The 68,358-nt window shown below is 28.7% G+C and overlaps 5 protein-coding genes across 7 annotated transcripts; 3 read left to right on the forward strand and 2 right to left on the reverse strand.

The window, feature by feature from the left end:
- Positions 1-19,276: 19,276 nt before the first annotated feature.
- Positions 19,277-26,387, forward strand: LOC111290611 (putative alpha,alpha-trehalose-phosphate synthase [UDP-forming] 9). Of its 2 annotated transcripts, XM_022881997.2 has the most exons (5): positions 19,277-19,626; positions 19,860-19,931; positions 22,893-24,988; positions 25,250-25,523; positions 25,618-26,387. In XM_022881997.2, the coding sequence occupies exons 3-5, from the start codon at positions 22,998-23,000 to the stop codon at positions 25,939-25,941; spliced, it is 2,589 nt and encodes an 862-aa protein (XP_022737732.2). In that variant the 5' UTR covers positions 19,277-19,626; positions 19,860-19,931; positions 22,893-22,997; the 3' UTR covers positions 25,942-26,387. The 2 variants fall into 2 exon arrangements, with proteins under 2 accessions (XP_022737732.2, XP_089624448.1); XM_089768322.1 differs by lacking the exons at positions 19,277-19,626; positions 19,860-19,931 and adding an exon at positions 21,121-21,283.
- A 351-nt stretch (positions 26,388-26,738) lies between these two features.
- Positions 26,739-28,157, forward strand: LOC111291036 (protein NUCLEAR FUSION DEFECTIVE 2-like). Its single transcript, XM_022882581.2, has 3 exons — positions 26,739-26,944; positions 27,076-27,164; positions 27,571-28,157. The coding sequence occupies exons 1-3, from the start codon at positions 26,870-26,872 to the stop codon at positions 27,974-27,976; spliced, it is 570 nt and encodes a 189-aa protein (XP_022738316.2). The 5' UTR covers positions 26,739-26,869; the 3' UTR covers positions 27,977-28,157.
- Positions 28,158-42,049: 13,892 nt separating this feature from the next.
- LOC111290363 (uncharacterized) lies at positions 42,050-43,253 on the forward strand. The gene is made up of 2 exons (XM_022881644.2): positions 42,050-42,976; positions 43,057-43,253. The coding sequence occupies exon 1, from the start codon at positions 42,294-42,296 to the stop codon at positions 42,939-42,941; it is 648 nt and encodes a 215-aa protein (XP_022737379.2). The 5' UTR covers positions 42,050-42,293; the 3' UTR covers positions 42,942-42,976; positions 43,057-43,253.
- A 1,016-nt stretch (positions 43,254-44,269) lies between these two features.
- RDR2 (RNA-dependent RNA polymerase 2) lies at positions 44,270-49,677 on the reverse strand. Its single transcript, XM_022882589.2, has 4 exons — positions 48,922-49,677; positions 45,875-47,778; positions 45,433-45,583; positions 44,270-45,331 (listed from the first exon to the last, which is right to left on the reverse strand). The coding sequence occupies exons 1-4, from the start codon at positions 49,459-49,461 to the stop codon at positions 44,474-44,476; spliced, it is 3,453 nt and encodes a 1,150-aa protein (XP_022738324.2). The 5' UTR covers positions 49,462-49,677; the 3' UTR covers positions 44,270-44,473.
- Positions 49,678-57,387: 7,710 nt separating this feature from the next.
- LOC111290747 (RING-H2 finger protein ATL46-like) lies at positions 57,388-59,277 on the reverse strand. 2 transcript variants are annotated; one of them, XM_022882199.2, is made up of 2 exons: positions 58,881-59,277; positions 57,388-58,743 (listed from the first exon to the last, which is right to left on the reverse strand). In XM_022882199.2, the coding sequence occupies exon 2, from the start codon at positions 58,586-58,588 to the stop codon at positions 57,497-57,499; it is 1,092 nt and encodes a 363-aa protein (XP_022737934.2). In that variant the 5' UTR covers positions 58,589-58,743; positions 58,881-59,277; the 3' UTR covers positions 57,388-57,496. The 2 variants fall into 2 exon arrangements, with proteins under 2 accessions (XP_022737934.2, XP_022737935.2); XM_022882200.2 differs by having other exon boundaries at positions 57,388-58,322; positions 58,881-59,276.
- Positions 59,278-68,358: the final 9,081 nt, after the last annotated feature.

Genomic DNA, 68,358 nt, shown 5'->3' on the forward strand with positions numbered 1-68,358 from the left:
TTATGCAAATTTATCTAGTTGGAGTACAAAAGATTGTTATGCTTGTCCATATTGTGTTGTACAAACATGTTCAAAGTGATTACCTAATGGTATGAAGTTTTGTTATATGGGACATCATTGATGGTTAGATGATAATCATTAATTTAGATTCTAAAAATATCTCTTTGATAGAACTGAAGAGTTACGGAGATCGTTTTTACCCATTAATGGGTCTAATATCTTGTCAAAGTTAAAATATATTAATTTCACTTATGAAAAAATGACTCCATCAAGAAAAATAGTAAGGGACATTTTTTAAGGTGTCTAGCTTCATATTACGCGAATTGGTGATACTGATACTGAAGTTGATGATTTTGATGTTCAAAGCATTGAAGAGGATAATAAAGAAGATGACCCCGATGAATCTGAGTTGTAAAAAAAAAGAAGCATCTTTTTTGACTTACCTTATTGGGAATATAATTTATTATGCCATAACCTTGATTTGATGCACATAGAGAAAAATGTTTGCAAAAAATTTTATCGAGACAATTTTTAATATGAATAGAAGATCAAAAGATGACTTAAAGAGTCAGCTTGACCTAGTTGATATGAGGATTTGCCGTGACCTCCGAAGTTGCTTCTTAATGGCAAATATCAATTGCCTGCTACTTATTTTGGGATTTTTAAAGCTAAAAAAGATATGTTTTGCAAGGTTTTGAAAAATGTCAAAGTTTTGAATGGCTATACATCAAATATATCGAGACATGTGAATCTAAAGGAGCAAATATTTTTTTCATTGAAGTCATATGATTATCACATTTTGATGCAAGATTTACTTCCAATTGCTTTATGTTCATTAATGCCAAAGTAAGTCATTTCTGTGGTAATTGAATTGAGTAACATATTTAAATCTTTATATGGGAAATGTATGAATAAAGAAGAGCTTGACAAATTTTAAGATCAAGTCGTAATTACTTTATGCCATTTAGAGAAAAATTTCCCTCCAAATTGATGCATTTGGTTATCCACATTTCATATGAAGCAATTATAGTTAAAAAGATATATGACTAATGTTTTATGCGATAGATTTTTGTAGAGGTTAAAGTCTTATTATCATAACAAACGCTATCCAAAAGGTTCTATTGCTGAAAGATATTTAACAGAAGAGTGTATAATATTTTATTCTCGTTATTTGGAAGATGTTGAAATGAGATTTAATAAATCATCAAGAAATATTGGTATACAGCATACTGACTCTACCTACAGTTATCTTTTTCAAAGTTTTGGACAACCAATAGGCAAAGCTGAAATGGCAGAGTTTGATGATAAATCTTGAGCACAAACGTATCGATATGTTCTTTTTCATCATGACTCTATTGAATGATTTCGCATGTAAGTTTTTTAACAAGAAAATTATTTATTACATTAAGCATAATTTATATGTTTTTTATTATTAATACTTTATCATGATACTTTGTAGTGAGTATAGAAATAATTTGAGAGCTCTTGCACATTATTGATGATGAAACCCTCAAGAGCTTGATAAGTTGTTTGTCGAAAACTTTCATGAATGGTTAGGAGTAACTGTAGGTAATGCCATACTTTCCATTATGAGAAATCTATATAGAACACTTACGGTATAACTAACATTATTGACATATATATTTATTCACTTTTATAGGTTTAGAGTGGAAGGCTTGTTAGTGAAAAGGTAAAGTGTCTTTCATAAAGTCTGAATAGGATTGTGAAATGATACAAAGGTTTCATCATCAATGGATTTAGATTTCACTTTAAATCCCTGAGAGATTTAAAAGTACATAAAATTCAGGAGTTGTTGTTACTTCATCAATTGCTAGCTATGCTAGTACTAGGGACACAAACCATTTAGAAGAAAATATTGACTATTATGGCATGATTAATGACATCATTAAGTTGGATTATTATGACAAGTGAAAAGTTATCTTATTTTGGTGTGATTGGACTATGTAAATAGTGTGAGAGGTATTAAGAAAGATCAGTATGAATTTACACTTGTGAATTTTTTTCGATTAATTTACGCTGGACAACAACTTATCGATGAACCTTATGTTTTTTCATCTTAAGTCAAACAAGTTTTTTATTCTGAAGATCCCAAAGAATTGGGTTGTTTTGTTGTTCTTTGAAACGCACCTAAAGACTTATTTGATATGGGGTTAGATATAATAGATGATATTGAACATGAAACTGAATGTTATCCTTTTGCTGAACAAAACTTGGATGAAAATATCTCCAATACCTACGCTCAATGGGTCCGAAAAAATGTTAATGAAGATATTTATGAACCATGATGGATCATCTATATTTTATAATTCGAGTGTTTAAGACAAAATGTAGTAAATGATTGTATGTAATTAATGTCACATTTGCTATTGTATATTTATTGTATTGTAAATCATACATTATCTTTTGATTTAATTAAATCGATATGTTTTTTATATATCGTAGGTTATGATTTCTTAACTTCTCATGTCTTTATATATGTTCTAAACTAATATCTTTTATATATTCGCTTTTATGATGCAGGTAAGCTATAATGTGAAAGAGTAGATTAAAAGGAATGCATATAAGATATATTAGTTCAGAATCATCTGCGGCACCTATTGATATTGGTTATGGACTAAATCTTTTGGAGGGGAATGAACGTACTATTAGACCTAACTCAGTCACTTCTAACCCTTTAACTGATATTGAATCTGGCAATACAGGAAATCCAAGTTTAGATAGTATCTCGTCAATTGATTATGTTTTAAATTTGAATGCATGTATCATATACCCTATATTTAGAATTCGATTATAATGATAAAAGTATTACCATTTTACAATTTATTTTTTATTTTTTACAGTGATAACAATGGTCAACGGAAGACCAGAGGTCAGACAAATTTGAAGAAATTATTTGCATTACCTTCGAAAAGAGTGTATTGTAGTGTCTACAAACTCTAATAGACAATTAATTGGTGAAGAGGCTTAACTATTGACTAGATTTCTAGGCATGCTTGCCCGTAATGGAATGAAATTACCTATTCATTATGAAACATGGCATAAAGTTCTAGCAAAAGTTAAGGCCGATGCGTTAAACTTTATTAAGGTATTAGTATAATTAATTACATATAAAAAATTAATTATGTTAAATTTGGTTTATTGATTAAAACTTTTCTTTTTGTATTATTACAGTCAAGATTTGTACTTAAAATACCAACTTCATTTGTGCTTAAGTCATTGGAAAAGAAATTGAAAGATTATAAGCATAATTTAAAGAATAAGTATTTCGATTGAAATATTAATTTAGAGGCGATGATGAAAAATCTACCTCGTAATGTGATTAGGTGGCAATATGAACAATTAGTTAGATTTTTGTTCTCAAGAAAATGAGAGGTACTAATTTATAACTTTGTATAGTAGAATGAAATAATGAAAGTGTTTTATGCTTTAGTTGGTAATATTTGTATTTCTACCATATACACAATTATTTTGTATGAGAGGAAAGAGAACATATTGGGATTGATAGCAGAAAATAATAGAAATATAGCTACACAAGTGGATCAAAAAGTTTTGTAAGAAAGCAAAAAGAAATAGTAAGTTTGTGATTTTAAACTTATTCCAATGAATGAACTTTTTGTGTCATTAAAAAGTAAATATGCAAATTAATAGTTATTGTTTTGTTTTAATAGTTTTGATAGTTTCAATACACGATATTAAACTTATCGAAAGTTTTGAACTTAGTTGACATGGATGATAGGTATGAAAAAGTTATCATTTACATCTATTTAGGTTAAAATAAAAATTTGTTGTTATTGTTCTATTTAAACAGTTTGGATAGCTTCAATACTTGATATTAAACTTGCCTGATTGATTGAACTTGGTTTTTACGATTGATATGGGTGAAAAAGTTATCGTTTATATCTATTTTAGACTATTTTTGCCTTTAAAAGGCAAAATTACAAATTAAAATTTTGGATGGCTTTCAACAGTTTGAATGGCTTCAATCCATGATATTAAACTTGTCTAAATAATTGAATTTGGTTGTCATGATCGATGTGTATAATGCCAAAATACTTTTATTGTTTGCGTCTGTTTAAGATTATTGTGTTGTGAAGAGGTCAAAATATAAATACGTGATATTAAAATTATTCAACATTTTTGAACTTGATTGATAGCATGTTATACATGAATAAGTTGCAGTTAATATGTATCCTATCAAATAACATATGTTTTTGTATAGGAGATTGAGATAGGTGGTAAAATTGGACATGTGAAACTTTTTCGCTTAACATACACAAAAAATGAATCTTACATTAATGTCAAAACACAAGAAATTATGGTAATTTGTAACATCTATTTTAACAGAAAGTAAATATTTACTATTTTTAACATATTATCAATTAATCATTAAACTTAATAGTTGTATATGACTAATTTACAAGAGAAAATGACTGGTGAGATTGAAGTAACATTTGATGGTTCTCTCAACATACAAGAATTGAAAATTTGAATATTCATAAAAGTTACTGGAAAAGAAAGGTATGAATGGGTCTGAGGCTTTGGATTGGGTCCAACACCATTTACCTACTATGAACGTAGCTTTCAGCAATTTACATTTTAACAAGTCAGTCTTCGCAAGATATTTTGATATTAAGAGAAGAGTTGTAAACTATGCAACAATATTTTCAGCAATTGAAAGCAAACTGGTCTGAGGCTTTAGATTAGGTCCAACACCATCTACCTACATGAACGTAACTCTCAGTAATTTACATTTTTAGTAAATCAGTCTTCGTGAGATATTTCGATATTGAAAGGGGAGTTGCAAACTATGCAACAACGTTTTCAGCAATTGAAAGCAAAAAAAAAAAAACAGAAGCATGCCAAAATTGAAGAAAAACATGCTAAATTATGATACAAATGCCATCAAAGTAATAATATTTTTTTGATAAAAACATCACTAAATTAACGACATCTCAAAGATAAAAACGTTGCTAAAATAGCGACGTTTTCTAGATACAGACACCATTAATAAAGCAACGTTTTCTAGATACAAACACCGTTATATTAACGGTGTTTTCTAGATTTAAATGTAGCTAATATAGCAACATTTTTCATATACAAATACTGCTAATATAACAGCGTTTTATAAAAAACTTTATTATTTTTCATGACACGTGTATAGTCGGCACTTTGATTAGCACTTTTCCCAAACGTAGTAAATCTTTTAGTAGCATTTATAAACGTCGCTAAATGTTAAAAAAAACACCACTAAAAACCTAAACCCCTGTAGTGTATATTACATAAAAATGAGATTTGGATCTATTTGATTGGTATTTTTATAGTTGGCTGTTGAATTGGGCACGACCCAATCTTTCTTGAAATCAATTATCCTAAAGTTGAGTTTTTTTTTTCTAATTACTTTTTTTTTGTTCAACTATTAATTACTATCTTGATTCTTGGAACTTAAAATATACTTAAGTGTAGAGATGGTAAAAGTTTCTATTCATGTCTAATATATTACTACAACTTTTTGGGTATAAGAAGCAAGCCTACATCTTTACTTTTATCAAAATTATATTAATTTTCTTTACATGAATAAACTATATATGTAATATATTATTTAAATATGATATGTTGATTGCTTTCACAATTATGCCAAGATTGTTATCATCTATAATGAACTTTATTTGAAAAGACTAATTGCTATTGATTAAACAATATTTGCAACTCATTAGTTTGGTTTTTTAGTGAAGTACTCTTCAAAAATACAACTAAATGGTCTTTGGTTAAGTTGTTAAGAAATATTTTATACAAATGAATAATATGGAATATAAGCTTTAGGAAATATGTGGTGTGGGTTAACAAATATTTTTTTCATATCTTGTTTGATGATTAATAATTCTAATTTAGTTGATAAGTCATAACCAGTTAATTCATGAACCAAATTAATAATCTTGATCTTATATCTTAATATTAATTTGTATATCATAAGCCTATATTTTTATTTCTATAAAAATTTATTATTTAAAAGGTGTTTGAAATCTTTTAAAAGATTTACAAAAAACTGAGTTTCTTATCTATACGTACATTTAAATCTATCCCTTCTTTTCGATTAAAATCAAATCAATTTTGAGATTAACAATAATTTGAAGCTTAATTTTGTATTTTACTATTGTATAAAAGCCATCCCTTTTTCCCTTATTCACTCTATCTTTCCTATGTTATCGCTATATACTCAAAAATGGTGAAAAAAAATTCATGAAAGTAACGATAGGTCACATTCGCAAAAAATGGTGTAATAGAAAATAATGGCCATGACAAAGCATTATTACTGCTACCACCATTTCTCCTTCAAAACACCACGTATCAGAAATTCAAAATTTATCATTTTTTTCATTAAAAAAAATCCAACAAATATATAATCACTAATCGATTAAAAAACAAACCTAAGATTTACATCAAACAACTCAGCCTAAATCAATCAAGAATTCATGATCAAAGAATAAATTTTAGAAGTTAAGTACAAGCAAAAACTTGTTAAAAAAAGAATTTTGCTTTAAACCCCTTATCTCCAAACATTCACCCATGGTCACTAAGCTTTTTTATCTTGAAAATTGAAAGAAAGAAAAATATTCTAAAGTCTAAGTTTCAAAAATGAAGAGTTGTTGTGAATCACGACTGTGAGCTTATGATTTGTAGGTTGATTTAGGAAAAAATAATGAAGGAATGGGTTAGAATGGTTTGACACTTGAAAGATGGGAGACTTGAGAGGATCATAAAAACTAGAGAGAAAAAAAAGGATAAGAGAATGGATAGTGAAACAAAGGAATTATTTTAGAGAGAAGTATAGGAGGCTAAGTGGATGGGTAGGTATTAAAGAATCTATACACTATATATAAAAAAAATCCTAAAGGATTTTAAAATCACCATATGTCCAGTATTTTGTTTAATTTTTTAGCAAAAAATTACTTGGGTTAGGGAGAGCAATAGTTAGACAAGCGGTGTTTTGCCAACTCTATTCTACATAGAGATATTTTTTCCCCTTTGCTTTCCTTTGAATCCTTTCTTTTTCCCTTCATCACTCCCAATGCCTTCCTTTTTCTCTTCTTTCTAACTCTTTTTAACACAATAGCACTACACCAAACAAATAAAATAAATCTATCAACAACTCTATACCTCTATAATTTATGACAATGGCTCACCAAAGTTTTGATCGCTTAACCTATGTTGGTACGTGCCATTGAATCAAAATCTTCATAAATAAAGAAAAAAACAATAAGCTTTCGTTTTAGCCTGTTCATTTTCATTGTGGCTTCTATTGATTTTATGGATTTAGTTCTAAAAAAGTTTTAGAGTAAACCATCAGCCAAAGGTAAAGAAGGAGCATGTGGGACCTGCATTCCAACTCAAACAACAACCAAAACAGGAATGATGTGATGGGCCGTGAAACCAAGAAGAAGAGGTCCTAGTGGACAGATTATGAGTCGAAGTTGGTAATTCACTCCCTAATTTCATGAAAGTATCTAATTTGACCCTGAAATTCAAACTTTATATAGTAAGTTGCCAGAGATTAGAAGGATGTTGCATTCTGGATTGCCTTTGGATGATAGACTTAAAGAAGGTAGGTCTCTTTCACCTGATCTTTCAAAGAATAGGGACTTGCATGTTTTAGTTGAAGCTGAAACACAAGAATCATTTGATGTTGTTGAAGCAATCATGGAAAAGCTTTTGTAGCCTGTTGATGATGTATTGAATGAGCATAAGAGGTTTGACTTTTGTTTTTCTTTTCTTTTTCTTTAAATATGCTTATACAATATATACAAAATTAAAAAAAAAAAACTCGGGCGGAGCTGGGGCCGCTCACTAGCAGAAATAAATTGAAAGTATTTTAAGTTTAGATTTTAGAGAAATTTATAGGTGTGGACAAGTTTAGTGAGATCAAATGTTATATTCAATTCAGTCTTTCAAAGTCAACTCTAAGTTAGATGAATTCAACTTTATGTGGATGGAAATCATTTAATCATGTTATTTAAATTAAGTTAGCATCTAATTGGCATATGTACAATATGATGAATCATCTTACTTAAGTTTAGTATATATGCCAATTGAATCATGGCATAGTGCCACCACTTGGATTAATATTAGCCCAATAATTAATAATTTGTTTTATAATTGATGATATATTCTAATGCTATACGTTATCAAAATATCATAAATGATGCGAAGTGATGGTTTTTTTTTTTTTACATATGACTTTTTTAATTGGTCAAAATTGTAAAAAGAAAATTAAAAAAATTATTAATGATTTTTTTTACTTGTATGTCATAAAAATGTATATTTAATTTTCAAGATTTTTATATTTTTAATTTATACACTATATATAAAAAGAATCTCAAAAGATTCTAAAACCACCATGTATCTAATTTTTTGTTTAATTTTTTAGCAAAAAATTGCTTGGGTTAGGGGGAACAACAGTTTGACAAGTGGTGTTTTGCTAACTTTACGCTACACACAGATATTCTTTCCCCTTTGCTTTCCTTTGAATCTTTCTTTTTTCCCTTTAATCACTTTCAGTGCCTCCCCTTCTCTTTCTTTCTAACTCTTTTTAACACAACAACACTACAACAAGCAAACAAAATAAATCTATTAACAACTCTATACCACTATAATTTATGGCAATGGCTCACCAAAGTTCTAATCGCTTAACCTCTACTGGTACGCACCATTGAATCAAAATCTTCGTAAATGAAAAAAGAAAAAAAAAGCTTTTTTTTTTAACCTGTTCATTTTCAATGTTGCTTCTATCAATTTTGTGAATTTAGTTCTAAAAAAGTTTTAGAAGAAATGTTTAACCAAAGGTAAATGAGGAATAGGTAGGACCTATCTTCTGACTCAAACAACAACCAAAGTGAGAATGATGAGATGGGCAATAGAACCAATAAAAGAAAGTCTCGATGGGCAGATGATAAGCCGAAGCCAGTAATTCAGCTCTTTGATTTCATGAAAGATTTTACTAGAGGTATCTAATTTGACCTTGAAATTCAAACTTTGAATAGTAGGTTGCTAGAGATTAGAAGGATGTTGCAATTTGGATTGCCTTTAGATGATAGACTTGAAGGAGCTAGGTCTCCTTCACCTGAACCTTGAAAGAATAGGGACTTACATGTTTTAGTTAAGGCTAAAACACAAAAATCACTTGATGTTATTGCAGCAACGTGGAAAAGCTCTTGTAGCCTATTGATGAAGTATTGAATGAACATAAGAGGTTTAACTTTTATTTTCCTTTCATTTTCTTTAAACATGCTTATACAATATTTACAAAATTAAAAAAGAAAAATAGGGGAAGCCGGGGCTACTCATTAGTAGAAATAAATTAAAGGTATTTAAGTTTAGATTTTAAAAAAAATTGTAAGTGTGGATAGGTTTAGTGAGATCGAATGTTATGTTCAATTCATTCTTTCAAAGTTAACTCTAAGTTAGATGAATTCAACTTTATATGGATGGAAATCGTTTAATCAAGTTATTTAAACTGAGTTAGCATTTAATTGGCATATGTACAATATGATGAATCATTTTACTTAAGTTTAGTGTATATCCCAATTGAATCATGGCATAGTGCCACCACTTGGATTAATATTAGCCCAATAATTAATAACTTGTTTTAGGGTAAATTACATATATATATATATAATGTGGTTAAATACGATTTGAGTTTGTCCCCTAAGATTTAAAATGTGACACTTGACTACTTTATGATTTATTTTATTGTATTTTTACCCAAAATCATTACTTTTTTCCTTTTTTTAATTTTTTTTCATCTTCTTTATTTTTAGTTCATCTTCTCTCTCTACAATTCATATTTTTTCTCTAAAATTAGATGAATTTTCTCTCTAAACAATTAAACCCAAAACCATCAAAAAACACTTCTTCACAAACCAGAAAAGCAATCTCAAACCAAGACTCAAAATTTTGAGTTTGCTATTGGATATTCTTGTTAATGGTATTCTTTGGCTATGTTGATTATTCATGGTTGAGACTTTCAATTTTTTTACTTCTTTGTTTGTATGCAAATTTTAGGTTTTATGTCTCTTTGGGAATGCAATTTTTGCTATTAGAAATTGTATCAAGCATCAAACAAACAATCAATTTATATTCGACAGCCACACCAATTTTCAGGGACAACCATCAACAAACCCAGAAACCCAAAAACCTATAAACAAATCTAGCACCCACTATAAAAACTCACAGAACTTGAATCCACCTTGAATTACTCACACACAGTAAACCCATAAAACAACCACAAATCCACATAATAGCCACAATAGCTCATCAACAATAAGGTTTTTTTTTTTTGTGAGTTTTGGTTTGAATTTTTTGAAAATTTCTAGGTTTTTAAAACAAAGACGAAAAAAAGAAAAAAGAGAAGATCAATTGACCTCACACACCATAATAGTATACTTTTCTAATATTTGATCCCCTATTTGCTGAACATTGTGAAGAATTCATGCTTCTAGCCCAATTTTTCTTTGAAAAGTTTGAATTTGAGAAAAAGCAAAATATATGTATATAGGGAAAGAACTAGAGTTTATTAATTAGGCGCTAATGGCATTAATGAAAACTAACAGAATGTCACTGATACACAGTTCAATATGGTTAAGTGTCACTTTTTAAATCTCAGGGGACAAACTCAAATCATGTTAAACCTCATGGTATATTTATGTAATTTACTTTTTGTTTTATAATTGATGATATATTCTAATGTTATACATTATCAAAGGATCATAAATCATGTGAGGTGATGCTTTTTTTTTTCTTTTTACATATGACTTTTTAATTGGTCAAAATTGTAGAAAGAAAATTTTAAAAAAGTATTAATGATTTTTCTGACTTAGATATTATAAAAATGTATATTTACTTTTCAAGATTTTTATAATTTTAATTTATTTTTAACTAAGTTACAAAAAGTCTGAATTTATATGAATATAATCATATTTTTAATATCATTTGGATATTTAATGTATTTAAAACACAAGTACCTTGATTGAAATTTCACTAATCAAATAAAGGTGATATTTTTATTTCTTTTGAGAATGTATATGTTATATTTTTAGAGATTAATTATAAAAATATAAGTTAATTTTATCCTTTCAATTATAATTTTATGATAAAGAAAAACTAAGTTTACATATTAAATTATTAAGTTTATATACATTGAGAGGTTCAATTTTTTTAGAATACCATTATGTATGTTGTTACTACTGATATTGTCAAAATTTGATTTCTAATAGCATATATAATCATGAAAATATAATTTTAAATTTTTTTTCAAATTTTTATAGTTTTTTAAATAAAATATGTTGATTTTTATGGATAAAGTAATAATTTAATTTTTAAATAGTAATATTTGAAATAGAAAATATAATATATTTATTTGTCCAGTGCTATGCACGAGTTTAAGTTTTGTCTTATTAAAATTAGATTTTTAACAACATATATGACCATAAAAATATAATTTTTTTTTCAAAATTATATGGCCTTTTTTAAATAAAAATACATTGCTTTTTTTTAGGATAAAGTTATGCTTTAAGTTTTAAACAGTAGTATTTATAACAAAAAATATAATATATTTACATGTTTCGACCACGGGTTTAAACTAGTTATTATTCATCAACTTCAATCATTCCTGTCGATTTCATGTAAAATGAGTGATTAACGCATGAGTTAATCATGAAATCATCTTAATTTAATTTATTTTTTTATTAGAATGTTGTCCCCCCTTTTGCCATCCATTTTTCTTTTTGTCATACATGTTCTTCTTTTTTTTTTTTTCAAAGTCTCCATGTCTATACAAGAAAATCCTCTTCATTCAAATTTTCTACACCAATTTTGCTTTCCTTGTAATTAATGCCTAGTATGAGGAAAAGGCTTGTATCTAGTTTGGCAAACTAGTCCAAGTACCTTTGAAATTTAGGTCAAACTTAAAATATTTATGTTCTTCTAATTGATTTCTTTAATTAATTATTATTTAATCATCAAGTACATTTTAACTTGGAATGAATGGAATTGGATCGGTTTGGATAAGATCAATTGGATTTAGGTCAAACTTTGATTTTGTGATAGAAATCAAGTGACATTGAAATTTAGGTTAAACTTTGTAATTGATTTCTTTATAAAAGACATATTAACTTAATTGATTTATTTGTGTATGGTTTTTTTTATGTATATTTATATTTAATTCGGAGGGTTCGATTTTGGTGTGAAATGTGAACTAATGAAGCAACTTAAAAAGGAAGGACGCTTATGTGGACTGACGGAAGCCGGAAGGTAAGGAATGGGACCCATGCGCTTGGCATCCCTTTTAAGATAGGAATAAGGATAATTTTTTTTAATGTTATTTATTTATAAGAAAACGAAAGTGCGAAAAGGGCGGTCCGTATTAGATAGGAATTGGAGATTGGAATTTTTGCCACTTCATCGTTTCTCCTACTTTTTCCTCCTTTATCTCTATTACTCATTAGAATTTTTCTCCCACTTTTCTTACTCTATCTCTATTACCCATTAGAATTTTTGCAATTTGAATCTCAACGGGTGAAGTAAGTTTGGCACCATCATCAAGGACTCCAGGGGTATAAAGCACTTCAAGCCCTTGGATCATTGATTCAGGATAACTATAAAAGATTAAATCATAAATCACAACATAACTCTATAATATTATTAAATACTGTAAAAATTTTGTTTGAACAAAAAAATTTAAAAAAATTACACTTGAGTCGGTTGTCAATATGTGATATGAACGAAGCACCTAAGTTGAAGTTACATTTGCACTTTAGCAAGTATATAAGGAAAGTAGGGAGCTCGCAGCTAACACCATTAATTTTGGTCAAAATATGATATACTATGAAATGATATGTAGTCTAGAGAATTGAAAAAAGTAAGCAAATTGAAAGAAAATTCTAATAGAAGCTTCATTGACACAATACCATAAACACCTTAAAGACATAATTGTTATGGCACCAATCTTGGACGACAATAGAAACACTTGGCCAGAATATTTGGAAACGCAGTCAAGAGGCTGTAGCATTAGTCTCAAAACAATCTGAAACCAAATGAAAGATAAAAACAACATCGCATAACATTTGAATCACCATTTAAACCAAGTCTTGAAAAACAAAGGATCTTAATGTTTAAATGTACTAAGAAATTATACAAAATTTTCAAGTTAGTTTACCACTTGGGCTTCAAGTTTCAGAAATTGCAGTGAGAAATAGAGCAAGAGACGAAGATAAGCAGTGGATTGGATTAAATTGTGAAGATAATGGGCTACTGGTGAAAATCTGTTAATTCTAAATAGTGGATAGCATTCTCTCCCTAACATGGTAGTTGTTGGATGGGACAGCATTTAAAGATCCTTGTCCCTACATTTTATCTGCATTGGACTCCGTAACGGATCGATTGACCTCCATTTCATCCCAAATTACATCTCTGCCACTCTTATCATTTTAAATACACATTAAAATAATCCATTATCATATTGTTTCAACTTTGAGCCCCATAAATAGTAAATAGTATTTCTTTATTTATTTATCTATTCATTCTAACATTCTTTTCTAATTTCTTATTTTAAAAAATTACATATATATATTTTTAATACCATAAAGAGCATCATCAAATTTCGCTTTCACCTCATTTTTGTCATTAGATAATTTTAAAAGTACATTCCCTTGTAATTATGGATATATAAAACATCCCTCATAAAAATATATATTTCGATATATGAGATGAGTATCGTATTTTTTTTTTATTTGTAATTTTTTATATTATATTCATTTATATATTTATACTTAACAGATATTTTAAATAAATTCATATTACTATTTCAATAATTTAATAAGTATAAATAATCTTTATTTTATATTTTTTAAAAAATAAAAATAAAGTTTTTTTAATTTTTTTGCATATTTACATAATTTTTATAAATATATTTTTAAAATATACTATATTACACCTAATTAATTTAAAATAAAATTTTATATGATTAAATAAAAATTTATTTACTATATATATATATATATATATATATATATAAAACATGTATGGATGTAATGCCTGTCCGCGTTTCTATATTTAATAAAAGCTTTAAAATCATATTCAATCCTTTTCACGTGTCAAAAATTTAATATTCATTTCATGTCATTAAAAAAGTTAAATTCTTTATTAAATATTAATAAAATTAATATCTCTACATGAGAATTGAAACCTGATCAATAAAAAAAATTCTTTTATGATTCATTCCACTAATTATGAAGTTTAAATATGCTGACAGCTATTCTAAAACCATAAAATTTATAACAATCAATCATTTATCGTTATAAAATTTAAATGCGCATTATCATTATCTCAATAGAAAAGAAAAAAAAAAGTTGTTAATGCAAAGGCGGCATATGATCGAATCGGATTAGGATTGAGTTGCATTGTTTCTGATTAGATTATTTTGAATAAAAATTTTAATTATTTGTATTTCAAATTATTTTGGATTTGAATTATATTAAATTTGGGTTAAGAAATGATTGGATCATTTCAAGTTTAGGATCAAGTTATGTTTGAATCAAGCAAAATTGGATCATTTCAGTTGTGAGATCATTTGTAGATCAATTTTATGTTTGAATCATTTTGGGTTTGACTCATTTAGATTTTAGATTTTTAAATTTGAAACTCAAATTATTGGATTTAATTAGAGATATAAATGATTCACCAATCTTCATACACTATTCAAGTTTGACTTAATAAAATTTAAATTTAACTTAATCATTATCGAACTAAACTCAAGTAATTCGACTTATTAAGTGGGTCAAATTTAAATATCATAATATTTAACTTGAGTAATTTGTAATATTTATATTTTAATATATATTTTGATTATTTTATTTAAAATTACTATTTTACTCTCAACATATCAATTCGAGTTATAAGTCGAATATAAATAATTGAGTTAAAGTATGAGCACATTTTTTATTTAATAAATAAATCTAATTGAAAGAGTTTAAATAAATTAATTTTTATTTCACGTCGAGTTTGAATTTGAAAATTAAAACTTGATCAAGCTCAAATCAAGTTTTAGATAACAAATTATAAGTTGAGTTCGAGCTTTCACTATATTGACTCGCTCAATTACATCCCTAAATTTAACACTTTGGTTATTCATATTTAATTTGTTAACTTCTAAAATCAAGTAAATATAATTGAAAATCAAATAAATATAATTGAATTATATAAAAATTAAAATGTTAACGTTAAATGATTTAAAAGAACTATGCTAAAATTATGAAACTGTCACATTAAATATAAAATTAACTTTGTTTATGATAAAAATTTATTAAAAATCTCCTATTGACTAATATTTAATATTATTTTTAATATTTAATGTATTAACTATTAATTTGTTATTAATGATTTATTTTGATATTTTATACAATTATATTCATCAATAAATTAAAAATAAACAAATAATTATATAATTTAATCATAGAGTCACCATTAAAAAGTGCGATAATATAAAAAATAATACTATTGTTATTGATTACTTAATTAGCATAATAGTTAATCTTAAAATAAAAAAATCAAAATTACTTAGACATAATATTAATTTAATTTAAATAATTACTCTTTTGAATAGCAAATGGTACAAATGTACAACAAAAAATGAAGATGGCACAATTACCTATTGCCTATGCATGTTTTGACATATCTTGACTTATTGATTTGGTTTTAATTTTTAATTTTAAAGTATAACATTTGATTTTGAATGTTAATTTTATTTATAACAAAATCAATATAACTATAATTGTTATATGCAAATTATACTATATAATTTTTTTAATTTTGTTCATAAAAAACTTAAGAAGTTTATTTGTTTAATATTATTAATCTTAAAACTAATTACTTATATATTATAAGATTATTACATTTAACAATTAAAATAAATATTATTTTTTTACCTTTAAATTATATTTTGTTTAAAATTAGTAATTAATATTTAAATTTAATAGTTATTAATAAATAATAGTAAATTAATAAATTTTGATATATAATATTAAATTAATTAACTGATTATCTTTTGTCTTTTGATTTTTTTTTTGCTTCAAAAAGTAAAAGGTAAAATTTCAACAAAAACAAATTGAAACCTCTAATTTAATTACAAACCTATAAATCATGTCATAAGTTTGAATTAATTTGAATTTGGATCAATTTGATTTAAATCAATTTTAGTTGGAGTTAATTTCAGTTTGAATCAATTTGATTTGAATGAGGTTAGGTGTAAGTTAATTTAAATTATGATAAATTTGATCTTGAATCAATTTATATTCGGATCAACTTGAATTGGATTGTTGATTTTTTAATTAAATTGAATGAATTGAATTTGAATCAAACCAATGAAATAAATTTTTTTAATCAATTAAACGTTTGCTACCCCTATAAGTAGCCTTTTATTAATTTTATAATTATTATTTAGAAATAAATTATTGTAAATAAAGTTTTGGTTTGAGCTTATAAGGGCATATAAGGTGAAACAATTAGCAAATTATTATTTTTATAAAACTACCGTATCGAATATATATTTCCTGTAGTGGACATAAATCAGAAATTACACAAATTATTATGACATGAGGGTAGGATGGTAAAAGAAACAGTGAAAGGCAACGAAATTTGAGTAAATGCGGTTAGGCCGCTTATCTTATCCAACGAAAAGGAAATTAGTACTAGGAAAGTGATGGATGCCAGTATTGTGTCGTGCTATGCCAGAGGGGAAGCGGCTAAATGGGGAATGGCGGGGTCGAGCAGCCGCGTGCCTTGTCGGTTCACGCGCCCGATTCACTCACTACCTCCCATCCCTTCCCATGGCTCTCATCTTGCAACTCCTATAGCTGCTTAATAAAAAAAAAAAATTTGATTTTACATTCACAGCTCATCATGTCCCTACGTTTTCATAAACCTATCAAATCGAGGGATTGACCAATTAAAAACTTGATTTGCGTTACTTACTGTTTCATATAGTATCTACCACCACCCTTTTCATCTTCCTTGCCGCTCGTTATCGTTGATTGTTGCAATATTTTGTTAAATATTCATTACTTTCCGTTTTTTTTCAAATACGAAAGTCAATAATTTTTTTTTTTACAAAGAAAATCACAGCATGCAAAATTTTAAATTTAAAGTTACATCAATGGATATTATTTTTAATAATAATTATATAAATTAATTATTTTTAATCTTATGTGAATTTATTTTTAAATTTATTTCTCTTATAAAGTATGATCTTATTCGATTTTAAATTGATCAAAATTTAGAATGATAATAGGATATTAAAAAGTTTTAAATAAAAAAATTATATAAATTAATTAAATTAAATTTTGATTTCAATTAATAAATGATTTTAACTTCCAAATTAAGAAACAAATATTTAGAATTATCTCCTTCAATAAAAGTAACAAAGTAAATCATGAAATCTCCTAAGTTTTACCGCGTTAGGTGAATTCACTTTCTATTATTGAGTTTTTAATTATCAAAAAAATTATTGAGTTTTTATTTAATAAATTGTTTAGCTTTAAAATTGAATTATTTTTAACAACTTACAGATAAGATACGTTTACTCGTTTATCTTCATCTCACATAAGGAATATATAAATGACCAAAATTGCAAACTTGTGATTGCTTTTTTTTTTTTTTTTTTTCATCTCTTTTAATAATCTACCTAATACCATCATTTTTCATTCGAAACGACAATTTGTATTCTAAATGCAAGAGAATTATTTAAAATTTAAAACATCCATGCACTTTCATTCTTTATAGCAACTCAAAAACGTACAAGAAAAATAAAAAATTAATTTTATTTGATTGGCAGTTAATCCTATTCTTTCATTATTAAGTTATAAAAAAAAGTGAATGGACTATAATATTTTGATTTCATGATGAAAAAATATTTTAAAATCTTAAGTTCAAATGAGACAAAATATTTAAGTTTGGAGTAAAGAAAAATATTGAAAGAATTAAAATTTAAAATTATTATATATTTTTTAAAAAATTAATTGTACGAATTGATTGAATTAAATTAAAACATAATTATTTATTTATTTGGTTTAATTTAGTAATATTTTATATAAATATAATATTTGATTATTATTATTATTATTATTTTATAAACAGATAAATTTAAAAATATATACAAAAAGTGAAAGGAGGATAAGGATAAAAAAATTTGACAAGGAACGATAAAAAAGATAATCACTTTAAAACAAATTGTAATATGTAAGATAAGATTAGCCACATTGTGGGTTTGAAAAAAAATAATAAAAAAGTTGGAGTCCCGCAAAACGTGTTGATTGAGCACTTCTATTTTATTCTCAATTTGTTAAAATAAACGCTTAAAGAAAACCTTAACGGGATACATACGGATTTGGGATAATCACGAGAGACAAAAGCTACCTAATTATTCTTCTATACCAGGCTTGCGTTGATTTTTTAAAAAAATAATTTTACGATGACTAATGTGGGACTGAGTCTATGATTATCCGCATGTAGTTTAATAAATAAACATAAAAGATTATTGTAAGTAAAATTTTTATTACACTAAATCGATGAAGTGAAATGTGTTCTTAAATTTTCTTTAAAAAAATAAGTTTAAGTAAATCCCGAAAAAATGTTAATTATATTATAAAAAGAACCATGAATTTTTTTAGTACTACTAAGAAAGTAGCAACAAAAAGGATATATTTATATATTGAGGAAAATTGGTGTAAATAAAAGAGAGGATAATGTTTTTTATTGAGACAAGGAGAGCTTTTTTATTTTTTACTTTTATTTTTTAAGATTTAATGGTAGGTCTTAGGTAAACCTAAAGTATAGATGGCTTTTTGAACATCAAGATAAAGATTGTGATAAAGTACCCATTCCACCCTTCATTGTTCTTCTTGGTTTTTGCATTTTTTTTAAAAATTTCTATAATATCTAAGAAAAAATAAAAATAAAAATAATAAAATATTTGCATTTGTAATTGAAATATGGAATACTCGTATGCATTTTCAGTTGTATTTTAAATGGAATAATATTTTGCATGTAACAACTTAGATTTGGATTATGTTCAATTTGATGGATTTTTTTTAAGCCAAAAAAGCAGATAAAAGGAAAATGGCAGCAATGTAATAAGGAAAGAACAAAAGGGGCGTATGAGGGAAGACAAACTCGCAGGACTATAACGTAAGACCAACCAGACTTGTACTCTGACTGTACATGCTTTGGGGTGGGGAATGGGGTGCTGTCTTCTCTCTCTCTCTCTCTCTCTCTCTGTCAAAATCATGTTTCTTTTTTGACTTTTATATTCCTACGTTTTAATCTCATTTGCAGCTTCCTTTGTTGAATGAACTCACGCCAAACACCAAACCAGAAGGAAGGAACCCTTTAAATAAAAATTTATTTCACTGCTTTTTTTTTTTGTTGGGGTTTTAGTCGGTTTCGAACCCTTCAAAACTCTCCAGTTTTAAACCTAATGCACCATTCCTTCCAAGTTTCTGAACTCCAACTGCTGTTTCCTGCATTCTTTTTCTTACATGTTTTATCAACTTATTTTCTCATGTAAGTTTCATCAAATTTATTCACATTAATTCTTTGTTGAAGGGTGCTTTTCCTTTTGTCTTTTCCATGATTTCATGTAGCTTTGTTTGGTTGCTTGGAAAGTTTTAGGGGAAGCAATGGGAAAATGGGGTTGTGGGATTTTAGTTTTCCTGGGCTTTCCTTTGCAGCAACCATGTTTTTAGTTTTCTTTTTGTTTCTCCTGATAAAAAAAAAGGGGATCATCTTTCTTGCAGGGAAATTTCTGTTCAGTGTCATTGAAGAGTTAGATAAAAGTACTGTTGCTCAAGCTGGAACATTCTATAAAGGTAACATTTTGGGTGACTCTGTCTCTGTAGTTTCCTTCTTTCTACACTTACATATAAATGATTTTGAATATAATATGTGGTTTATATGTATTTTTGTATCTGCATGTATAAACATCACATTGGAATTTAAGGATCTAGATGCTCAGGAGTGAATTTTAAGCTTCCCTGTGTATTTGTGTGTCCTTTTTGTTTCCATTTTACTGGAGCCGTTATCTGCACTGATGAAAATGTCTCTAAATTGTTTTGGGAGCTTAGCTGGATGTTACACAATTTTCATTCCTTCTGTTTCTGCTTGTTTTGGATTGGATTCTTTTTAAAGTATTATCTATAGAATAAATTCAAGTTATTTATAATCAATTCCATGGCTATATTCTGATCTTAAATTAATGAAACAGTTCATAAGGATTAAAAAGAATCTGAAATTCTTTTACTCTTTTTAATTCAGACCAATTCTCAACTCAATTTAAGACAATCAATAGACAAAAGTTTACCAAGAAGTAAAATATTTTGAAAACCAAGAATTATTTTTATTGCAGTTAATTTATTGAGGAACCAGGTTAGAATGATACAAAGTACTCTCGGAGAAATTTAGAAAATGAGATAAACTCTAACCTTAAAATCCAAAGTAGAATACCATTTCTGCAATCTATTACTAGTCTTTTGATTTTTTAAGTCGGTGAGTCATTTATTAAAGATAAGGTGACCCCATGTGATTTGCCTTTTTGATTGTAGAATAAGAATTTCGGTAATTATTGAAATAAGGTGAGGCCCTTGAATACCGCATTGCCTTTTTTTTTTTTTTTTTTGCATAATTTAAGCATCTTCCTTTTTGTCTATGAAAGGTTGACAGGTAAGCTGATAAATGATGAGTCAATGCTTGCCATAAACAAGGCGCTGCCGTGAAGAAAAATATTTTTTTCGACAAGACATTTTCTTTTTTCTTTCATTTTTCATTTTTTTGGTTTTATTTGAAAAGATTTTAGTTTAATTGTAGCAGATATCATTAGATTAGATGAGGATGAAGTAAATAATATGGTAAAATTTCAAAAATATAGTTCATTTATCTATATATTTGTCCTGTCCATACTCGAAAAATAAATAAGTGACTTAATAATCCTGCTGGAACCAAATAAGTTAAAACAGACACGTTTCTAGTACATTACTGAAAGGAAATTAATTCGATTCCCTTATGGGTTAAAAGAATATTTGTTACATTAAATTCCCTGAATAGAGTTTATCTGGATACTTAATTTGAAGAAATCAAGTAGAGTGCAACTTGCATATAAAGGGCTATGTAGGCCATACATCAATGGGACAGATTTTGTTAAGAGCTCATCGGCGAACAGCATTAGGTATGCTGATTTTTTTATTTGTGTGCCTTTCACTCTTATAGTTGATCTTTTTCGTTTACATTTTATATTTTTCTTTTAAACTTTCCCTTACTTTTTGTCTTTTGTCAGTAGATCAGAACATGAACACATGTTTTTTCTTCTTATATGAAGTTGGATGTCCCATTTTATTAATAAATTTGGATGTCTAAGTTGGAACAGATGGCCCAACTTTTAATGGCGTTTTTGTATTCTGTTTGAGTGATGCTTAGCCATTAGATATTTTGAAGTTGCTTCATAGTATTCACCTATGGTTAGTTTGCTTCTTCGGTATGATGCAAACCACTGTTTGTCCCGTTTTATTTCTTTGCAACTTTATTGACATTAGAAAATGCATATCCTGATTATTTGGTGGAATATTGGTAATTTCATTTGGATGACTTTAATCTGTTCGCTTTTCATTACTACTCTTTTTTTACTTGTACATATTCATTCTTCCATTGACATGTGCACAATGTGCTTATTTGATGATTTTGTTTTACTAGAATTTTGATCTTTACATTTAATATCTAATTAGAGACAATGTCCCGTTTCCAGTGTCTGCTGAAAACCTGCTTGTTACATATATATTTTTGAGATAAAAGAATGATCTTTATGGTTCACTTGCAATTAGAGATAATGCTATGTTTTCTAAATATGGAAACTGCATATGGTACATAGGATTTTGAGAAAAATATAAAGGATATAATGGGTTAAAAACCAGTAAGGTGAAGGTTAATTATCCAAAAAAAGAAAAGAAAAAATCTGTAAGGGTTTCTATGCTTGAAGTATTACCCACTTCTTGGAAATCTACGGCTTGAAAAAACCTGTAAGGGTTTCTATGCTTGAAATATTACCCACTTGTTGGAAATCTACGGGCTTTCTCCCTTATTTTGCTTTCTTTTTCAACCTAGTTTGAGCTTAGGTCCTCTTGGTATTTATAGATGTTAGGAATGCAAAATGGTCTAGTGACATAAAGTTCTTGCTTGTTCCTTGCTATATCTCCTTCCAAAATGATGTTGATTCTAGGGATTATGCAGTTGAAATTACTTGTATGTATCTCTTTGATGCCTGCCAGTATATTAAACCTGCATGTAGGCCTACAAGGTCATGGATTGTTTTAGATTTCTTGCTGGTTTCTTTTTTCTTGTTTCCTCTAATTGTTTACATTTTTGTTAAATTTGTGGGTCAAAATATACCATGCCTGGGTTGAGATAAAGCCGTAAGCTGTCATCTGGCCCCAAAGTTCTGCTGGTTTCTGCTCAGTTGGCTTGTGGGGATGTGCAACAGCAAGGGCCACATAAGTTAATAGCACACGATGAAATGTATATAACATATGCTAATCGTATCTTTAACAAACTCTTATATTTGATTTGGAATGAAGCATGATGGACTGCGAAATGCTTGATAAGTCTCACAAGTATTTCTTGTTCACTGCATTATGCTAAGATTTGAATAGGTAGCTGTGACAAAAAATGGAACATTCGATTATTAACAGCATCTTTGATATCTTTTGGACTTTCTTAGTTTCATATTTAAAGGCTAGCCCTATATTTCCCAAAGTGATAGAGTGTTCTTTTCCACTTTCTTGCAGGTATTTGGTTCCCTATAATTCAACATCCTTCTCAAAGTCTCTTCTGTAGGAAGGGCGTTACTCCAGCATCAGTAACCGATAGCGAGAGAAAAGAGTGTTCAGGGAATGATGGTATCAAGATCCAGCATAAGCTTGTTGGACTTGGCATCAGGGGACATGTTTAATTTCCCTCAAAGTCATAGAAAAATTCATCGGGTTATCACTGTTCCTGAAATTATTTCTAAGGTAGATGGTAGCAGAATCAATGATGGAGATTTTGATGCTCGCTCTTCTGAAAGCTGTGAAAAGAAAATTATCGTGGCAAATTTTCTTCCATTGCATGCTCAAAAAGATATGAAATCTGGTCGATGGTCCTTTCATTTTGATGAGGATTCTCTTTTGTTACAGATGAAGGATGGCTTTTCATCTGATACTGACGTTGTTTACGTGGGGTCCTTGAAGGTTGATGTAGATTCAAGTGAACAAGATGAAGTTTCTCGGAGACTGTTAGAGGAATTTAATTGTGTGCCCACATTTCTTCCTCCTGAACTTCAGAAAAAGTTCTACCATGGGTTTTGTAAGCAACATTTATGGTCTCTTTTTCATTACATGCTACCCATGTGCCCAGACTATGGTAATCGGTTTGACAGGTTGCTTTGGCAAGCTTATCTTTCCGCTAATAAGATATTTGCAGATAAGGTCATGGAGGTAATAAATCCTGAAGAGGATTATGTATGGGTTCATGACTATCACCTTATGGTTCTCCCAACATTTTTGAGAAAACGATTCTATCGAATTAAGCTTGGCTTTTTCCTTCACAGCCCATTTCCTTCCTCAGAAATATACGGGACCCTGCCAGTCAGGGATGAAATTTTAAAAGCACTGCTTAATGCAGATTTGATTGGTTTTCATACATTTGACTATGCTCGCCACTTTCTCTCATGCTGTCGCAGAATGCTTGGCCTTGACTATGAATCCAAAAGAGGACACATTGGACTTGATCATTTTGGTCGCACTGTCTATGTAAAAATTTTGCCTGTCGGGATTCATGTGGGTCGACTCCAATCTGCACTAAATCACCCATCTTCTTCTACTAAGGTCAAAGAAATTGTTGAGCAGTTCAACGGGAAGAAGCTTATTGTTGGTGTTGATGACATGGACATATTTAAAGGCATTAGTCTAAAAGTATTAGCTATGGAACAGCTTTTACAGCAGCATACAGAGTTGCGAGGCAAAATAGTCCTGGTTCAAATTGTAAATCCTGCAAGAAGTGCTGGGAAAGATGTTGAGGAAGCAAAAAGGGAAACATACGAGAGTACTAAAAGGATAAATGATATTTTTGGTTTTCCAGGATATGAACCAGTGGTCCTGATTGATCGTCGTGTCCCTTTCTATGAGAAGACTGCTTATTATGCTTTGGCAGAATGTTGCATTGTAAATGCAGTGAGAGATGGGATGAACCTAGTTCCATACAAGTACATTGTCTGTAGGCAGGGAACTTCCAAAATGGATGAAGCTTTGCAGATTGCCTCTGGATCTCCCCGTACAAGCATGCTGGTTGTCTCAGAGTTTATAGGTTGTTCACCATCCCTAAGTGGGGCAATCAGAGTTAACCCTTGGGACATTGATGCTGTAGCTGATGCACTAAACATGGCCATCACACTGCCTGACATGGAGAAGCAATTACGGCATGAGAAGCACTATCGCTATGTTAGTTCTCATGATGTGGCTTATTGGGCCCGGAGTTTTGTGCAAGATTTGGAGAGGGCATGCAAAGAGCATTACAGCAAACGTTGCTGGGGTATTGGTTTTGGACTGAGTTTCAGGATATTGTCCCTTTCTCCAAGTTTTAGAAAACTTTCGGTAGATCATATTGTCTCTGCTTATAAAAGGACATGCAGAAGGGCAATATTTTTGGATTATGATGGGACACTGGTGCCCCATGCTTCGATTATTAAAAGCCCCAGTCCTGAAGTTATCTCAGTCCTGAATAATCTATGCAGTGATTCCAAGAACACTGTCTTTATAGTTAGTGGTAGGGGGCGAAACTCCCTGAGTGACTGGTTTGCTCAATGTGAGAATCTAGGATTAGCAGCTGAGCATGGATACTTCATAAGGTATATTTATGTTACACATTTGAAATCTAGCTTTGGCACTGTTGGCTTTGTTGCAAATGGACTATTGCCTGCTTGAAAAGGATGGGCACTATTTTCAATGATGCTTTTTTTTCTTTATTGATGCAGAGTCGAAGTAAAGCTCTATAAAAGTGACAGTGTCTCCTCTAGGAGAGATTCTGTTGTATAAATACAATGTAACTCTTTGCATTAAGTCTTTATGATGCAGGTTTACTTTCTTAATTTTTTTTCCCTTCCTTGTAGGTGGAGTAGGATGTTTGATTGGGAAACCATTCCAGTTGGTGCAGATTTTGGTTGGAAAAGAATTGCTGAACCGGTGATGAAATTGTATATGGAGGCAACTGATGGCTCCTATATAGAGCCTAAGGAGAGTGCCTTAGTATGGCACCATCAAGATGCTGACCCTGATTTTGGATCTTGTCAAGCGAAGGAAATGTTGGATCATCTGGAAAATGTCCTTGCCAATGAGCCTGTTGTTGTTAAAAGAGGCCAGCAAATTGTTGAAGTGAAGGCACAGGTATAAATTCACTTTATTCACCCTAATTTTCTTTTATGCCTCTGCATTTTTACTTATTTCCCAACAGCCTAACATTAGCTATTTGATATGCCAGGGAGTTACTAAAGGCTTTGTTGCAGAGAAAATTATTTCCACCATGATAAGTAATGGAAAACCACCTGATTTTGTCTTGTGCATTGGTGATGATAGATCTGATGAAGACATGTTTGAAAGCATATCAAATACAGCTTACAGATCAACTCTCCCTGTTCCTCCAGAAATTTTTGCTTGCACTGTTGGTCAAAAACCAAGCAAAGCTAGGTATTATCTAGATGATACTGTTGACGTATTAACATTACTTCAAGGCTTGGCTGCTGCTTCAAGCTCAAAGTCAAGGAGCAACACAGAGACTCAAGTTTCTTTTGAAAATTCTGTTTGATACTTGGAAGGATTTCGTTATGCATTAAATTAGACTGGGTAGCAGATTTGCATGGAATTGACTCGGTATGGATTTAGGTGGTTGAAATATTTTTTTTTTCTTTGACTTGGACGGATCGTTGGTATAAGAATAGATTCATGGTGGCTTATGGCCTGACACAGATATAAGATAGAAATGGAAACACAGATGCTAGTGATCATGGTGAACTTGTAGGTGGCTCTGGGGAAAGCAATCAGTGCATATTTACTGTCTCTAGATAGTTTGATAGCTGGTTGTTGGTTGGTGTAAGTATTTTCGGACGCGGAGTTGATACTTCTGAGGTTATATGTTGTCATAGGTAGTCTTACTGACATGACGGCATTTTTATTTTGTGTACAAAAACAGGTTTCTGTCAAAACATGAAATGCATTCTGAAAATGAAATATATTGGATTGGTCAATTCTGCAATTGCCTTTTCTCCCTCTTTTATAAATATAAGAACATGTTCTTACGTGGCACTTGCAAATTGTCAGATTATCTTGAGCACATCCTTCGTGTTCCTTAAAATTCACTTTGTACATCTGCCGTATAGTGTCAAAGTGTAACATGTGTGGAAGAGATGCATGAGAGTGCACCATGCCATGGCGCAAATATAACGTTTTCTTGACAATGACAATTTGAGGTTGCCATTTAGGGCTTGGAATTAATCATTTTAATTTTATATTTTTTATTAACCCTGATTCCTTAAACTAGAACACAATCTTAACTTGCATGGGTTGACTTGGAATTAAAGTACTTGATACTAGCAGTCTACTACTAGTTGCAAAGGTCAGTGGCTTAATAGGGAAGGAGAAAAAACATCATAAAACCCAGATTTCTGGCGTTTTCAAAACTCACAAAACAAAGTAGACTTTCACTTACTGCATTACCACATTAAATAAAAAGAAAAATGCATTTTCGTGGCTTCACTCTCCTCAGTGTCTTCACCATTTTTCTCGTCACGCTCTTCTCTTCTCTTCCTCAGGTATATCATTGAACCCTGATCAATCTTGTTTGTTACCCCAAAATAGAAAGATCAGAGAGGGAAGTAAAGTAAAGAAAGCAATGAAGGTTAATTAGTGAATAATATAAAGAAAACCCATTTTGTGAGTGCAGGCATATGGAGCAGGAAACTCTGTAGATCGGAGTTTTAAACCTTCTTCACCATTTTCACAAGCTCTTGAGACACTACAGAAACAAATTGGGCAAGTTTTTTTTTTCTTTTTCTTTGAAGTGTCCCTTTACTTTAGATCATCAACTCCCTTTTGATGAGCTCAGTGAATGATAATTATTTTGCTTATGTATAATTGTTTAGTACTGAAAAATTGAAAGAAAACCCAGAACTGAAATGAGAAAAAAAATGAACCATTTAGGCTTGTAAAGCAAATAAAATCAATAAACAAATTCTGAAACCCTTTCTCTCATAAGGTTTTTGTTTTTCCTTTAATTTAAAGTAATAATCTTTCACTTCTTTACTTTTTGATGCATGGGGTTGCCGAGGAACTTGAATCAATAAATTTAATATCTAATTTATTTTGTTTATCTATTACTTGGATTTTCTTATTATGACACACAAATGAGGCTTGCTGCTTGTTTGAAACCCACCTTCAGTTTTACTTTTAAGAGCATTGGTCTACTCCGGCGTGCCATGACCCATGCCTCCTTTTCTGAGGAGAACAACAAGGCATTAAGCATTCTGGGCAGCCATGTCATTGAGACATCAGTTTCCCTCCGTTCTCTTGAGAAAGATATTGATTTGTCGTCCAAAGAACTCAACAAGCTGATATTGGAGATTTCCAATGTGGAATCTTCCTGCGCTGTTGATGGGGCACGATTGGAACTGCATAAAGTAATTCGAGTTTCTCCAAAGACTGATCCTTCAAGCCCAACCATAGTTTGCTTGGCATTTCGAGCAGTACTTGGTGCTATTGCTGTTGACTCTGGGAACACTGATGAAGCTGTAAAAATCTTCTGGAGCATTCATAATGATAAGGTCGGAAGAGCTGTTTCAGTGTAATTTAGGTTCTGTTATTTGCTGTTAAATGTATTCAAGATGGTTTATGTTATATATTATGGTAGTAACAGTTAGTAAGTTGCTTGTGCTTTTTTATAGTATGTTAAATTTAATGAAGTTTGTGAACAAACTAAACCTGTAGTGGTACCTTTGGTGAATCTTAAGACTATATGTTTCCATTTCATTTCGTAACTTCATGGTTTTTTTAATCTCTATTGCAATATTCCTTGTAATTGTTGAGAGATGCACATATCTTCTGGGCTTAGGGAATTATAAATGTTTACTGCTATTAACTCGGGAATTTTAAAACAATATTTGGTGTAGAGCTGCCAAAAATGAGTCTAGAGGAGACTTTGTTGTCTGCTAAGTTATTACCTCTCCTTCTGTGGCTATTCAAGTTTACAGAAAACACAACACTTACAAAAAGGGCTGCCATTTTTTTCATCTGTTGCCAAACCAATGTGAGTATAAAACCTTATTGGTTACATTTATTGTGATATGTTAGACATGATAATATGCTTGGATTGGGTGATGTTAAAAATACTCAAGATTTCGCTCCAAGTCATAAGTCCTATCACGACCAATCTAGTTGAATTTTTCAGTATGCTTCTTTCTTGGATAAGTATCTCTATTATGCTATATTTACTGAAGGACTTGGTCAGTGCAGTGCTCTTCAATCCCTTCTGCAGTGCTTTTCAGGACAATCTACAAACTAGGGTATTTACAGTTCACGAGTGGGATTTTAGCCCTGCCTGGACTGTCTTGATAAGTGCATTGATGATCATTTCTTGAAAAGTACTCAGAAGAATCTAAACGGCTATTTTACTCGTTCAATCATTAAATTTGAATTCAGACATAGGAGTGGATAGGCTCGGGTGCCATAATGAATGTTCACTTAGAAATTAAGAGTTTCATTCATTTTTATTAATGTCATACAGGGTACCAACAGATTTTGGTTCAAGTGACAAGGCAGTTCGCATATCTTAGTTTTAGATGTCTGTCTGAGTTTGAATCGGCTTGAAGTTTGTGAGAATGTAATTATTCATGAATTCACTAAATTCGATATAATTAAATCTGTTTAGATCGATTTGAGAAGGAATGTACTTAGTGAAACTTAGGAACATTTATCACTCAAATAAAAAAAAGTCATACCGGTGAGTAAGGTTGAGGTCTCAATAATATATTTCCTAATTAGGTGCACTCAAAAATCTTTTTTGCTCGTGCCTGTGGAAATTTCAAAAAACTGTAAAACCTAGTGTCTGGTCTTTGTTTTGCATTCATAGTTCAAACTCACTTTATTGTGTGAACTGTGAATAACTGTGAAAAAGCATAGATTAGTCATCTCATCTGGCCTGCCTTTATCTGAAAATGCATTTATTGTTGTAAGAACCATAGAAACAGGGAAGCAAATATGGGCTGTCTATGAAACTTGGATAGTTGTTATGCCTACTTGCATGGCTGTCTTATTTTAGTTTATTTGAAGAATGAGGTCATAGAGAAAACTGATGTCATGTGGATATGTGAAAGGATAGATAGGTAATCCCACTATTGCACAAACGAGTCAACAAATAGTCAAAACATGCAAGTCTGCAGAGGTCATGAGTAGGGTAGCAGCTAACTTCTCTAGGTTAGTTCTTTGATATTTTTGGTATTGCGATGGATAGTATAGGGGTGACAATTGATCGGTTAGATTTGGGTAAAAGTATTTTGAATTGGATTGAAAAAAAAAAAGTTCAATTTATTTGGAGTTTAAGTTGTTCAAATTTTATATTTAAATTATTCGAATTTATGTTATTTTGATTTTTAAATTATTGAAATTAAAAATCTAATTAGTTTAATGAGATTTTTGACTTTCAGTTTAATCATCCAATAGATTAATCTTAATTAAGTGAGACTTTGTTCTTGAAAACTTGATTTTTAGTATTAAATAAGTATTAATAGCAATAAACATTTAACAAAAAAAAATACTATTGGTTTTAATGGTGAAGTAATTCATTTGATTATAAAAGGTAAACAGTTAGAATTCCATTATTCACAATTTTTTAAAATACAAAATAATAAAAAATACTTAAAATTGGATCAATATGAACCTGTCAAATTTATACATTTTTTGCTTCCATTTGACCAATTTATATCTTATTTTCCTTTGGTATTTCTTTGAATAGGTTATAGATTAAGATTTACAACCAAATTCTCATTCATTTTCTAATATTTTTGTGCATTATTTATAATTTAATTTACTTTTTACCCGCTTAGAAGTCTTTGTTTTAAGGCAATATTCTATGATTTGTTTAAAAGCAAAATACATTCTATTTTCTATAGAATCTAAATAGTCTTTATTTTTTATTGTAACGTTGTGAAGTTCTAAATGTTTGGGATACTGTTGATTACAGAGTTCATCCCATGGTAATGGTAATTTATGAAAATATTGTTTTTTCTAAAATTATGAATGTGATTCATCCAATTTTTGGCATTCATGAATATATTTTTTAGAAAATTCTTCTAAATGTCTTATGTCACATAATTTTATTTTAGTCAATATGTAACTAGCTTTACTATTTTGATTAGTTGATTCCATTATACCACAAAATTCATTTTTTAACAGATTTGTAAGATTTTTTAACAAATCTGGTATAGTAGTAATTTGATTTAAAAAGGTTCCTTTTTTAACTTTTCTTATTTCAGAGTTTTTTCATTTTTGTAAAAATTGCAAAATATCTCTTTAAAATATTCCACAAAAATAATTTAAAAAATTTTCTTTAGATTAAGTGTCTTTGTAGTTGTTTACTACAATAATCATAAATTGTGCCTAATCTTTTATGATTTTTTCATAGTCATTTATAAATATTTTTGAAAGATTTAAATACGTTCCTCCTTGAGGTATAGTTTTTTTGTTTAAAGATTTTATAAAATTAGATTGTGATATAAGTTCCGTAATAGTTTTGAAAGATGTTTCCATTTGTTTAATCTCATCTTTATAAATATGAAAGAAACTGGGATATAAAGCAACTATATGTAGCTGCAGAAGTAATGCTTTACCATTAGAATTTAGATTATACTCTAATAATTTGCGTATCATAATTTTATACTAAGCCTACATCTATGGATCATGATCAACAAAAAGTTGATAAAAAAAAAAAAAAGAAAAGTAAGAAAAATTTCTAATAAAAAAATTGATGATAAAAATAGGTTTGAAAATAAGACCAAAATGATATTTGTAAAGATCAGATTAAACAAATGGGAACATCTTTCGAAACTATTATGAAACCTATGCCATAATCCAGTTTTATAGAATCTTTAAACAAAAAAATTGTAGCTTAAGGAGGAATGTATTTAGATCTTTCAAAAATATATATAAATGATTATAGAAAAAATATAGAAGATTGGGCACAATCTATAACTATTATAGTAAACAACTATAAAGACACTTGGTCTAAAGAAAAAAATTTTAAATTATTTTTGTGGAACATTTCAAGGAGATGTTTTACAATTTTTGCAAAAATGAAAAAACTCCAAAATAGGAAAAGTTCAAAAAGAAACCTTTTAAAATCAAATTGCACTATACCAAATTTATTAAAAAATCTTACCAATATGTTAAAAAATGAATTTTGTGATAGAATGGAACCAGCTGATCAAAATAGTGAAACTAGTTACATATTGACTAAAATAAAATTGTGTGACACAAGACATTTAGAAGAATTTTTTAAAAAATATATTCATGAATACAAAAAATTGGATGAATCACATTCAAAATTTTGGAAAGAACAATATTTTTATAAATTATCATCACCATGGGATGAATTCTATAATCAACAGTATCTCAAATATTTAGAACTTCACAACCCTAAAGTAGAAAATAAAGACTATTTATATTCTATAGGAAATATAATTTATTATGCTTCTAAACAAATCATAGAATATTACCTTAAAACGAAGGCTTTTAAGCAAGTAAAAAGTAAATTAAGTGATGAATAATACACAAAAATATTAGAAAATGAATGAAAATTTGGTTGTAAATTTCAATCTAAAACCTATTCAAAGAAATATAAAAGGAAAAGAATATGTAAGTTAGTCAAATGGAAGCCAAAAAAGGATAAATTTGACAAAAAGAAAAAAATTTGTTAGAAGCAAAACTTCTAAAAAGAAATCCAAATCCAAATCCAAATATTTTATTTTTAATGAAAAAGGTCATATAGCACCTCAATGTCTTAAAAAAGCAAAAAATACTATAAAAGTTATTAAAACTCTTGAAGAATGAGATATAAAAATTTGTTTTAGGGAAAAAGTTTATGAAGATGAAATTATTTATGAATTAATTTCTGAAACATATTCTGACTTTGATGATGATGAGTATATTTTTATGCTTAATACAAGCAACAATCTTAGTAATAATACTATATCAGAAGTTAATGATCAATTTAGTTATGAAACTAAAGATATACCTACTGAAGAATAGCAAATGACAAAATTAAGTGATGTCTTAGGACAAGATGTTACTATTTCAGATGAATTGTTAGAAAAACTACAATTATTAAAGAAAGATGAAATCTATAAACTTTCTGTCTTTTCAAAATTCAAACCATGGATAAAAAGGCACATAAAAAAATTTAGTGACAATACTATAGCTAATGATTCTAATCAACGATCTATAGATATTCTTTTATTTGCCAAAGACAAAATTAAAAGAATTAAGCAAAAAATCTTGAAGTTAGATATATACATTTAGGAATAATTATGATAACTATAAAGGCTTTATTCAAAGTTGGTAATGATAGACCAATAATAGCAGTATTAGTAGATAAAAGATTTAAAAATCCTATTAAAACACTAATAAGAGGAATACAATCAAATCATGTATCAGGCCCTATTTGGTTTAAAGTAAAGCCAAATTATTTTATTTTTATTAACGACTCATTAATAGAAGACTGCCTTAGATTAAGAATAATGGCAAAAAAGTTAGAAATTACAAATATGGCTCATGATCTTTCTATAAACTGAACAACTATAAATGAATTCACCAATCATACTTTTACATCTATTAAAGAAAAATATTCTAATATTATAGAAATATTTAAACCAAGACCTTTTGATTCAAAAAACAAACCAAGATTAATGAATCTTAGATATCTATTAATACCCATTGGATGGTAATTAGAGGGTATTACAAAACCTATTCATTCGATAGAAAAATAAAACCTATGAAATTTTTTACATCAGGAAATAACTTGTATTTTAAAAATTATTTAGAAAGTAGTTATAGTAACAATCTAGTTATACCACCACCATCTTCTATACTTTGATTCTCAAATATAGATAATGAAGACAATGAGAGTATTGCTAGTGAACAATAATTTGCTTCACATAGGCAATCTTTTCTTTCTCAACCTCAATCAATAGGTAAAAAAAAATATATGAATATCCTTATTTTTCCAAGAGATATAAATAGTCAAAATCAAGAAAAGTCAGTTTACAACTCAATAAACTCGATTTTAAACTCAATTTCTTCCAGAAATACTAAAAAAGATAATATTCGAAGTTTAGCCATAATCAACCAATATAAAATTATTATTGATGAAGTAAGTACATTTAAAAAAAAAACAAAAAAGTATTACAGCTATGTGGAAGCAGAATTCAGACTTAAACAATATAAACCATACTCATTGAATGTTTTAATAGACACTAAAACAACTATATGTAGTTATAAAAGTAATGCTTTACCATTAGAAAAATGAGAGCCAATGAAACACATTTTAGTAGTAATAGGAATTGACGGAAAAGAAACAATAATAGGATATAAAGCAAAAAATATTTTTATATATTTTATGAATAAAAATATTCATAATCTTAGGATTATGAATTTTTTATTCATAAAATAAATAGGAACATTTTTTGCTTTATATCCTATTATTGTTTTTTTTTTTCATCAATTCCTATTACTACTATAAGGTGTTTCATTGGCTCCCACTTTTCTAATAGTAAAGCATTATTTCTACAGCTACATATAGTTGCTTCAATGTCTATTAAAACATTCAGTAAGTATGGTTTATACCATTTAAATCTAAATTCTGCTTCCACATAGTTGTAACACTTCTTGGGTTTATTTTTTGAAAATGTAATTACTTCATCATTACTAATTTTATATTGGTTGATTATGGCCAAACTTCCAATATCATCTCTTTTAGTATTTCTAGAAGAAATTGAGTTTAAAACCCAGTTTATTGAGTTGTAAATCGACTTTATTTTTTTTATTTTGACTATTTGTATCTCCTAAAAAAATTTAACTTTAAGAGATGGGAGGAATTGTAAAATTTTAAACTTGATGAAAAAGAATACTCCCTTGTAGAGATAAACAATCTCTTAAATATTTATGATTTTCTCATGAAGAAAAAACCATTTCTTTTTCTTTTTTAAAAATTCAAAAAATTCTTTTATGTGAAAAAGCTAACAAAGTTTACCCAACGAATTTTTTAATAGAATAAAAAATTCAATAAGAGATGAAGTAGATCATCTACTTCATGAAAAATTTCATGAAAATTTCCCTTTTATATATTTAGAAAATCAAGGAATTTTAAAATTAAATTCAGATTAAATCATGACCCTTATAATATAATTAATATCAAAATGGGTTTTGTAGGTATAATTGCTTTTTAAAATTTATCTTTTCATTTAATAAGGCATTTTCTTGCCTTTATTAAATCAAAATTTTTTTATTTTGTTAAAAATGATGAATATTTTTCTTATATGCATATTAAAATAACTAGTTCAATAAGATTCTTTTATAAAAAAAGATTTTTTCAACCATATTAAATTTGAAAAGTCAAAAAAATACTTTATGGACTAAATTTATTAGCACTTAATGAAAATGAAAAAAATATAAAATTTGTTCTTTCACAATTTAATAAAGCAAGTTTATATAGTTTTCAAGTCAGAATCACCATGATAGAAAAGGTAAAAGAATTGCTAAATAAAATCTCACTAAATTCATAGACTACTTATATCACTACTACAACAGATGGTAAGATTTTTGTGAAAAATTTTGATGATGAAAATAATCCAGAGCTAGAGCCTGAAGCTATAGATTATTATATATAAAATTATTTCCTAATAACATATCACCATGCATAAAAAGAAAGCATAAATTTTTTGGATTATGAATTTTTTATTCATAAAATAAATAAAAATTTTTTTTGCTTTATATCCTATTATTTTTTCTTTTCCATTAATTCTTATTACTGCTATAAAGTGTTTCATTAGCTCCTATTTTTCTAATGGTAAAGTATTACTTTTACAGCTACATGTAGTTGTTCTAGTGTCTATTAAAACATTCGGTGAGTATGGTATATATCGTTTAAATCTAAATTTTGCTTCCACATGGTTGTAATATCTTTTTGGTTGATTTTTTTTGAAAATGTAATTATTTTGTCATTACTAATTTTATATTAGTTGATTATGGTCAAACTTTGAATATCATCTATTCTAGTATTTTTGGAAGAAATTGAGTTTAAAATCGAGTTTATTGAGTTGTAAACCGACTTTTCTTGATTTTAACTATTTGTATCTTTTGAAAAAATAAGGATATTTATATTTTTTATACCTATTAATTGAGGTTGAGAAAGAAAAGATTGTCTATGTGAAGCAAATAGATGTATAAGCTGAAGATTGGTTAGGTACACATTTACAAAAGATGAAAGCGATTACATTTTTATGCAATTAATATCAATTAATAGCCATAATGGGTTAGATAAGTCTTTGATCACTTTGATATTTTTTTATTCTATATGTGTCATCGACAAATAAATCATTAGTTCTCAATTCCACCAGTTCAACTTGACTTTTTTTCAATATTTTAGGTGATATTTAGATTAGTCTTTCGAATAATTTGAGTTTGTAACATTTCAAATTTGAGTTGGATTGATTCAGTTTGCTGTTTTTTTTTATTAAATTTGATTGGATTGGATTCAAATTGATTTTTTATGTTAGGATAAGTTTTCAAGTTCTAATTGTATACCTTATTTTTTTTAAAAAAATTTAAGTTGAAACTTCATTACTCGATGCAAAGTTTATCAGTATTAATGAGTGCACTGATTTCTGCTGGAAATTCCTTTACCCAGTATCTATTCCCACCATATTCCAAAGCCATCTTTGTTAACACATGGGAGACTTTGTTTGCCTCTCGTCTAACATGCTGACATTCCCACCCAGTAAACGAGTTCAGCAGTAGTTTAACTTCGTCGATGACATTACCTACCAAACTAGACTCCTTTCCTTCTGCACGATTTGGGTAATCATTGATAGGGCATCACTTTCGAGTTCAACCCTGTGAAAACCCATATCCAGCTCGAATCTCACAGCTTCCGCGGCTACCAGTGCTTCAATTGTAACTGCATTCCTGCATCCTTGGACTCGTCTACTCAAAGCCACCATAACTTCCCCCACCCAGTTTCTTGCCACCACCCTTATTCCTCCCATATTCTTCCTTACATCCAAACTCCCATCAAAATTTAATTTTATGGCATTCTCGCTTGGTGCCTTTCATGTTAGCTGTTGTTTCTGTACTGTTGTCATATGTTGTGCTTGTCCTTGCGGGCACTCCTCTACGTAGCCCTGTGCAAATCTCACAGTGTGCTGGTATGTCCTATGGACATTGTTAATCCCTGCCTCATTTCTATTATGCCAGATTGCCCATGCCAGAATCATGATTCGATCCATTTCTTCTGAACTCGCCATTACAGTGGTTGTGGTCACCCAATTTTTTGCACTCTGCCAATCCTGTCCAGCCACATATAAAGTCAGATGGATGTCTTTTCCATACTTCTGTTGCATAAATGCATTCCACAATTGCATGCATTACAGTTTCCTCTTCTTGTTCGCATCTTGGTCACGTTCCTGTCTCTATAATCTTCCTCTCCTTCAGGTTAGAATCTCATGGCACAAACGCCATCCAAATGCCTTAATCTTGTTTAATATATTAGCATTCCATATCCTTCTCCGTGGGCTTGATTCACGTGAATCCTTCCTTACTACTCTGGCTGCTTGTTCTGTGTGGGCTTGGGAATCCAACGAGACCATTAACTTATACCCGCTTCTTACAATGTATTTTCCATCATTATTATAGTGCCATACCAATTCATTTTGCCCTCCTACCTTGCTAAATGGAATCGCCATAATATCTGCCATCGTTTCTTGGGAGACTAAGCCTTCCAATTTTTTTGTGTCCCATTGCTTCGTGTTCTCATTGATTAGTTCTTTGACCAAAATGTCACGAGGTTCAACACGTTCCTTTGGAGTTGGGGTGAAACTGCCATACCTTGGTATCCACGGGATGCCCCATATCTTAATCTTCTCTCTAGTGCCCACTCTCCACCTTATGCCATGCCTCAATAATTCTCACCCTACACAAATGCTCCTCTAAATATATTATGGAGACCTCCCCAACTTAGCATCAAGAAAGAAAGTCCTGGGAAAGTACTTCTCCTTTAGCATTTTGTAAGCTAGGAGGTGAAGTATTTTGCAGTAGCCTCCAACCTCGCTTAGCTAGTTTTTCGAGAAATGGACTAATTGTATACCTAATAATTATACTAACATTAAAATATTTGCCTGCTACATAATAAGCTAATGTTACTAACATTTTAGCTCTATTATGCGGGCTTAGAACTGTTCAAGGATGATTGACCGTCCAAGCTGGTAGGTTTGATCCAACTCAAATTGAGGTTGAACATCTGTAACATATAGTAAAACTATCCTCTAAATAGCCGTTTGATTTGTAGATTCTTACGCTTCGAAATAAAAAGTAATTTCAAAAGAAAGTAATATTTGAAGGGGAATGAATGTTTTTGAGATATCTTAAATTTAAAAATATAAAAATTTTATATTTGATTAAAAGAATATAAAATTATTTAATAAAATTTTTTATTATATCATCTTTAAATAACACATGATAAATATAAAAATATAGAAATAACTTATGTATTTAACATTTTATAAAATTTTAATTATAAATCATTTATATATTTAGTTAAACATTTTCAAATTATTTGTATATATATTTTTTGTTAAGTTACATAAAATTTAATTACTATTTTAATATTTATTGTTCTTATTCCAAGAAAATATGTCGATTGACAAGAAGATTTTGAGTTTTATGTTTTCAAAATGGGTGGGACTTGTTAGCATTAATGTCAGATGATGATCGTAACTAATAATAAAAGCCACATTTTTTATAGACAACATTTTTAAGCAAGAAAACGTATTAAATATTTTAAAAGGCACTTTTTTTTTTCAATAAAACGTTGTCTTTTCTCCAAAAATATCCTTTTTATTTTTAGGGGCAAATAAATTTTTGTATATAAAAATTTTTTATAATATATTTTCAACAAATACCATATTTTTAATTTTAAAAACATTACCTTTATTGAAACTATAGAATTATAAAAATAAATTTTTTTCTTAATATATTTTAAAAATATGATTTTTGTTATATTTTCAACAAAAATTACTTTTTTAAGAAAAAAAAACGTGATCTTTATTTAAATTATATAAAGTAAAATAAATTTTTATAGTATATTTTCAAAAAAGATCATAATTTTAAGATTAAAAATTTGTTTTTTGTTGAAAATATAACAAAACCATGTTTTTAATTTAAAAATTGTGATGTTTATTTAAAATATATTAAAAATTATTATATTTTAAAGATAAATAATGTTGTATATATAGTCTGAAAATGTAAATAAATGAAAGAAAACAGAAAATTTTTCACTTTATTTTCAGAACTTAAAAACCTCACGAATATCTATCCAATATTTGAACCCTAAACCATTACGTAAATTTCCATAATACATAAAAAATAATCAAACAATTATTTTATTCTTAATCAGAACAAAAAGGCCTAAAACCTCCATTACCCAAACTAACATATCAAACTAAAAAAGTTCACAGCGGCCATAAAAACATAAACCAACAACAAACAGCCAAATACAGTAACCACAATTTTAAAAAATTTAAAAAAAAAAAAACACACAAAAAATGAAAATCACAAAAAATAAGGTAAGGAGGGTTTCGGTTTTGGGGCGCTTTAGGACGCTTTGGGATTTGATTTTTTGAGGAGAGAAAGGCCATGGAAGAAGGAAAAACATACTAAGAGGCGGTTGTGTTTGGAGCCGTGAAAGCGGGGTTTTTTAGAGGTTGGAAACCGTAGGCCTTTTTGGTAGATCTAGATCTTTTGGGTTGTTTTTTAAGGAATCCGTTTGGTTAGAAGTGTTTAAGACGTTTAGGGTAAGATTTGGATGATTTTTGGTGACATGTCGATGCTGATGAATGACTGTTGGAGAGAATTTTGAGAGAGTAAACATAATTAGAGAGTGAAAAAAAAAAAAAAAAAACCATAAAAAGATTTGTTATTTGTCAAGATGTTAAACACACCGATTTAAGAAAAAATATTAAAAATCATCTAGGCGAGGGTTCAATTCCCATCATGCCCCCCCCCTTGTACGGGCATTAATTCCCTTTGAAACCAAATATATATATATATATATATACACATTTATAATTCAAATAAATTAAATTATTTTTTACTTAATCCCAATCATAACGGGATATCCTTTCTAATAAATTCTTAAAACTGATTTTAAGCCAAAAACATTAATAATTTAATATATCAAATGTTGAAGCGGTAAGGTCCACCCAGGATGGTCCATAGATGACAACCCAAAATTACACTCCAAGTTAACTCTTATCATATCAATAAAATGAAGCATTATTAACATAATACTAACTCCTTTTAACCAAACATCATCAATTATATCTTATATCACTCAAAAAGAAGAAATTCCTCATTGTCATGTAAGCCTCCAGGGATGGATCCAGGATTTTTATTCAGTAGGGACAAATTTATTATATAAGATATTTACTTAAAATTTTTTATTTAATATAAAGGTAATGTTTTCTAAATGTAAAACATAATTTTAATAAAAAAAAAACTTGAAATATTTTTTATATTATCAAATATATAAAAAGTTTAAATAGAAATTAACACAAAAATGACAAAATTTTATAATATTAAATGCATCAAAAATTTAAATATCAAATAAACACAAACACATAATATTATCATTTTTCAAATGAAAATAGTACTATATAATTGAGTTAAATAATTTTCATAAGTAGAAAATTTAGGATTTTTTTGACTGTCAATATTGAAAGATATATAATTTTATTTAATTTCGGATAATTTCTTTTAAAATTTACTTTTTCTTACTAATGATATTTGTCTTTAACTAACTTAAATCAAATATTAATTTAATTTCTCTATAGTTTTTAAGACATAAGATAAGATATAAAAATAAAAAATAGGACCAACCACAAGCTACTTTTATATATATTTTAACTTTTTTAATAATTTTAAAATTGATACTATTTTTTTCTAAATTTTAAATTTTATTAGATTATATCTCTACAATTTTGTTAGGTTACATCTCTACAACATTATTTTACATCAAATATATATTATTATAAATTTTAAATAATGTTAAAAAAAACACATTTATCACTTTATCAATATAAAAGAAAATCAAGAGAATAAAGTATTTTGATACTTTAAAAATAAATTTTTGTATCATGAGTATTTTGTCGTAGTTTCATTTTACTTATTATCTATATTTTATTATACAAGATTAGTTTAGCTTTAATTTGCACTTTTTTTATCTTTTACAAATATTTTATTATTTTATGTTTGACTTGGACACTTTTACAATAATATAATTATATTTCACATAAGTAAAAAAAAAAAATGAAGTTTATAAATAAAAAGAGAGGAGAATAGATAGATATGGGCAAAAAAGAAAAAAATAATATTAGATTGTGGTTTAAGTTAGCTAGAATGAGACTTACATAAAATAATTATTTGTAAGCCAAAATTTGTTAATAGTTTCATATAATACTTTATTTTCATTTGAAATGAGTCAATTTTTTTTTTACTAAAGTATATCTTTACTTTATAATATTTTCAAATCCTTTTCTTTTATTTTATTTTTTCAATTTAGTGGGGGTAAAATGTAAACGTATTAAAACTTTTGTTTAATATCATGATATATTTAAAAAGGTTATATGATTTCAATGGGAGCAGTTGCTCCCATTGCCTCGACTATAAATTCGTTCCTGTAAATCTCCATTTGTTTTATAGAAAATAATTTTTGAAAAATATTTACATTTTTTGAATTAAAAGAAATTTTTTATTATTTAAAAGAGTTAATAAAAAATATTTTTCTTTATTTGGTTGTTTTATGAAAAATTTATTTTTTTCAAATAACGTTAATATAATTATTTTTGAAAAATAATTGTGATAAATATCTATATTTTTTGAATTAAAAGATATTTTTTATTGTTTAAAAGAGTTAACGAAAAGTATTTTTCGTTGTTTGGTTGTTTCATGAAAAATCTAATTTTTTTCAAATAACATTAATATAACTATTAAAATATTAAAAATTATTTATTATTAAAATATATTTAAATTATTTATTATTAAAATTATTAATATTAAAAAATAATTATATTTTAATAATAATATTTAATATTAAAATAATATGTTAATATAAAAATACTTAACATAAAACTATTTATTATTCTTTATATTATTTATTAATATATTATAATATTAATTATTAATATATTATTTAATAGTATATTATTTATTAATAATTTATTATTTATTCATATATTATTATTTATTTATTTATTAAATTAATAATATTTATTATATTATTATTTATTAAAATAATATTATTTATAATATATGATTTATTATATAATATTATTTATTAATAATATATTATTTATTAATATAATACTATCTATAAGTAAAATTATATTAAAAAATATTAATAAATAGTTCTACTCACACTTTTTTTTTTTTGAAAAAATGTATTTTTTTTCAAATTCATAAGATAATTTTTTAAAAAATAACTTTATTTTTTATTAAGCATTAAATTATTTTTTCCTTGATCGATTAATTTTTTATTAAATAAATATCGAAAATACAAAAATTAGTTTTTAAAAATCATTTTTTACAATGCAGACAGAGCCTAAATGTTCCCTTCGACTGGACGAGTTGCTGGCGTATCTCCTTACATGGGACCCTTCCGTCATTATCATCCTTAATCAATCATGATTTATTTTAATCAAAAACAATTAGGAGAAAGAAAACTCCATCAGGATTTAGATTTCCCACCCAATCCTGTTCCTCCATCCTTCGCCTGCTGCGGCCGATGCACCGAATCAAAACCATAACGGCTCAAATTGGAGGACGACTTTACCAAAACACCCTTTCATGCTGTATCAGTCAAGCCTCTTCTCAATTGTTTCCCTTATTTATAAGTCTCTCTCTTTCTTCTCACAGAGGACACAAAGGCAAGAGAAAGAGAGAGAGAGAGAGAAAGAGTTAGGTTTTCGATCTGTGATGGCGGCGCAAAGAGATGTAGAGCCAACAATATTCGAAGAAACGACGTCGAATTCCCTTCTACGAAAAACTCGTTGCTGCTTCTGTTTTCCTTGCTTCAGCTCCCGTCGCAAGCCTTCCGTCGGATTAGCCTTCTGGGAACAGATACGTACGGCCCAGGTGTTATCCAAAACCAGCTTGTGGGCCCGAAGTGTTAGAGCCTTCCAGAAGGTCCGTAAATGGTCCGAGCTCGTTGCCGGTCCCCGGTGGAAGACATTTATCAGAAGATTCAACCGAAATAAAAGCGGAAGCGGCGTCGTCTCTTGTAATAGGCATGGTAAATTTCATTACGATCCATTGAGTTATGCTTTAAATTTCGATGAAGGCCCGGGGCAGAACGGTAACTTCGAAGACGATGTTGAGTATGGTGGCTTTCGGGCTTTGTCGACCCGGTACGCTTCGGTTTCCGGTTCGGAGAAAATGGCCTTGGCTTCGAAGACGACTTCGGAGGTTCAGAAGGATGTGGCGGTTTTCGCGTGAAAAAAAGGATTTCCGTGACCCGTGAGCTTGACTCGGTGACGTCAGCACGGCTTGTTCGTTACTTTTTATTTTTGTTGGTTTTTTTTTTTTTTTAATTAAGTATTATTTATAATAGGAGTGGGGGTGATAGTGGCGGACGAAGAAGATGAGGGTGAAGCGGGTGGTGGGATTTTTTTTTTTATGATTTTGTATTATTCTTTTTGGGATTTCTTGTACTATATTATATATAAAATCAGGTTAATGATGTGTACATATTGATTGATTTAGTGGAATAACAACAATAATAATGCGAATAAAGTTTTCTTTGATGGACATGTCACTTCTTTTTTTTTTTTTTTTGTGCTACAATATTTATCTTTTTTTATTATAAAAATAATTTTTCATTTTTTCTTGTCATTAAAATAAGTATCGTTGTCTTTTTTAATACTCTAAATTTAGAATAAGGATTGACTATTGAAGGTATGCAAACCTTTTGTAGTGTTAGTATTTTAATTCAATCATTGGTCTAACAAACAAATTTGACATACTTTTCCACAAAGCATTCTTTTGTACCAAAAATTCTTTGTTCCTTTGAACAACAATCATTATTACACAAAAATATTATCTATCTTTGAACAACCAATCTTCAAGCCAATTGCCTTTCTAAGGGAAAACCTCAACGTGAGTTTGAATTTTGATTAAGAAGGATTGAGTTTTTATTAGATAATAGAGAACTAACTCTTATTAGAATTAATTACATTTTTTTATACTTTAATTTTGACAAAATATATAATTTGATATTTAAAAATTAATATATAATTTTTTTAAAAAAAATTTTAAATAATATATCATGTTAATTAAAAATTCTAACATCTTAACTTAATTTATTTATATAACATTTAACCAAGATAATTGTGCCTTATATGTATCATGTGTTAGATAAAAAATGCTAAATATTTTATGAAAATTTTACATGGATGTTACATTCATTAATTTGTTCGATTTTGGATAAAATTTTCTATGTCCAAGTTAAAAAAAAAAAAAATATTTTTAATTAATGTTGAAAAGAATGTTAATAATTTTTAATAATATACACATAATTTGATAATATCTATATAAACATATATATATATTTATATAATGATAACATCGTTCCAATAACATAAACTAATTGAGTTAATTTAAATTAATACAATAAATAATATAAAAAAGTACATATTTTAAAGATACTCCTTTGCACATTTTTCAAAAATTAAACGCCAAATATTCAGTCACCTCTTCTTGTTATATAACTCAAAAATCTTTGCATACCAAAATAAAAAAGTTGAAGCCAAGTAGCCAACTGAAGATAGGGGTGAAAAACCGACCATTGCTTGAGATTAGTCAAACAAATGTAGCACAATTCTAACCAGATTAGTCAGACAGACAGCAGTTTAGTTAAACACTCTCCACCATCCCCCCAAAACTTATATAAAGTTGGTCACCAGTAATTGGGGGTTAATCATCGAACTTACATTACGAGAAGATAACAATTAATAATTATTTATGTCTGATCAAGTCTCCATGGATTCATCACGAGTAGGAGTATGCCTTCTTGGGGACTTAACATAGACATTACTGAAAGCCGGTTGGTTTCTCTGAATTTCTCTGCTATTCAGAAACTTATTCCGAGACTTTACCTTAAGTAAAATGTCTCCGACAATCCATGGAAAGCTCAAGGAATTCATGCTTTCCTGGAAGTAATTTGGGTGGTAAGTCACGTGATACCATGCAGAGGCAAGTCTCTGATGCTCCTCAGCCTTGCAGCTATTCTTAAACCATTCTTTAGCTTCTCTCTGTAGGTTCTTGAGGGACAGAACAATTCGTTCCTTCATATCTGCGTATCTCCTGTTGTCTCGCTTCAAAAACATTGCCTTTTTCTGTATATTACCTGTCAGGATCTCATCCTCGCTCTCTAACTCATAATAGCTCATCAATAAGCTCATTTTCTCTTCATACATGTCTTTATGAGTCTGTGCAACTGACAGGAATGACTCAAAACCGTTCACTTCAAGGTCACAATCATATGCTGCTTCAGCCATCTTCTTTGACCAAACAAACTTTGACCTTGCTTGCATAGTTGAGTCGATTGTAGCACGGTACAGTTTTCCTAGTACTCCGAGGGAAGCATACATGGGTTTGTCTCCCCTCTGCATGAAGTCTGGAAACTCCTTTGGTTTCAGAGCACGAGGCATCTCAGCTGGTGCTCCTGTCTTCGCAAAATCAACAGCCATAGAGTGAAGAGTAGCCAATGCTAGACAATTTTCACTGCGTGCTTTATCTGGTTCACGATCAGCATGCACCAAATGTGCAGTAGAAATGGCACCCAAAGTATCATTGATCATGTAGTCAACAAAAAACTTTTGAATTTCCTGCAAATTTCAGCCGAAGATGAGGGCAAAAATAAGATCTAACCAAATACAAATCTTTTCCATTTTCATCACATCAGAAATTCAGCTCAGTTTCACATTACCTCCAACGTCACCTCATGGTCCATTATTCGAGGTCTGCTTCCAGTGTAGTCCATTGGGGCGTCAGTTTGACATGGGATGAGATCTTTGTCCCAGCTTATGAAAAACTGGTCCCCGTCAAGATCACCACCTGAGCATTCATTTTGATGAGGCCTGCAAGAACAAATTGTTAGGTGTTAGCCACACCAATATATTTAAGATCCAAAAACATATACAAAGTTAACCACCTCATATTGCTATAACTGGCATCAGATGCAACATTATTGGGACCCAACAAGACGAAAACAAAATCTTATAAGTGGCCTCTTATTGGGAAGCCCTTATGAGCAGAAAATGATACGAACAAACATGAGATTCATAAGGAAGCAACTGTTTCAACCAAGAGGCAGCGACTTTTCCAGGAAGAACAGGAAAATGAGAGTTGACTTAAACTGTGAACTATACCTTTCTCCTTTCTGGGGAAATACAAGACAATCCACGATACCCTTCTCTTCTAGTTGAGCCTCATAAACAGCCTCGAAGACTCTAACATCCCCAGGGTGAAGGCAAGGATTTTTTGTGACAACCACCTTTCCTATCACTATAGCCTTTTCCTCATCCACCTTACGGAAGAAACTTTGGTCTGCACATTCTAGCTCTGCTTTTTTCATTTTTACACAGACATAAACTTGACCATAATTCAAAACACCAGTTTCATCCAAACAACCAATTAAGACCCGTCCCTTTGGAACAAATATCCGGCACCTGCTTTTTAAATCAGATAGCATACTCTCATGATGTGATAGAAGCATCTTTGAGAGGTAAGGTTCCACTTTTGGCTCATAACCTTGAACCAACATTTCCACCAGAATGTTTTTGGAATCAATTCCACCTAAACTCTGTAAGGCATCCAAAGCTGCTTCTCTATTTGTCAGCATTTTTGCCAGCAGACATAATTGTTCCTGTTGCATTGTCTCAAATACTCCATCCTCAATGCCCAAGGTGGACAAGAGAATAATGATTTCTCGATTCAAAAAGCAAGGCATGGACTCACTCCATTTGGTGACATTAAGCATCCTGATTTTTGACTCAAACTTAAGCATGCTACTACGCAGAGATATCTTCCTAAAGGAGTTGCGATCAACAACAACAACACCTTTGTAACCACCATATCTTATTTGAAATGCTGATGGAGTCCAATCCAATCCACATTTCTCAGCAACTTGCCTAGCAAAAGGCAGAGAAATTTTCCCTATACCATCAGAGAAGCAGTAATCAATGCCATCCGAGGTAACTTCAATATCAGGAATAATCTCCACATCCTGCACAGGGACAACAAGAGTTGGCAAAGAAGAACTAAACAATTGACCCATCCTTGCAGCACACTTAGATATACTACGTATCTTCTTGAAGCATCCCATCCATTCTCTAACATCTTCTGCTTTAACCTTGTCGTTAGACGCAAACATCCAGACAGAATTTGATCGAAGCTGACTAGCAGAAAATGCCAGGAACTCAAATTGTTTATCTCCAATAACAATTCCATTCTGAAGAACAGACAATATCCTGTGATATATTTTAGTTCTGAAAGGTCTTGAAAAGATACCTGGCTGAACACTAGTAGAAATGGCATTTACAGAAAGCTTACTCCAATCTTCTTCAACAAAAGTGACTCTCATAAAATCTGAAGCATATTCTGCAAAGTTCTTTACAACACAATTAGATCTTTCAAGCTCAGGACCCAAGCAATAAATTTTTGAAGGTGTAACGAGGGCTCTGTGACAACTCATGACATTATACTTTATTAACCTTTCAAATAAGGATAAAGGAAGACTTTGGAAGTTTCTTTCCAGGACAGATAATTTTGTCTTCACAAAGGACACAGGATTATAGCAAGTGGACTGTAGCTTGTGAAACTTCTGAAGAATCATTACAGCAGTTTCAACAGGCAAAACACTTAGGATATCTAACAGATCTGTGTCTATTGCAGCAATACTAATTTTTTGAGTATGAACAAGGGAATTGAGCAGAAAAAGGATCTCATATGCTAACTTGGGATCTGATGGGCCCTTCACAAGTGGAACAATTTCAGATGCAGACGAGAATTCTTCCCCACCCTCTAAAATTGGACCTTTCATGTCTTCTCTATAACAAGGGAAACATGTAAACATATCCGACATTGATAATCCTGCTTTAAATTCCCAATAAAACGAAGTTGATTGTCCAATTGACTTTATCCTTGAAAAGTCTGTTGTGCGAACCCAAAGAAAGTCAAAATTTTCCTTGCAAAGATGGTATCGATCAGTATTGAATTTTGAAGCTACATTTTGTCCAGATACTTTCTGATATATCCTTGGAGCATACCTGACCTGGAAAAAGTAGTTGTTCAAGTAACATTTTGTAGACCATGACAAAGAAACTGTACTCTGGGCTAAGAACCAATCCACCCGAATGATAATATATAAAAACATGTTAAGTTTAATAGAATTAATAATTTTCCAAATATGTACCCCAGCAGTATATTATACACAACCATTTTGTGTACTATTCCTAGAATGGAATTACTAAATCAGCGAAGCACCAAGGTGAAAACCTCAATGATAGTTCTATAAAATACAATTTTCTTGCAAGGAAAAAGACATTATCAAGCTCATTAAACTGTCAACAGTTCAGCACCCCATGAAAGTTCTTTTAATTTAACTGGCTCTACAAAATGCCTTATAACATTTTTGTCCGCTTGTTCTGATTTGTTGAGGTTCCAGACTCTGACAATTCACAGGTGTTTGGATGTAAATCAAGTGCAAAAATGGAGAGAACACTGAATTTATACTATCATTTAACAAGATTAATCGAGCTTAATTCCATTCAATAGCCAGAGGTTTCGCCTTTGGGGGATCTTCCCTAGTCTATGCACTATAGACCTAAATGCCAAGAACTAGTATAAGATATCTAATGCAGCAATGAACACTTTAAAAAAATAGCTAGATTTTTAATACATATACACATCAATGGCAATTTAAAACAAAGCAATGAAGGATTCATGCTACTTGTTGTTTTAGAAACAAATCACATTCTCTACTACTCCTTGATTTGCATACATGCATCTTGGTCAAGTCAAAGGCCAAGATAAGAAGGAAAAAGAATTAAGGCTTCTAATCACTTATTAATAAAAAAAGGTATCACCAGTTAATATAGCATCCAAATTGGTAACTACGAACAGAACATATCATCTAAAGGGCAGCATATTAGCAAATCAAGAACTATAGCTCAAAAACTTTGAGACAAAGTAAAAAAAGTAGGACGTGAAAGGCATAATAATCACAATTCCCTTCAAGCTCAGTTGCTTCTTTTCTCGAACTATTATTCCTTCAAACAAATCAACATTAAGAGAATGATAGTACCCATAGGTATAAGCTCAAAATTGCTTACTTGACAGGCAAATAATCAACCTTTGAACAAAGTATAACATCAAGGTTTAATTGGTTAGTAATAATGAAGAGGAAAAAGCATACCCTCAAGAGAAGAGCATTGCATGCGGAGCCATTGAAGCAACACCCAACAGTCTCCAAAATATCATCAAACAATACTTCAAGCTTGTAACACTCCCCATTACTCCACACCCAGAACTCTAGTCTCCTTCTCTCAGGCATCATCCACCCTCTCACTCCCTCCCATCGTTCCAACACACGCAAGCAATCATCTTGAACCATAAAACCCACATGGAGAACCCCACCTTCGAGCCTATGATCGGTTCTGACGGGCCTGGGGATGATGTCATCGTAAGTTTCAGAGAGTTTAAGACAATGGGACTTGAAAACGAGAACGTTTTTGAAGGAGAGACACTGCGCTTTGGACTTCGCTTCCAGAGTGGTGAACTGGACTCTGCCGAAACCACGGGACTTCCAGTTGTTGCGGTCTGTTGAGATTTCAATGGCGAAGACGGCGTCAGGTCCGAGCCTGGACTCGAGGAACTCTAAGAGGTCTTTGGCTACGGCGGTTTGGGGTATGTTCGTGATTCGTAAAGTGGGTCTCTCTATCTCCATACCACCCATCACCTCTCTCTATCTACACGGAGGTTTTGTGCAGTTTGGCTTTGGGGTTTTAGTGTTCCGTGAACTGAGAAGGGAGCATCTGTTGCTCTCTTCCGCGGTTTACTTTTTTTTTTTTTTCTTTTCCAATGAAGTTTTGTGAATTTTTATTATAAAAAACAAGTTTTGTGATTTTTATTTTCTTGGGTTTAGGCTTTTTTGAATCGGAGATGGAGTCAAACGCAATTCCCATTAACCAATAGAAAAAGATGAAAAAGGAAGGTTCAAATTATGACAATAGTCTTTATATTTTAACCAAATTTAAAACTTAATTCTTCAATTATAATTTATAAAAATATAATTTTTGTATTATTTTATTTTGATAATATTAATTTAATAATTAATTCTTTAAATTTTTTATTATTAATAATTGATTTAACTGTTAATTTGATGATATAGATATTGATTTTATTGATACGATATTGATTTTGTTGATATAATAATATAAATAATGAAATCAATTGTTAAATAATATAAATAATTCTTATATTTATACAAAATTTAAACATTAATCTATATAATTCATAAAAATTTTATCATCATACAAGTTGAATTTGATAATATTGATCAAATTAACAATGCCATCAATTATTTTTCATTAATTTTGTTAAAATGATTATTGTCTTTTTTAGAAAATCATTTGAAAATTTTAAAAATCTCAAAAAAAATGCAGAAAATGATTTTTAGGTTTTTCTTGAATTTTTAAAAACATTAAATTTATATTTTCAAATATTTTAATTTAAAAAAATTATATTTCTTGGATTTTTTAACAATTGGATTTCAATTTTTAAAAAATAAAAAATTTAATTATTTAGAATTTTTTCTGATTTCAAAAAAATTAATTTTATTTTTTACAATATTTTAATTTATTTAAAAATAATATTTTTAAATTTTTTTGAAAGCCATTTCATTTTTTAAGAAAAACATTGTTAATTTTTAGAATTTTTAAATATTACCAATATATTTTTTAAAAATAATATTTTTCAAATTTTTTTGTTAAAATCAGAATTTTTTATGAAAATTTTAATATGTCTAAAATTTTTTGGAAGTTTTTAGATTTTTTTAAAAATATTAAATTTATTTTTTCAATATTTAATTTTTTTGAAAATCATTTTTTACACAACAAATTAAATATTTTTATTAAATAAAATGTTTAAGATTGAAAAAATACAAAAATTTGAAGCAATAATTTTTTGAAAAAAAATGAAAATATTGAAAAAAATAAATTTAATATTTTCAAAAAATGTAAAAAATTTTGGAATATTAATTTTTTAAAAAAATAAAAATTTGATTTTATTAAAATATTCAAACAATGAATTTTTTAAAAGTTAAAGTATTGAAAAAATTTTAATTTAATATTTTCAAAAATCAATGAATTCAAAAAATTGAAAATTATTTTTTAAAAAGTTAAAATCTGATTCTTTAAAATAAAATAAATATTATTTTTTAAAAAAATTATATTTAATATTTCTTAAAAATCAAGAAAAATTCTAAATAATTCATAAATTTGATTTTTTAATTAAAACTTTATTTTTAAAATTCAAGAAATACAATTTTTAAAAAAAATTAAATTTAATGTTTTAAAAAATCATAAAAACCTAAAAAATCATATTATTAAAAACTTTTTTTATCATTTTTTATTTTTTTTCAGATATTTTCTTTTGAATTTTTTAGAACTTTTTAATTGCCAATGTTTTTATATATAAAAAAAAACTTATATCTCATTATCGTTTATAGAAAGTAGTTGATCACATTAGTACTTATATTAATATTATCATATTTAACTTGTATAAGGACGAGATTTTTGTAAATTATACAAAATGAATTATTATTCAAATTTTGTATGAATATAAAAATTATTTACACAATTTGATAATTGATTTTGTTTATTTATATTGTAATGTCAGCAAGTTAATACTATTCAATAGAGTCAATGCATGCGTTATCAAGTTAATAGCCACGTTAGCATTTTTAAAGACAAAATTTTGATGAAGATAATGTTTAAACTAAAATTATCAAATTAAAATAGTATAAGAATTACATTTATACGAAGTAGAATAGAAGTACCTAATTTCAAATTTGTTTAGAGTACAAGGTCATTATCATAATTTGACCGAAAGGAAAAGAATTAGCTACTAGAATTGAAATTGAGAAAGCTAGACACGTGGCCGAAAGAGAAAAGTATGTGAATATATATATATATATATATATGTATTTGTATAGGTAGAAGAAAATGAAGTTACTTAATTAGTGAGTAATTTTTATAATATTTCTAAATACATTGACAAGAAATTATTTATATGCTTATCTTTAATTTGCTTTAAATTTTTATTCATAAGCGGATCTTCTAAGGAGTTTGAGGGGGTCTTGACCTCCCAAAGTTTTAGAATCCCTTAGTATGTATGTTTTTAATTGATTTCCTTAAATTAAAATTATGAAATTTTTTTATTTTTTATATGCGATCTTTCTATTTAATTTATATATTACAAAGAGTAATTAAAATTATATTATTATTATTTGTCTATTTATTATACCCACCAATCAATGTTTATAAACCCTTAAAATCAATGGATTTATTACAAAGATTAAATTATAATAATTCAAATTTAACAAAAACCAGCTTTATCAATAAGAATCCAAATCTCCAACCAATTATCAAACATTTTTTTAATAAACTACAACTTCTCTTCTCCGCTTAATTCTCCACTTTTAATCTTATTATAGATCTCTTTTTCTTGTTATCTTGCAAGGACAAAAGAGTAATATGAAATTTGTTAGAAAACTATCCTTAACTTATAATTTCAAAGTTTTTATTTTATTTTTTAAAAAATATATTCCATTTTTCCTGTTTTGATGAAAATATATTATTTAACAATTGATTTATTTAAAAAAAAGTTTCTTGTAATTTTAAATAAAATTATTTATATATTTATTTATGAATTGATAAATTATATATATATTTTTTGAATTTTTTTGTTAGTATATGCTTGGATTTTTTTTGTTAGTAAATATTTATAAATGTATTAGGATACATCTTATAAAATATAAGATCAAATATCATATAAGTTGGCCCCCTCAAAACTAAATTTTAAGATTCGTCATTATTTTAATTGTTGATTTTTTATTATTGCATCTAGATATGGTAATTCGTATATAATTATTATATTTATTTCATGTTAAACGTGTGTAAAATATAAAAATTATCATGTCATTATTTATTTTAATACGAGACTAAAAAACATTTTTTTTAATTTTTATCAAATTTATATATAATTTTTTTTAAAATTTTAAATTATATCATTTTTATATTTTTTTAATATATTTTTATGTTATAATCATCGTATTGTGTCTAAAATCATCAAATTGCATCTAAGTGAATTAATATCAATTGATTCATGTGTTGGACATTTATAAATAGTATAGATTAAGATTACTACATTGTACATTCGGAAAATTTTCTATATTGCTTGTGAGTTGTAAATTAGTTAATTTCTTTTTCCTCTTTATGTTAAATTATAGTAGTATCTTATGTTTTAGAAAATTTTTTTGTTTAATAACTTATTTTCGCTTAAAAATTTTAGGATATATAAATTTAGATGTTCACTTTTTTGATAGTTGCTAGACAGATTGTTTGAATATAGTTGATTAGGTCTAAATTTGAATTTCATTTGTCAATTGAGGAACAATGATGTAATAAATTTTTAATAAGCATGGAAGTGTTTAATGGATCATGCTAGCTACACAAATATAACCTATTTAAATATTCGTCCATATGTTAGTGGATCATATTGATTCACTATTATATTTTAACATACCGCATTGGCACGTCATAAAAGTTAAGAGAATGGTCCAGCATGTCACACGGCTCATAATCTTCACGGGTTATGGGCTATGTGCCATGTTAGGTACAACATTATTTTTCATGTTGAGATTGGCCAAGTATAGACCCATTAATATTTTTTAAAAATTTTAGTTATTTTTTTTAAAATTTCATGTATTATTATAAAAAATAACATCATGGAGATAATAAACATAAAATGAAATAAAAGAGACGTATAATTTATGTGATTCAACAAAATATCTACATCTATAAAGATGAATAATAGAACTACTAAATCAAGATATTGAAATTACAATTCTAATATTTAAAAAAAAAAAAACGTACACATCAACTATCAAATGCCTAGTAATACACATATAACTAAAGTTTTGCTAACTAGTCTAATAAAGTAAGTGAAATTTTAAAGGAAAATTTTGCTAAACTATATATTAAATTTTTTTTATAATATGATCTAATAGTATTTTTTGAAACTATTTTATGATTAGATAGTATACTAATTCTAATTAAATTATTAAAACATTCATCATCTACAAAAACTAATAGTTGTTCAAATAGCTTTATAAATTTAGCTAATTGATTATGTCAATTATCTTAAGAAAAAAAAATGCACCTAAAGACCTATTAGGATGTTAATTAAGTATAGTTTATGTGAAATATCTTATATATATATATGTTATAACTTTGAAGATTCTGAACATATAACTTTGAAAAAAATGTTAATTTATTTTTATACACATAAATTTAAATAAATAAAAATAATTCATACATTAAATGGTTCGTAAACTAGTTTGATATAATTTATTTATCAATAATTTAAATATTTAATAAGTAAATTTTTTAATATAATTTTATTATATAAATTATCCAAAAAATAATTTCATTAGAATATAAAAAAAATATTAATACATTTAAAGGTCACAAGCCCATATAAAACACTTATGGGCTAACATGGCATGATACATTTGGGCTTGTATAATGTGTCATGCTAGCTTACGTATCATGTGCTAGTTAATTGATTATGTCAATTATCTTGAGAAAAATAAAATGCGCCTAAAGACCCATTAGGATACTAATTAAGTATAGTTTATGTGGAATCATTTGAAGCAGCAAATGTAGCATGTATTTTTCTTTGTATCTCTTCAGATGACTAGTCTCTTTTAGTTTTACAACTAAAATATTATATATATATATATAGATATATATATATATATGTTATAAGTTTGAAGATTTTGATCATATAACTTTTAAAAGAATGTTAGTTTATTTTTATACACATAAATTTAAATAAGTAAAACAATTCATACATTAAACAATTCATAAATTAGTTTGATATAATTTATCTATCAATAATTTAAATATTTAATAAGTAAATATATTTAATATAATTTTATTATATAAATTATCAAAAAAATAATTTTATTAGAACATAAAAAAATTACATGAATACATTCAAATGCCACAAGCTCATTTAAAATAATTTTAGGCTAACATGACGTAATATAACGTACTGTCCTAGCCTATGTGTCACATATCTTATTGGGTTGTGCCATATTGACCATAAATTTAAAATTTTTTAGCTCACGACAACACACACATATATGTATATCATGTTTGACTTAATCTTATTATTTAATTTCATATCTTATTGAATCATATCATCCTATGAATTACTTAATGGATTTACCACTTCTAAATAAACATATATATATATATATATATATCTCTTTTACCTTTACGACACTACAAGTCTTAATTGTCCCTTTATCCAAAAAATCTGTCACATTTTCATTTTTGTTGATAAAAATTTTCAACTTGGACCTCTTATTCTTTAATATTTATTACTAAAAAATATGAAAAATATAATTTAAGTTGTTTTTGAATATTAGTTTACAAAATTTAATTAATTAAAACATTTAAAATAATAGAATTCCAAGTTAAAAAATTTGTACAAGTTGGATAAAAAAAAGTCAATTATGACAATTTAAGCGGGTAAAAAGATTACAAGTTTGATAAATTTTTGGCAGGGAATATTTGATAGATGATTAAGATCGATCATAGACTTCAAGACAACATCTGATGATTTTAGTGTTAAACAAGCTTTAGAAAACGATGGTTTTTTCTTTTTTAATTTTTAATCAACCTTAAAAAGTTTTCATTCTCATATTTACATGGTGAAAAGAAACATTACACTTATAAACTCTTTTAATCCATAATTTTAAAGTATTTACTTTAGTATCATGTCAACTAATAAAAAGGTCAATCCACATGAAGTCTTTTTTTTTTTAAAAAAAAAAATTGTTGTGTGACTGCTCAAGAAATGTGTGATAAAGGGTGGAGATAAATAAATAAAATATTCTCATACAAGTTTCATGGCAACAAAAAAACTAATTAACTTAAATTTTGAAAGGAGAATGTTCAAATAGTTATACTCGTTTACATACAATGATGCAATTTTTATTGGTTGGAATTGGGAATTTTTCATTTTATATAATGAATATTTGATACTAATATAGCTAATAAAACTGGATGACCCTCCCTTATTCAGTTGTTTCGTACCTACGGCATTTGCAAGAACAGCATGCCGAATCATTTCTTTCTCGTTTGTTTTCCTTGCGTAGGCATGCTCTTGTAAATGCACTACGACAACAAGAAATACAATATGCATGATTCTAAATAAATTTTGTTTTGGCTAAATACGTAAGCATTGCTTATTTTCCTGCTATAAAGAAAGAAAACTAAAGTTTTAAGATGGATTAGTGCAAATGAAACTTGGAAGCGATCAACAATCATTTATTGATAGAATATTAAATTTTTAATTTTAAAAATTTCTAAAACAAAAAAAAAAAAATTATATACGAACGGATGTTGGCCCAAATGGCAAATAAAGTTCGCTCTTTTTTTTTGCTTGAGTTCAAATTCAATAAGAAATTATAAAAAAATAATATCTTATAAATTTATTAAATTCGATATAGATAAATTTATTTAAATCGGTCTAAAAAGAATATTTATTAAGTAAAGCTCAAGAACTCCTTATCACTCAATAAAACATGAAAAACATGCTTGCTTCCTAAAATTAAGCGTGAGAAAGTGGAAATTCCAGAGTAGACAGTGAGCAAGAGCTTCAGAATAACAGGTCTGACGTATGCTTCTTAATCCAAATGCAAGGGACATTTTATGGTCAAAGCTATAATAGACTTTTTGGGTAAGAGAGTGACTCATCATCAAATTAAGGTAATTTTGATTATTAAGTTTGAGAAATTATATTAATAATTTAAATTGTATAAACTTTAAAATAAAGTATTTTTATCAATAAATAAAATTATTCTATCTTAACATAAGATAACATGAAATTTTTAATTTAATCATATGCATAATATTATCTTATTTTATCTTATCATAATTTTGTATACTAAATATACCATTAATTTCAGTTATTAGGATTCAAATTTTGACAATAACAAAAATATTAAAAAGAAAGTCCCCATCTGCTCCATCTTCTCTAATGCCTCCCAAAGGATCAAGGAAGATGAGTTTCCCATCAACAACATAGGGTCAAATGAAAGATATTTTGCCCTGTCAGGCTGTCAATCCAGCTCTAGCATTCTCCATTTACAAATCCTTGCTCACAATTTCTATTAGTGTTCAAAGTCGAACGTTTATTGGTAGAACTAGAAGGGTAAGCATTTCACTCAAGCGGGGCATAGTTGCATACAATCCAACTAAACAGGAGGGCTAGACTCAAAAGTCACTGAATAACTGGAAAAACTTTTCCTGATAAGCTTTGGATGGATTTTGCTAACCTGGATTCCAGGATTAAATTCAAGTCCCAACTTCCAAATCACAACTATTAACAGTCACATCAACAAACCAAATTTGCAGATTCAGTGTCAGTAAGGGATAGATGAAGTTGTATAATCAAATTTGTTTGGATAAGAAATTTAGATTGTAGAATGCCTGGGGCTTATGTTCTGGAAAACCAGATTAGTTCTTTTTGCATTTGAACACAAAACATAGGCATCCTCATGAATCAGCTAAAGAAAAAGCAAAACTGTAAATGAAATAGCACTTATATTTGATAAGCATATAAAGGTTGATTGGTGAAAAAACAAATTTTTTTTTTATCTAAAAAATAAAGTGATGAACCTGTATATCATCATTTCATACAGCTTCAGTTCTGTCATTCCTAGGCAAACTTATATTAAGAGATAAATCAGCGTGAGTATCTGAAGAAGCTGGGAATCTGCTCTTCTTAGACCAAAGCCATATCTTAGAAACAGAAAAGCTCTCACCTTTAATTCTCCTGATTCTCTTCTCTTCTGCATCTCCACCAATGGAAGAACTTCCATCTTCTCTTTTCCCTTCCATAACCTTCTCATCTCTAACACCAGGAGACAAAGTCACTTGCAATGAATCACCAACCACATATTGATATGCACCCATTGAGTAACATCTTCTTGCATCCAAATTGGAGCTACTGATCTCTACTTGTAATACTCTTCCTCCACTTTCACCATCATTTATACTTCTGAACTTACCAAGTCTCACTGAGAAGACCCTTTTTTCACTAATATCTTCCGTAGCAGCTGGCTTCTGACTACAAGGAATGCCGATTTCTCCATCACTCTCAACCCCATTTGATATTGCCCTTAGGTACTCACATTGGAACATTGGATTTTCCAATGGAAAGCTGGAGCCAGAAAGGGTTATTCTACAAAGGGGGCATGTAGAATTTGAAAGAAGCCATGTATCTATACAATCAATGTGGAAAGCATGGCTACACATTGGAAGCAATCTGAGCTTGTCATGGTCCGAGAATTCACATAAACAAACAGCACAGTCAAATGGCTCCTTCAATCCCATTATATCTTTGTAGAAGAAAACTGGTAAAGCATCTATGACCGATTGGTCTAGGCCTGAGTCATGTAAACGAAAAAGCTGTTGAAGCTGTCTTTGAAGCCCATGAGACTCTGAGTTTCCAGGGTATCTATTGGATTGATAAATTGGTGAAAAAGATGGTCTCTTTATGAGAAATCTAACTAGCAAATGGAGAAGACCAGCAATGAAGAAGATTACAGCAAAAATTACTATAATCAAAAGAAGAACTGGACTGATTCTGATAGAAGATGATGAAGGGGATGATTCATTGTAGTCAATGTTATAATCAGGAGTTGGGAATGAAGAAAGAGGTGAAACAGGAGGTGGGTACAACATTTGTTTTATTTCATTTGTAATTCTAGACATTTTTAGCATATATGCATGTTCAAAAGTAAATGAAACAAACTCTTTTGTACTCTTTTGGCACAAAAGCAAAACTCTTTGCTATCAATTCCTTTTGAGCAACTCTCCAAAAGATATTCTTCCTTGCAAACTAGGTAGTGTATATTCTATCAGCAGAATTAAGGAAGCTATGCAAAAAAGCAAAAGACTAAATCAGATTCTGCTGTTACTGCTTTTACAAGAAAATTGAAGAGTCAATGTGAAGCAGAACTAGAAAGAAGACGGCTGCTAAGACAAAGAGGTTCAGAAAATGCAGGATACCAACCTGAGAGATGAAGAGTACACATGAAAAACCATTTGATAGAGTCCTTTTGTTTATGATTTTGGTTGGTTGGCTGTTGCTGATGGGTCTTTGTTTAAATTCTATTTGCACCACAAAAGCACAGCTTTTCACTTTGTTTTATACACAAAATAGAACAAGGGGATTAGTGGGTGAGGATTGGTTTGGCTGTGGGGTGGGGTGGGGAGTCCCAGAGGGTAGTAGCAATGGGTAAGTCTAAACATTTCCACATTGAAATTTGAAACAGTGCATGCCCAACTGGTAACCCTTTGTAACAAAAAAAGAATCCCCAAAGACACTGCTTTTAGACCTGTCTAAATGAGGTTTAGAAACCGAATTAAAAAGCAAGTGAAGATAAGAAGGAGAGCACAAGAAAGGTGAGAAATAATTGAAAAGGTCCACCATTAAACCCAACTTTGATTATCCACAGTGGTCAGTGTGACTTCTTTAATGGGAGATTTCATCAGGACTGTACTAAATTATTTCCCTTTAATGATGGCTTTTTTTTGGTGTGATTGCCTGCTAATCACGGCAACCCTCCATCACTCTTGGTCACACACTAAGTTACTTCCACTGTTTAAGACAGTAAAAAAATCTTTAAAGATGATTAAGAAAAGGGTTTTCGGATCTTTTTAACCCCCCTTCTTTATCAACCCACTTTGACGTATCAATCAAATGTCTACCCAAACAAGCTAAAATGGCAAACAATGAAATGATGTAAAACAAGAAAACAATTAAGTAGTCACAAGCTCTTAAATTGTGCTATTATTACTATTTTTCCCTTTTTTTTTAAAAAAAAAAAACTTTGTTGTAATTAGATTTGGTTAAGCTCATCCGATCTAAAAAAAATTAGTCTAATTCACACAAATTTGAAATTTATCAAATTATATTTGTTTTACAAAAAAATTAACAATCTAAATCTATCTAAATCGAACCTAAAATAATTTAAATTGTAATATTTATAATTTAATTTAATTTTAAAATTTAATAATTTAAATTTAAAATGATTTGAGTTCAAAGAATTCAAATATTAAATCTAAAAAATTCAAAAATAAAATAATTAAAATAATCTAAATCTAAAACAATTCAAAAACTATTGACTTGAAATAATCCGACCTATAATGATTGAATCCAAACTCCACCCAATCCAGCCATTGCCACTTCTAGTTGCAATGTATCTAAACTTTGAAAACTAGCATCCCTGTTAGATCATCATGACCGAACGCGTGGATATGATGATATGAGAAAAGTCTAAGGACAAAACCAAATGGTGGGGTCTTTAACTCTCATGTTTCCTATTCCTTGCACGCATGGCACCCCAATAAATAGATTATTGTTGTGCCCAACCCAAACCGGTGATTATAACCAAACATGTATTATAGTTTCTTGACAAATGCCGGATTCTTTTTCATCGACAAGAGAGTAGAAAAACTTTGTTTCCAACTTAATTGTTTTGCAGCTACTTTGTTTCTTGAATCATCTTAAAATCTAAATCAATCATTTTTTGACAAGTGCATAGTTAAGAGGGCCATATTACAATAAGTGTTTGGATTTTATCAAGACCTTGATTTTTAATGAAATACGTCATTTCGTAATAAGATGTAATATCATTAATTATAAATTTAATATATATACTCAAATCGTTAAATCTATAAATTTGCAATCAATTTCAATTTTTATAAAAAAAATCATAATCTCACATTTATTTCCTAAACCTTCTTTAGACACACTTATGAGATAGTGTTACAAAAAAAAATCATATACAAGTTAGATGTAATATATTAAAGTGTGAACTTGTTTTTAATTGTGAATATACTAAAATTATTAGACTTGGAAACCCATAAACTTGTTTTTCTAGAAAAGTCTGTCTTAATTGTTGTGCACGCAATATATCGAAAATTATCAAATTTAATGATTAATTATTTTAATTAATGTAAAAAATATAACTAATGAATAGGTAAAATTCTTAAAATATTGCTAGTCACTTGTAAATGGACCAAGTTACTAAATGACAAATGTAACTAATGAGATTATTTATATCCAATAACTGTGTATGTGATGTAACATTTAGAGAGAAAAGAAGAATATCATAAATGTAGATGAGTGTATGCTTAGAATCAGTACAAAAATTTTTGACATCATTTTTTGGAACAATAAAGGAGTGACTTTTAGACCAAAGTGCATAATTATCTACTGAAAATGGTGTTGAGGGATACAAAATACTGTTTTGTATTTGTCTTATAGATGTATATCTAATTGCCAAAATCATACCTTGAGATCAAACTTTGAGAAGACTTTAGCTAATGATAGGTTTACGAACAATAGTTTCTTATTGGGAAAAAGAAATTTATCATCTGTAAGAAAAACATTAAGAGGCTTGTAATTGATAACCAATCTTCATTTTTCTCGAACTTGTTTTGATCTTTTGTTGACATAGAACTCTTCACACGTCGATGGAGAAAAAATTGGTTCAATTAATCCTTAAGCTTGGTGCTATGAACATTCTTCAACTTCTAACATCAAATGATCTAAGTTCATGCCTAAATGACTATGAGATTAGCATTCTCATATTTCTTAAAAGAAAAGGTAATGAAAAATTTTGGATTTTGCCAAAGTGGGTTTTTGCATTTCTAGAAGAATTTTGAATGATTATTTATACATGAAATCTAAATGAACTTTTACTTGAATTCCTGGAACAAATCCATTTGGACTGCCATTGTGAAGAGGTTTGGAAGGTTTTTTTGAGGCTCAATATAATTTTCAAAGTTAATACATTTTCCATTGAGTCTTAAACCTAGTATACTGGTAATAACATCAAAACCAATAACTAAGTCTTTTCGTCGAAGTGGGGATCCTAAAATCTTTAGGTTATTTGATAACCTTGGAATATCTAAAAGGTAACTAGATTGCTGATAAAGTCTATTAAGAAAATATTCTCATTAGTGATCTTAAAAAAAGGTTTTCTATTTTTTTCAAAGGGATTTTGGTAAAATAATGGGATTGGCTATGGTTTAGGCAGCATCTATATCAAACAAGGCTGTGACTATTATAAGAGAAGAGTGTTCATGGGTAAAGATTTGTACTAGGGCTAAGGGTACTTTTAGAGGTTGAATAGACCAAGTAGAAGAGGATCGGTTACCCATATCAAGGTAATACCAAACATAAGCAGTTCATAGTTTAGACATATAACTAAGTTATTCTAGCCAATGTTTAACACTAAGTGCCCTCATGGCATGATGTTGAGTTAGAGGCTTAACTTTTATAGAGATATGTCTTTTGTTATGGTAGCCTATTTCAGTATTCTTTGATATAGTAACTTTTCTTTGTTTAAGTGGATCAATAGTCTGTTTGACAATTCTACAAGGCTTTCTGATGTAGAGGATCTATAATATTGTGGTAATTACAAAGCATACTATCTTATATCATTACAAACCATGATATAGAAGACTAAATCTGATTCTAAGCCTAACAACTGAAGAATGATGAAGAAATCACCAAAAGAGAAAAGAGGTTTTAGAAAAACATATCTATATAGGAGGTTTTCTTATAAAAAAAGCTTCTCTAAGAAGGAAAACTTCTAAAACTAAAAACCTGACTTCTCAAAGAAAGAGTTATAAACTTATATAAAAAGGAAAAGTAAACAAATAGTATTTAACATAATTACTACTTGTTCATGAGTTGACGAAAGTAACTAACTTAACTAAAGTAACTTTAATAAAATATCTTTAATAAAGTAAATGTAAGATTTTTTTTTTCAAAGTAGCTTTAATAAAGTAGACTTGACACAAATTAAAAAATTGACAAAACATAAGGTAGACATAAAATTGATGTTGAAAAATGCAAAGCTGGGGTTGACGTGTCAGCACCAAACTTATCTTGTAATTTTTGGAACACTCTGCAAAGCATTTTGAAATTATTACACATAATTATACATTATTAGACTAGAACAAAGAATTTTTAACTAGATCATCATTACTTGAAGAAGCACTAAGTATGTTCTGGAGAGAGTTAGTCATCTATAAGGTTGAAAAATTCATCAAGAAGGTTAAATTCATCATCAGGGTGAGTTTTTGTTGAAAGAAAAATGAAGGAATTTTTTTAGGACAAGGCTTAAAAGGAAGAAGGTGAGGGATTCATCATTGCTATCACAGGAATGATCTTCAAAGAACTTAAAAAAGGTTTGAGAGGAGGTCCGAATAACATATTTAGGAGAACATTATATTTTTCTTTTATATATGCTGTGATGAAGAAGTACTTTGAAAACCATTGAGATAATCTAAGTAATTATGCATTTTTTGAAATTAAGTATCTAATAAAAAAATGACATGTCTAGTAGTTTCACAAGAAAGTGGTATCTAATAAGGTAAAATTTAAATTTTTAGATTTCATATTTTATTGTTAAAATCTCTTTTAGCTTAGAGTGATAATTGATTTTCGAGTCTTTGAATTTACTACTTTTGTATCCATATATCTGTTTATTTTCATTTTTTTCTTCAATGAGAATTAAGGACCAATATTTGTTACTTGTGTTTGTCTACAAAATTTTTTTTCATCAAAAGAAATCTTTAAAGTTGAAAGTGATTGCATTTTTATCTTTAACATATTTATTGACTATGTCTATTTTTAGGACCACTTTAGAGGTTTTTTCTTTAACAACTGTCTAAGAGGATGAGCTATTTAAGCAAGATCTAGAAGAAATTCACTTATGTAATTGACTACATCGAGGAATTATTGCACTTGCCTATTAGAGAGATTTTCATCAAAAAAATCTTTAAGTGTCTTAACAATGTGAGATTGAGCAATGTACTATCCATCTTTTAAATGTAATCCCAAAAAATCAATTTTAGAGGCACCAATGACCATTTTTTTCTTTGAAAGTATTATCCGATGCTATTAGATGATCATTTGAAACTTATCCAATAACTATGTATGTGATGTGACATCTAAAGAGAAGAAAAGAATATCAACAATATAGATGAGTGTATAATTGAGAATCAGAGCAAAAATTTTTGTCATCACTTTCTGGATCAGTGAAGGAATGACTTTTAGACTAAAAGGCATAATTGTCCACTAGAAATGGTGTTGAGAAATGCAAAATATTGTTTTGTATCTATCCTGTAGATGTATACCTAGTTGACAAAATCTTACCTTAAGATCAAGCTTTGAGAAAACTTTAGCTTGTGACAAGTTTGCAAAAATACTTTCTTATTGGGATGATAAACTTATCACCTACAAGAAAAATATTAACAGGCTTTCAATTGATAACCAATCTTAATTTTTCTCGAACTTGTTCTAATATTTTGTTGACATAGAATGCTTTATACACCCATAGAGAAAAAGTTGGTTTAATTAATCCTTGAGCTTGAAGCTGTGAACATTCTTTAATAGATAGTTTTAAATGATTTAAGTTCACATCTGAAGGACTAGTTTTTGTGGGATTAGCATTCTCATCTTTCTTAAAGGGAAGGGTAATGAAAAATTTTAGGTTTTGCCAAAGTGGGTTTTTGCATTTCTAAAGGAATTTTAAATGACTATTTGCACATGAAATCTGAATGAATTTTTGCTTGAATTTCTAGAACAAATTTGTTTGGACAATCATTGTGAAGAGGTTTGGTAGGTTTTTCCAAAGTTGAAAATAACAATCAAACTTGATATATTTTCCACTGAGTCTTAAACCTGGTATATTGGTAATAACATCAAAACTAATAACTAGGTCTTTCTGTGGAAGAGGGGATCCTAAAATCGTTTTAGTTATTTGACAACTTAGGAATTTCTAAAGGGTAATTGGGTTGCTGATAAAGTCTATTAAGAAAACATTCTCATCAACGGTCTTAAAAAAAGTTTTCTATTTTTTCCAAATGGATTTTGGTAAGTTAATGGGATTGGCTATGATTTGGGCAGCACCTGTGTCAAAGACGGTTATGATAGGGATTTAAATTATAGTTGTAGTCACATTTTTTATCACGTTGCATTTATCTTGGTTACGAACGTAACATTTGCTATTGTGGTCATTACAATCATTACGGTCGTGAAATTATTTTAATTTTGTACAATTTATTATAAAACAAAATAATTATACTTATTATCGTAAAAATTCTTTTCTAATGATTTTTAAAGTAATTTATGTCTCACTAGGATCATTTATTTATATGAAAAAAATATTTTTTATTGTCATTATAGTAAAATATTCATATTTAGAAAAGTACCCATTCTTATCTATGAATTTTTACTAGTATTAATAACTAATAAAATAAAATATATTAAATGTCAATGATCCACATATCCTAATATTACATTGAGAGTAAATAAGGGTTTTCTGTATTAAAGATTCTTCTTATTAGAAAATTTTAATAGAATCAACACTTAGATTTTCTTAAACTTTTATCATCAAAGATTCACATTTACATTATTTATTAATAATGTAATACTTCATTTATAAATATTTCATAATAAAAAAGATTTTAACAATAATACAATCATTCATAATTTATTTATTTTTATAAACATTTTTTAAAATATTATTAACATGAATTAAAAATAAATATATGAATAAAAATTTATTAAGATTTTAATGTAAAGTCTAAAGGATCCAATAAGTCCATAAATCAAATGGCTTGTCAATTATTGGGCCAAAATTTAGGCTAAGATCCATCCAATACTTTTCTTTTTTTTTTTTCTTTAATCCCAAAACTTACCGTTTAGATCTTAGGTATGAATAAAAAATCATAAAACCTTAATCCATTTGTTATTTCTTTCATTTTTCTTTTCTCATCAGTAGCACCATTCTCTTCCTCCTTTCAAACCCAAAACTTCAACTTCAGCTTACAAGTTCCCTCAACTAGTAATGCTCCATTCACAATTTAGCTCCAAACACAGTTTCTTTCCTTCTTTTCTTTTTTCCTTCATTTTTTTCCTTTCTCTTGAAACCAAAAAGCTTCAATCGCCTATCTTTTTTTCACTCTAAAAACTGAAGGCTTCAATCACCTAATCGTGTCCTTATCAATTTAGGCTCTAGCATTAATGCATTCAGCTTTAGTTTTTTCAAGATGGATCTCATAGTATAACTCACCAATTTACAACACAGTTTTTACAAAACTTCATAAATAAAAAAGAAATTTTAAGTCAAATTGTAATGCTTACCTTTAATTAGTTGGTTATGCTTATCTTAATTTAGTATTTGAGTTTGATTGAGGCTAGATTTATTTTGTTTTTTAGGTTTTTCTTAGATGAAAACCTCTTAATTTTACTCAAGCATAATGGTTTTGTTTTCATTTTTCTATATACTTTTTGGATGGAAATTGGAGTAATCGACAATAATGGACCATTGCCACTATTAATTGTTTCACCACTTTTCGCATCCACAATAGGTAGTGACCATCATGATTTGTATTATCATCTATTTTTTCTTCAATAACGATGGCGGACGGTAGTGTTACCATAAAATAGCAATCGCTAAACCACTACCACATCGCTATTTAAATCTCAAGCTGTGATTATTATTGACAAAAAGTGTTTGTGGGTAAAGATCTATACCGAGGCTAAAGGTACTTTTGAAGGTAGAATAGTTTGGATCTTTTAAAGTTCTTGAATTATCATGTACTCAAAATAGTGATCTTCTCATGAGTAGTCATCTGTATCTGAGTTTGAGATGTCATCTTCATATTGCTTGATTATAAATAATGATCTCTCAGTCTGGTCATCATCAAGGGAGAAAACTAATTCAAGGTCATCATCTAAAAGATTAATACCAGAGATGTTAGTAATATCATGTATCATCTTTATGGACTTTCTATCTTACTTTAGGTAGCTTTTTGAAAAATGTCTTAATTTACCACAAAGAAAACATTTATTTCTTTTCTTCTTTAGGTCTCTTTTCTTTTTGCCAAACTTGAACTTTTGGAATCTTTTAGGCTTTTTTGTAGCTATGAAGAGTTTTTTCTGTTTGAAAGAGTGTTTGAGGTTTCTGAACTTTTTAAAATATTTTTTTCTTGTAATTGCAAAGACATAAGGAGTTTTTAAAAAAACATTTAATCTGTAGTCCTACGGAGGAAAAAGAACATGGTCTGTCTATTTTTTTGGAGTTATTTACCAAAACAGTAATGTATTTGTGCACATTCATAGTTTTCAAATCAAGAAATCTTAGATTAAGTTGAGTCCTTATCTATTAGCAAGTTATTTTAGAACAAAATAAAAAAAAAAACTTATTTCAAATTGACATTATCAAATCGACTAAGAATATAAAAGTACTAGAAAAACTATTGGTAATGTCCGTTACGATCTTTTGGATTAAGCGAACAACATTTCAACTTGAAAATTTTTTCTTTTATCTTTTCCAATCATGAGTTTTTTAGCCATAAAATATTATTGAAAACTAAGATATAGCTTATGTGATTGTTAGGTATTGGAAAAACTATAATTGTCTGTATTTACTAATATTATCTTAAATAACTCGAGGGTTCAAACTAGTCTTGAGACAACTCTGATTAAAACTATATTCATTTTAAGATTGGGATTGGAGTTTAATTCAACAAGTCTATATGCTAGGAATTCTTGAAATCTTGAAGGCCATTTAGAAAGAAGAATATCATTAATTATGAACACTAAAAACTTTGATGTGAAAGAAGGAGCATGAGTTCGAGGAAGAGGAGATGGTTGTTTAGTATTCATTGTATCAAGCTTATATACTTCTAGGTTATCTTTTAAAATTTCAACTATTGGTTCAGTCATAAAGATCTATAGAAGTGTTTCATTTGAATCATCTAAGTTGTTTGACTCATTACTTTCCATTTGAGAATTTGTTTCATACTTTGTGGAAAAAATATCTTCAATAAAAAATTGATGATGCTTTTCTTATGCCATCTATTGGAGCATTTCTTGAAAGACATTGGGAGTAAGAGAAATCATGAGCTGTGTTGAAAGTTTTGGGGTATGAGAGGTACTTTTATGAATGGGTTTAGGTATAGGGTTTATACTTATGCTTGGTTTTGGTTTTGAAGGTTGAAAAATTGTTATTCTATAATTCTCTTAGGTTTTGGTCAACTAACTATTTTTTTGAATCTGTGAATCTATTTTTTAGTTATGCCAAAGGGAGATTGTTCTGAAAGAAAAGTTTGGAATGGTTGTTTTGACATTATTGTGAAGAATTTTCTTGGTTAAGTGTATGAAAAAGGTGATGTGGTTAGGGGTTTAAATTGAAATGGTGTGAAAAAAGGTTTTAAAGGTGAATGTGAGGTGTAAGGCTGATATTGAGAAGAAGCATAAGCTTACTAAGGAGTATTATGCATTTCAGTGTTAATGGGAGTAAAGATATTGGAGGTTGGCAATTATTGTAGTCATTGCTGTTGTTTTAGATGGAGTTAATTTTGAAGATCTACAAGTTGAATTTTGAGGCTTTTCATATTTTTTCTCTCTCTGTAAAAGCATAAGTATAACCAGTATTGGCTTTTACGATGTATCTGAGTTT

The sequence above is a fragment of the Durio zibethinus genome, chromosome 11 (assembly GCF_047325235.1).
Source record: "Durio zibethinus cultivar Kanyao isolate XHJ-2024 chromosome 11, ASM4732523v1, whole genome shotgun sequence".
In the NCBI taxonomy this organism is placed as follows: Eukaryota; Viridiplantae; Streptophyta; class Magnoliopsida; order Malvales; family Malvaceae; genus Durio; species Durio zibethinus.

Excerpts from the sequence above, each read along its gene's own strand:
- LOC111290747 (XM_022882199.2), bottom strand. The coding sequence starts at position 58,588 with ATGCTAAAAATGTCTAGAATTACAAATGAAATAAAACAAATGTTGTAC.
- LOC111291036 (XM_022882581.2), top strand. The coding sequence starts at position 26,870 with ATGCATTTTCGTGGCTTCACTCTCCTCAGTGTCTTCACCATTTTTCTC. Across the intron at positions 26,945-27,075 it reads TCTTCTCTTCTCTTCCTCAG|GCATATGGAGCAGGAAACTC; the intron begins GTATATCATTGA and ends TTGTGAGTGCAG. Across the intron at positions 27,165-27,570 it reads ACACTACAGAAACAAATTGG|TTTTACTTTTAAGAGCATTG; the intron begins GCAAGTTTTTTT and ends ACCCACCTTCAG.
- LOC111290363 (XM_022881644.2), top strand. The coding sequence starts at position 42,294 with ATGCTGTATCAGTCAAGCCTCTTCTCAATTGTTTCCCTTATTTATAAG.
- RDR2 (XM_022882589.2), bottom strand. The coding sequence starts at position 49,461 with ATGGGTGGTATGGAGATAGAGAGACCCACTTTACGAATCACGAACATA. Across the intron at positions 47,779-48,921 it reads GCAATGCTCTTCTCTTGAGG|GTCAGGTATGCTCCAAGGAT; the intron begins GTATGCTTTTTC and ends TACTTTTTCCAG. Across the intron at positions 45,332-45,432 it reads ACCATGAGGTGACGTTGGAG|GAAATTCAAAAGTTTTTTGT; the intron begins GTAATGTGAAAC and ends TGAAATTTGCAG.
- LOC111290611 (XM_022881997.2), top strand. The coding sequence starts at position 22,998 with ATGATGGTATCAAGATCCAGCATAAGCTTGTTGGACTTGGCATCAGGG. Across the intron at positions 24,989-25,249 it reads GAGCATGGATACTTCATAAG|GTGGAGTAGGATGTTTGATT; the intron begins GTATATTTATGT and ends CCTTCCTTGTAG. Across the intron at positions 25,524-25,617 it reads TTGTTGAAGTGAAGGCACAG|GGAGTTACTAAAGGCTTTGT; the intron begins GTATAAATTCAC and ends TTGATATGCCAG.